The sequence below is a fragment of the Notamacropus eugenii genome, chromosome 4 (genome assembly GCF_028372415.1).
Source record: "Notamacropus eugenii isolate mMacEug1 chromosome 4, mMacEug1.pri_v2, whole genome shotgun sequence".
Lineage (NCBI taxonomy): Eukaryota > Metazoa > Chordata > Mammalia > Diprotodontia > Macropodidae > Notamacropus > Notamacropus eugenii.
Window position 1 is genome coordinate 67,832,662 of NC_092875.1, and position 72,089 is coordinate 67,904,750.

At 42.0% G+C, this 72,089-nt stretch overlaps 1 protein-coding gene across 1 annotated transcript; it reads left to right on the forward strand.

The window, feature by feature from the left end:
• The first annotated feature begins 17,328 nt into the window (after window positions 1-17,328).
• On the forward strand, window positions 17,329-46,420 carry IL12RB1 (interleukin 12 receptor subunit beta 1). The gene is made up of 16 exons (XM_072601677.1): window positions 17,329-17,611; window positions 25,796-25,858; window positions 27,089-27,203; window positions 29,783-29,952; window positions 30,842-30,981; window positions 32,124-32,157; window positions 33,291-33,410; window positions 33,674-33,756; window positions 34,230-34,452; window positions 35,793-35,972; window positions 38,550-38,690; window positions 39,918-40,061; window positions 40,850-40,984; window positions 42,149-42,248; window positions 42,334-42,415; window positions 43,991-46,420. The coding sequence occupies exons 1-16, from the start codon at window positions 17,566-17,568 to the stop codon at window positions 44,420-44,422; spliced, it is 2,208 nt and encodes a 735-aa protein (XP_072457778.1). The 5' UTR covers window positions 17,329-17,565; the 3' UTR covers window positions 44,423-46,420.
• Window positions 46,421-72,089: the final 25,669 nt, after the last annotated feature.

Genomic DNA, 72,089 nt, shown 5'->3' on the forward strand with positions numbered 1-72,089 from the left:
ACACTGTAAGCAGAGCCCACCTTAACAAACAGTTAAAAAGTCAAGTAATTGGTGGGGAAAATGACCAAACAGAAAAAAACAAACAAAACAAAACAAAAACCCTCAGACTATAGAATCTTACTTTGATGACAAGGAAGATGAAAACATACACTCAGAAGAAGACAACAAAGTCAAAGCACCTATATCTAAAGTCTCCAAGAAATATATGAATTGACCTCAGGCCATGGAAGAGCTCAAAAAGGATTTTGAAAATCAAGCAAGAGAAGTAGAGGAAAAATTGGTAAGAGAAATGAGAGTGATGCAAGAAAATCATGAAAAATAAGTCAATAGCTTGCTAAAGGAGATCCCCAAAAATAATGCCTTAAAGAATAGACTAAGCCAAATGGCAAAAGGGGTCTAAAAAGCCAGTGAGGAGAAGAATACCTTAAAAAGCAGAATCGGACAAATGGAAAAGGAGGTTCAAAAGCTCACTGAAGAAAATAATTGCTTAAAAATTAGAATGGAACAAATGCAAGCTAAAGACTCTACAAAAAATCAAGAAATCATAAAACAAAGCCAAAAGAATGAAAAAATAGAAGATCATGTGAACCATCTCATTATAAAAACAACCAACCCGGAAAACGGATCTTGGAGAGATAATTTTAAAATTATTGGACTACCTGAAAGCCATGATCAAAAAAAGAGTGTAGACATCATCTTTCAAGAAATTATCAAGGAAAACTGCCCTGATATTCTAGAACAAGAGGGTAAAATAGAAATTGAAAGAATTTGCTGATCACCTCCTAAAAGAGATTCCAAAAAGAAAACTCCCAGGAATAGTAGAGTCAAATTCCAGAGTTCCCAGATCAAGGAGAATATATTGCAAGCAGCCAGAAAGAAACAATTCAAGTATGGTGGAGTCACAGTCAGGATAACACAAGACTTAGCAGCTTCTACATTAAGGGATCAGAGGACTTGCAATATGATATTCTGGAGGTCAAAGGAGCTAGGATAAAAACCAAGAATCACTCACCCAACAAAGCTGAATGTAATCAATGAGGGGAAAAACTGACATTCAATAACATAGAGGAATTTAATGCATTCTTGAAAAGCCACAGTTAAATAGAAAAGTTGACTTTCAAATATAAGACTCAAGAGACGCATGAAAAGGTAAATGTTGAGGGCTAGGATGGAGTTGGGTAGCAAGTTCAGGCTAGAACTTCGGGAAAACCTTTCTCTGAGACTGTGCTCATTATCATCCAGAATTGCTCTCCAGGCCCCCCTGGATGTTGCTGTCTCAGTGAGATAAACAAGAGAACTACAGAATACAAGGGATATGTAAAATAGACAGATGCCTTCTAGGATAGCATTCTTTTAAGACAATAAGACTGGCCAAATTAATAGGATGAGAGATGAGTAAATTGTCATGTAGACTGGCAGATTCTGTCTTTAAAAACTCAGACCCTTGGATCAATAAACAGAGTTGTCCTATCTTCTTGCACCTGCCCGTGTCTTTCTTCTTCACCACTTCATCGAGCCACATGGGGATTCTGGTCATCCGCCACAGGTAAATAGGAAAGAGAAATCACAAGGGACTTACTAAAGTTGAGCTGTTTACATTCCTACATGGAAAGATGATATTTGTAACTCATGAGACCTTTCTCATTATTGAGGTAGTTGGAGGGAATATACACATAGAGGGCACAGGGTGAGTTGAATATGAAGGGATGGTATCTAAAAAATAAAATTAAGGGATGAAAGAGAAATGTACTGGGAGAAGGGGAAAGAGAGAGGTAGAATGGGATAAATTATCTTACATAAAAGAGGCAAGGAAAAGCTTTTACAGTGGACAAGAGGAGGGAGATGAGAGGGAATGAGTTAATCTTACTCTCATTGGATTTGGCTTGAGGAGGGAATAACTATTCACTTATTTTGGTATGGAAACCCTACCTTACCCTCCAGAAAAGTAGGGGGGAAGGAGATAAGAGGGGGGATAGAAGGGAGGGCAGATTGGGGGAGGGCGTAATCAGAAGTAAACACTTTTGAGGAGGGAAAGGGTCAAAGAAGAGAACAGATTAAACAGGGGCAGGCTAGGACAGAGAGAAATACAGTTAGTCTTTCATAACACGACTATTATGGAAGTGTTTTGCATGACAAGCTATATAGAATTGCTTGCCCTCTCAGTGAGGGTGAGTGGGGAGGGAGAAAGGGAGAGAATTTGGAACTCAATGTTTTAAAAAGAATGTTACGTACAATTTTTACATGCAACTGGGAAATAAGATACACAGGCAATGAGGTATAGAAGTCTATTTTAGCCTAAAGGAAAATAGAAGGGGACAGGGATAAGAGAAGGGGAGGTTGATAGGAGGGAGGGTGGATTGAGGGAAGGGGGAATCAGAATGCATGCCCTCATGGGGTAGGGATAGGGGAGAGATGGGGAGAAAAATTGTAACTCAAAATTTTTTTTTTAATTTTTTTATGTTTAACAATCACTGCCATACAATTGAGATTTTATCCCCCCCACACCTACCCCCCTCTACCCTCCTCCCTCCCCACGACCGCATACAGTTCTGTATAGGTTCTACATATACTTTCCTATTGAGTACATTTTCACTATAGTCATGCTATGTAGTCGGACTAAAATAAATGGAAGAAATCATATAACAAATCAAAATATGATACACAAAAACATACACATACACAAACATGATCTGCTACATTCTGCGAATGACTTCCATATTTCTTTCTCTGAGTGTGGAAGGCATTTTGCCTTAGAGAACCACCACTGGGATTTTTTTTTTTAAGAAGTTCTTGCATTATTACAAAATTCCAAGTCTACCAGAAAAAACTCTCGCACACTGTGGTCGTTGCTGTGCACAAAGTTCTCCTGGTTCTGCTCCTTTCACTCTACATTAGGTCATATAAGTCCTTCCAGGCCTCTCTGAAGTCTTCTTGTTCATCATTTCTTATGGCACAATAGTACTCCATTCCATTCATATACCATAATTTATTCAGCCATTCCCCAATTGGTGGGCATCCCCTTGATTTCCAGTTCTTGGCCACTACAAAGAGAGCTGCTATAAATGTTTTTGTACATGTGGGACCCTTTCCCATTTTTATGATCTCTTGGGGATACAGTCCTAGTAGCGATATTGCTGGGTCAAAGGGTATGCACATTTTTGTAGCCCTTTGGGCATAGTTCCAAATTGCTCTCCAGAATGGTTGGATGCGCTCGCAGCTCCACCAACAATGAATTAATGGAACTCAAAATCTTATGAAAGTGAATGCTGAAAACTAAGATGAATAAATAAATTAAAAAACAAAAACAAATGATTACCTCATTTGGTTCTCACAACACCCTGGGAGGTGGGTGCTATTATTATCATCACCATGTTACAACAAGGAGAGAGAAGTGAAGTGACTTGCCACAGAACTAGTCAGTATCTAAACTGGATTTGAATTCAGGTGTTCCTAACTTCGGATCCTGAACTCTCCCCTCTACACCAGCTAGCTGCTCCACAGTAAGTCCTTAATAGATGCTTGTTGATTGCTTGATCCTCATTCTTTACATGAGGCAGTTGAGGTTACATGACTTGCCTGAGGTCACATAGCTGGTAAACTTTAAGGTGGCATTTGAACTAAGGTCTCATTGAATAGAACTCTAGACTTTGAATCAGGAAGATCTGAGTTTGAATCCTGACTTAGTCACTAACTGTGTGACCCTTAAGTCATTTAACCTCTTCAGAGCTTTATCATTTATAAAATAGGGATAATAATAGCACTTCCCTCCCAGGGCTATTGTGAGGATCCAATGAGATAACATATACAAACCATTTTACAAACCTTAAAGTTTTATATAAATATTATTCTCTTCCTCCTCCTCCTTCTTATCATCATCACCATCACCACCATCATCATCACTGATATTTTTGGAACCCTTCCCTCACCTGAGACTAGACCCAATATCTGTTAATTGATAAAACATGTAGTCACAGACTGAACTGTCATGTGTTGAGTGGATTTGCATTCACATCAGCATCTTCCATCATTTGAAAATGAGCAATTCTGTTGTGTGCTTGAGACTGGGAATCAAGTGAATTAATGTAATCAAAAACACAGTATACATCTCCAAGTGCCATATAAGTGTCATATGTTATCATTTGGATCAGGTCTGGGTATTCAGAATGGAATGGAATGGAAAAGCATTCACTAAGCCTTTATTTTTAGTCAGCCAATAAACATTCATTAAGCACTACTATTTTCCTGTGCCCAGGAATACAGCCAGAAGTAATGCCCTCAAGGAGTTTATAATCTAATGGAAGAGAAAATGAGCAAACAAGTAAGTATGAACTAGCTCTATACAGAATAAACAGGAAGTAATTACCAAAAAGAAGGGACTGGGATTAAGAGGGGTTGGAGAAGGCTTCCTGTAGGAGGTGGCATTTTAGTTGGGACCCAAAGAAAGCTAAGTAGTTGAAATGGACAGAGTGTTCCAGGCATGGGGGACTGCCAGAAAAAATGTCCGGAGTCAAGAGATGGAGTGTCTTGTTCATGGAATAACCAGGAGGCTGGTGTCACTGGATCAAAGAGTACGTCTGGGAGTGATGTCATTTTGTTCTAAGCACCTGAAATATAAATAGGAAAAACAAGATAGTCCTGCCCTCCACAAGCTCATAGTGAAATTGGGATACACTGTAGGATTTAGCCAGGGCTTCAGAGCAGATGGAGAGGTCTGGAGGTCCCCAGTGTGCTGGAGTAGGGTATAAGGCAAAGTCTAGCAGGCCTTCAGATGCACCGTGGAGAAAGGGAGGTTCTAGTAGGGTCTGGATGGGCAAGGATCCTCATGGGGGATAAAGGATCTTGCTTTTACTTATGTCAGTTAGAGCTCAAATTCTTGAAGGTGGGGGCCCCTCTTATTCAGCTTAGCCTCTCTCTCAGGGCTCTGTACAAAGCAGGTACTTTAAAAATATTTGCTGAATTGGGAGGGTTCTTGGAGGGAGAAAAAATAGTTCTTGTACTAGAAAGAGATTGGGAACCCCTGGTTTACAGCAAACTACTGATGCTAAAGGATAAACATCAGCAAAGATGCAGCCTCAATCACTTTTGGACTCAGTGAGCTGAGTAGACAGCCCTCTTCTGGTGACCAGTGGTAGGACACAGAAAGATCAGAGCTGAGGGATTCCTTAAAACACAGAGACAGCTGGGAGGGAGGGCCGTTCGAATAGAGGATGACAGAGGTAGGAGGGGCCTTAGAAAATAAGATGAGAGTTGGAAGGGATTTGAAAATTAATTTTTTAAAAAATTCTCTCATTTTATTCATATACATATATGTGTGTGTGTGTGTGTGTGTGTGTGTGTGTATATTTTTTATCTATGTAACATAGTGGATAGAATACTGACCTGCAGTCGGGAAGCTCTGAGTTCAAATCTGGCCTCAGACACTTACCAGCTGTGTGACTCTGGGCAAGTCACTTAAACTGTTTGCCTCAGTTTCTTCAATTGTAAAATGGGGATCGAAATAACACCTGGTTCCCAGGGTCATTATGAGGACCAAAGGAGATAATTGTAAAGTGTTTAGTACAGTGCCTGGCACATAGTAAGAGTTATGTAAATATTATGTTAGCCATTATTATTACTAGCCGTATGGTCCTGGGCAAGGCACTTACCTTCTGCCTGTCAGTTTTTGTTTATTGGTTAAATAGGGATCATCATAGAACCTTCCACCCAGTATTATGAGGATCAGATGAGAAAACATTTAGGCATTTTGCAAACCCTAAAGCACTATACAAGTGTTAGATGGTTACTGCTGTAATTATTATTGCTCTGAACTTTAACACCAAAAACACTCCATATACAGAGCACAAATAGAAAATTGTAGATGAAATAATGAAGCTCTATTTCATACCATTTGTTTTTAAAGTGTTTTATAATATATTATTATAATATATAATTTAAAATATTTTTCTAATAAATTCTACACAATACTTTCATAACTGTCTTGCTTATCTGTGTTTCATTCTGGTCTCTTCTAGGCATTTAAAAAATATTTCAATGGTCTTTGTTTTTGGAGCTCATTATGACTCCCTCTCTCTTCTCTAACCCTTGTCCCTCTAATTTAAAAAATCAAGAGGAAGAAAAAAAACTTGCAATAGACATCGTAATCAAGCAAAACACATCCATCCCACGGCCACGTCCAAAAATGTGTCTCTGCATCTTGTGTTCATCGCCTCTCAGTGAGGAGGTGAGTAATATGCGTTGCATTGTCATAGAACTTCGGGTTGGTCATTCCATCCTACAGAGTTCGTAAGTCTTTCAAAGATGTATTTCTTTACAATGTTACTAACTTTCTTTGTATTGTTTTATATTATTATTATATTATAAATATTACAATATTATGTTATTATTTATCATTGGTTGTTGATTGTGTTAGTCCTTCATTTTTGATGATGACCAGGACATCAAAGAAATGATGACCTAACTTGCACTTGACTTTGTTGTGAGTAAGGGAGAGTGGTACAGGGTCTCCAGCCTCACTTTCCCCTGCTGAGCCATCTGGGTCCAGTGACCAGATATCCATCAGGATGACTGGAGACAGTCCAGGATGCAACTGGATTATTATTTATATTGTTCTCCTAAAGTTCCCTTTACTTTTTAAAGTTCATAGGATGTTCCTGTACTGTAGCCATGTCCTACTCTTCATGACCCCATTTGGAGTTTTCTTGGCAGAGATACTGGAATAGTTTGTCTGCCATTTCCTTCTTCAGCTCATTTTACAGAGGAGGAAACTGAGGCAAAGAAGGTGAAGTGACTTGCCCAGGATCACACAGTTAGTAAGTGGCTGAGGCCAGCTTTGAACTCAGGAAGATGAGTCTTCCAGACTCATCAGTCTCTCCTCTGTGCCACCTCGCTGCCCTAATAATTTGTTTAGCCATTCCCTAACTTATTAAGACCTCCTTGGAGTCTAGTTTAAGAGGGAGCTCTTCACCTTCCTCCCCAATCTCTAATTGTTTCTTTGTTGAATCTGATGCATTTCTATACCAAATTGCATGTGTATGTGTGTTTGTATATATGTATGTTCAATTCCCCTTTGTTTCAGATCAAGAATGTGTTTCATTGAATATCCTCTCTCTCCCTCATCTTTGGATCCTCTTCTTTACCCTCATCCCAATGATGAGAAATAGCCAAGTTCTACTCACTTCTTTTTCATTTCTACAGTAGTATATTCCTTTTACCCTCCCTTTGCTTTCTCTTCTTAAATGCCTCAGAACAAAACCAACCCATCCCCAGCCCCTCCCTTTTTATTTAACTCTCTCAATGCACTTTGAGGACATTTGTTTCTTTTCTCTCTATTAGAATGTTAGCATTAGAGCATCTTCTTACAACTCCTTCCAATTTACTCAAATCAATGTGCCTTTCTAGGCTTCTCGGGTCTCTTGTGCTTGTTTTCCGATTTTCTTACTTAACTCTGATCTTTTCATCAGAAATGCCTGAAAGTCCTCTGGTCTACCAAAGAGCCATTTCCTCAACTTCCCTTATATTCATCTTTGCAGGGTAAATTACCGTGGGGTATGAGCCTATATCCTTTAAGCCTTTTGGAATATTAGATTCCTAGACTTTCTCTTGTTTAGAGAAGAGGTCAACAAACTGCTGCCTAAAGGTCAAATTCAGCCTCACCTGTGTTTGTATGGTTTATGAGCTAAGAATGGCTTTGACATTTTGAAATGTGTTTAAATACCTATTTAAATAAGTATTTATGTAAAGGGTTTAAAAACTCATTTAAATCATATAAATTATTAATAACTATTCTATAAGTAGCTAAAGTCTTTAAATATTTTTAAATGACTCTTTAAATTCTTTTCAAAACACAATTGAAAATGCAAAAAACCATTCTTAGAACATACAAAATGGTTGACCATGGCCCTTGAGTGGTATGTAGTTTGCCAACTCTTGGTTTAGTCTACAAGCTTCTAGGTCTTGCGTGATCCTAGCTGTGGTTCTTTGGTACCAAAAATGCTTTTGTTGGATGTGGGAGCTCTAGATTTAGGTTATGACATTCTTGGCAGTTTTTCTTGTGGTTACTTTCAGAAGGTGATTGATGGATTCTTTCCATCTTCACTTCACTTTCTGGTTCTAAGAAATCTAGGTAGTTGGGATTTATGATTTTTTTGAAATATAGTTTTCAGGGTTTTCTTTTAAATTATGATTTCTAGGGATTCTCCTAATTCATAAATTATCTCTCCTTAACCTATTTTTCAGGGTGATTCTTTTTTATGCTAGGCATCTTCTATTTTTTGTTTCTTTTTTCTTTTTTCCAATTTTTCAGTTTTGTTCTAATGTTCCTTGCAGTATCATGGAGTTAGTGGTTTCTATTTGGTCTACTGTAGTTTTCAGGGAGTCCATTTCTTGGGTAAGGTTTACCACTTTCTATTATAAGACATTTATTCTCCTTCCAGTTTTTTCTTCCAGGAATTTTTTTCTTTCTTTTTAATTCTCTTGCTTCATTCATTCTTTTCTTTAAAATAAATTTTTATTGCTATCTTTTGTTGCTACATCTCCAAAATTTTCCCCAGTATCCCTCTTCTCCCCCTTCTCAGAGAACCAGCCATGTAACAGTTATTTAGTCAAGGAAAAAATAGAGGAATAAGTTTAAAAAAATCAGCAAAACTGATAAACTTATAGACAAAAATCTGGAACTACAGGCAATGTTCACCACTTGTCAACCTCACACAAGTAGGGTGGGGATGTCTTCTTATAACTCTTCTTTGAAGCCAGGCTTTTTCTTTGTAATGTATCACATTCACTTTTGATTATTTTGTGGCTGTTCTTTTCATTTTCATTATTGAGGTCATTATGCATAATTTTCTTGTCTCTGCTTATTTCATTCTGTATTAGTCATGTAATTTATTTCAGGTATTTATGTGGTCATTTTAGAAAATCCATTTTTTCCCCTGAGTCATTTCTTATGGTTGTTATGGAATCACTCTTTCTTTTGGGAGATCTCTTTGGGAAAAATATTTTCGTACTGTCAATGTTGTCTTGGTTTACCCATCTCTCCAGATTCAGTTCCTGCACTAGGGTTTCATTTATGGGTCAGACTCTGCTCCTGGCTGCATTTTTGGGTGAGGAGGCTTTACCTTGGTCTTACCCTGAGCTACCTGTGTTCCTGAGCAGATCTCCACTTGTGGGTGGGGACAAGGAGCGGGGCTGGAGTCTCTTAGACCTTTGAGATTCAGAATACCCTCTCTAGAACCCTTTGTGACATTTCAGAATTGGGTGCTAGTGACCTTGGAGCATCTGGGTGGCTGTGGTTTTCTATTCTGAGTACTTGTTGCTACGTACTGATGGCTGCTACTCCCTGGGGCTTCCAAGGTCTCCACCCTGGGACTTTCTGACCAACTTGGGGCTTTTTTTGGGGGGTGAGAAGTCTCTGCTCGTGTTGCCTCCACAATAGAGCCCTGAGGGCTCCTCCTGGCTTTGGTCTGCCTACTTGCTAGCCTCCACTGTTGTTAGCTTGGCTGGTACTTTCTCTATTGCTGGGATTCTGGGTGATTTTTGGTGCAGTCGTAGGAGGAAAGGAGGAAAGGAATCACTGTAGTTTCTCATTGGATTTTTTGATTATTACTATGTCAGATGCAATTTCAGGTTTTTGCTGCAGTAGGTATGTAGGAACTAGGAAGTTGGCCTCCATTCCAGCATCCATCTTGCCCTGAAGTACTTGGAGGGAGGGGTCTTAAAACCTAGAATGTCTGAACTTGCAAGGCTCTTAAGACAGAGACTTAAAAAATTGAGAAGGTCCTTGGGAGGGGGAAAGCTACAAACATTTATTAAGTGCCTACCTTGTGCTGTCACTGTGCTAAGTGCCACTAAACTGATTTTCCTAAATCACAGGTCTGATGATGTCACTTCCCTACTCAATAAGTTCCAGTGACTCTCTATTGCCTCCAAGACTATTTGTCATTCAAAGCCTTTCATAACCTAGCCCTCTTCTATCTTTGCAGTCTTCTTCTTTTTTTAAAAAAAGTTTCATTATTTTAGTTTTCAACATTCACTTCTGTAAGATTTTGAGTTCTAAATTTTCTCCTCCTCTCTCCTCAAGAAGGCCTGCAATCTGATATAGGCTCTATATATACATTCATATTAAACGTATTTTCATATTAGTCTATTAGTCATGTTGCAAAGAAGAATTAGAACCAATAGGAGAGACCACGAGAAAGAAGAAGTTGAGAGAGAGAAGAGAGAGAGAGAGAGAGAGAGAGAGAGAGAGAGAGAGAGAGAGAGAGAGAGAGAGAGAGAGTAGTATCCTTTGATCTGCATTCAGGCTCCATAGTTCTTTTTCTGGATGTGGATGGCATTTTCCATCACGAATCTTTTGGAATTGTCTTAGATTCTTGCATTGCAGAGAAGAACTATGTCTATCACCACACAGTGTTGTTACTGTGTAAAATGTTCTCCTGGTTCTGCTCACTTCACTTAGCATCAGTTCATATAAGTCTTTCCAGGTTTTTCTGAAGTCCACCTGTTCATCATTTCTTAGTATTCCATTACATTCATGTACCACAACTTGTTTAGCCATTCCCCAGTTGAAGGGTATCCCCTTCCCTTCCAATTCTTGGTCACCACAAAATGAGCAGCTTTCCTTTCCAGTCTTTTTACACCTTACTCCAAAGAGGATTCTTATATCCAGGGGCCTTGGTCTCCTGGCTGTCTTGTAAACAAGACTCTCCATCTCTTGGTTCGGGGCATCTTCTCTGACTGTCCCTCAGGCCTGGAACACTTTGTCTCTGACTTCCCTAACTTCCTTTAAGTTCAAACTTAAAGTCCCTCTTTTACAAGAAGTCTTTCCCAACTCTTCTTCATTTTAGCACCTTGTCTCTGTTGATTATTTCCAGTTTATCCTGTACATAGCTTGCTGTGTTTATATTTGTTTGCTTGTTGTCTCTTCCGTTAGATTATAAGCTTATTGAGGGCAGGGGCTGTCCTCTCTTTTATTTTGTATCCCCAGGGCTTAGCACAGTGCACATAGTAGGCTCTTAATGTTTATTGATCAATTGATTGATTTACAAATATTTGATCCTTACAACAACCCTGTAAGGTAGGTGCTATTATGATCCTCATTTCACAAAAATCTTAATTAATTTTTAATTTTTAATTTTCAACATTCATTTCCACAAGATTTTGAGTTCCAAATTTTCACTCCATCTCTCCCCTCCCCCACTCCAAAACACTGTGCATTCTGATTACCCCTTCCCCCAATCTGCCCTCTCTTCTATTACACCCCTCCTTTCCCTTTTCTCTATCTTCTCTCTTTTCTTGTAGGGCAAGATATTTTTCTATACCCCATTACCTGTATTTCTTATTTCCCAGTTGCAGGCAAAAACATTTCTCAACATTTGTTCCTAAAACTTTGAGTTCCAACTTCTCTCCCTTCCTCCCTCCCAATCCTTCACCACTGATAAGGCAAGCAATTCAATATAGGTTATATATGTGTAGCTTTGCTAAAGACTTCCATAATAGTCATGTTGTGAAAGACTAACTATATTTCCCTCCATTCAACCTGCCTCCATTTATTCTATTTTCTCTTTAGACCTTGTCCCTCCCCTAAAGTTCTACTTCTAATTACTCCCTCCTCCCATATGCCCTCCCTTCTATCATCCCCCCACCCTACTTCTCCCTTTCTCCCTTACTTTCCTGTATCAAACTGAGTGTGCATGTTATTCCCTCCTTAAGTCAAATGTGATGAGAGTAAGTGTCACTTTTTCCCTCTCACTTCACCCTTTTCCTCTCCATTGAAAAAATTTTTTCTTGGTTGTTTTATGAGAGATAATTTGCCCCATTCCATTTTCCCCTTCCTCCTCCCAATATATTCCTCTCTCGCCCCTTAATTTTATTTTTTTAGATATCACCCCTTCCTATTCAACTCCCCCTGTGCCCTCTGCGTGCGTGTATGTGTGTGTGTGTATAATCCCTCCAACTACCCAAATACTGAGAAAAGTTTCAAGAGTTACATATATTATCTTTCCATGTAGGAATGTAAACAGTTCAACTTTATTAAATCCCTTATGATTTCTGTTTCTTGTTTACCTTTTCATGTTTCTCTTGATTTTTATGTTTGAAAGTCAAATTTTCTATTTGGCTCTGGTCTTTTCAAGAATGCTTAAAAGTCCTCTATTTCATGGAATGACTATTTTCCCCCCTGAAGTATTATACTCAGTTTGGCTGGGTAGGTGATTCTTTATTTTAATCCTAGTTCATTTGACTTCTGGAATATCATATTCCACGCTCTTCAATCCCTTAATGTAGAAGATGCTAGATCTTGTGTTATCCTGATTATATTTCCACAATACTTGAATTGTTTCTTTCTGGCTGCTTGCAATATTTTCTCCTTGACCTGGGAGCTCTGGAATTTGGCCACAATATTCCTAGGAGTTTTTCTTTTTGAATCTCTTTCAGGAGGTGATCAGTGGATTCTTTCAATATTTATGTTACCATCTGGTTCTAGAATATCAGGACAGTTTTCCTTGATAATTTCATGAAAGATGATGTCTAGGCTCTTTTTTTGATCATGGCTTTAATGTAGTCCTATAATTTTTAAATTGTCTCTCCTGGATCTATTTTCCAGGTCAGTTGTTTTTCCAGTGAGATATTTCACATTATCTTCCATTTTTTCATTCTTTTGGTTTTGTTTTGTAATTTCTTGGTTTCTTATAAAGTCATTAGCTTCCATCTGCTCCAATCTAATTCTTAAAGAACTATTTTCTTCGGTGATCTTTTGAACCTCTTTTTCTATTTGGCTAATTCTGCTTTTTAAAGTATTGTTCTCCTCATTGTCTTTTTGGACCTCTTTTGCCATTTGAGTTAGTCTATTTTTAAAGGTGTTATTTTCTTCAGCATTTTTTTGGGTCTCCTTTAGCAAGCTGTTGAGTCACTTTTCATGATTTTCTTGCATTGCTCTCATTTCTCTTCCCAGTTTTTCTTCCATCTCTCTTACTTGATTTTCAAAACCTTTTTTGAGCTCTTCCATGGCCTTGATTTTTAGGTCTTCCTCTGATGGTAAGCATTGTTCTTCCTCATCTGAAAGGATGGAAGAAAATATTTGTTCACCAAGAAAGTAACCTTCTTATTTTTTTTTTATTTTTTTAAAGTCTTGTTTTTTTTCCCATTTTTGAGCATTTCCCCAGCCAGTTACTTAACTTTTGAGTCCTTTGTCAAGGGGAGGGTATGGAGGACCTGTAAGTTCTCAGTTCCTCCAAGGTAGCACAATCAAGGGAGAGAAGTTTACTCCTCTCCTGGCCTGCACTCTGATCTGGGAGCAACCACAAGCTTTTCTGCCCAGGATTTGTGAGTAGAATTCCCTGTCCAGAGCCTCCACCAACTCCACCAGCCAATGCTCCTCCTCATCCCAGGACCACCACTCAGGGCTGAGATCCAGATCAGCAGCTCAATTCACCCAGGCTCTTTTGGCCAATGGCTCCAAAAATGGATGCTGCTGCCATTTGGGGCCATGTGGGGCTGGAGCTAAGGGAGGACCTTGCTGCCCTCTGACCCAGGTGAAAGAGCTTTCTCACTGACCTTTGAAGCTGTCTTTGGCATTTGTGGGATGAGGAATCTGGGAACCATAGCTGCTGCCACTGGTGCCCTGAAGCTTGCTCTAGTCCTGTCCAAACCACGTGGCATGGCCAAGATTGGGCTGTGTTCCACACCAACCCTGGCGTGATAGACCTTTCCTGTCAGCCTTCCAGGCTGCCTTGGGTTAGAAATCTCTTTCACTCTGTCGTTTTGTGGCTTCTGCTGCTCTAGAATTTGTTTAGAGTCATTTTTTTACAGGTATTTTATGGCCTGTGGGGGGAGAGCTTTTACAGGTCTGTCCTTCTGCTCCTCTATCTTGGCTTTGCCCCCCACCCCGATTCCCATTTAACAGTTGAAAAAACTGGAGCAGATAGAAGTTCAGTGACTTGCCCAGGGTCACATAGGTTGTGAGTGACTGAGTCTGGATTTGAACTTGGGGCTTTCCTAACTCCAGGTCCAGTGCTCTATCTACTACACCACCCTAGAACACAGTATCAGAGCTGGGAGGGCCCTTAGAACACAGGATGTGAGAGCTGGGAGGGTCCTTAGAACAGAAAATGTCAGGGTTGGGAGAGCCCTTAGAACACAGGATGTCAGGGCTGGGAGTGTCTTAGAACACAGGATGTCAGGGCTGGGAGTGTCTTAGAACACAGGATGTCAGCACTGGGAGGGTCTGAGACCATAATATAAAGAGGTCTGATGATCAGAATTGGAACACTCTTTTTATTCTTAGGTTGATCATCTCTTTACAAAGGAGGTGAATGAATAAAATGACCCAGGACAAGTCCCTTCCAGTCTCTGATCCTTACTTTTCTTGTCTTTAGAGTGAAGCCTATGTTACAAGTTTTCTGGGAGGACAATATTTTGTAAGTCTCAAAGACACTATTGAAATATAAATTCTCATCATGTCACCCCAGTTTCAATCTTGAGTGAAGCTCTGTTTCCACCAGTGTGAGTAGACCTTCCAACAGTACAGGTAGCAATACTTCTCCATCTTTTCTACTTCTCAGATTCTCTCATGGACAATCTCCCTTGTGTGCTGTCAGTCATCCTTCCCTGGAGTTTCTTAACATGATGTTGGGCCCTGTACCAGCCATGCTCAGACCATCTGCTCCATCACTAGCCCATCTGTTTTCTGAGTGATATACTTCCTAGGCAATGTCTTTGATGTCATTCCTTACTCATGAGTCTTCATCAGCATCATGATGCCACCTCGTCGTGCCTTTTGGGTATCTCTTTATTCACTTGAGTTTAGATTTGAGATTCTGGGATTCTCATAAATATTTACTTGGCTAAGTGATCTTGGGCAAGGAAACCGAGCCTCACTTTTCTCTTCTTCTAAAATGGGGGGAGCCACAGCACCTACTTTCCAGGGTTTTTGTGGTGATTAACAAGTGAGATGCTATAGGCATCACATAAATTTTAGCTGTTATTATTATTTGTAGCTGTAATGGGATTAATTAGGGGACCCCTCATTTGTTAGACTAGGGTACCTCCTATGGAGCTGGGCATGCATTTTGTGCTCTTTCTCAGTACATCCATATAATTATGTCAACCAGGATTATTATGATTATTATTAATAATATTGACATCAAATGTCAGACTTGGAAGGAATCTGAGACCTTATTTTCTTTGTGTGTGTATATATATACGTATATATATACATATATCATATCATATATATATATGTATATATACACACTCTAACTCAACATCTGTATCTGACAATGTATATAGTATTCTATTCCCTGGTTCACCACCTCTTTGCCATGATGGGGAAGACATGTTTCATTAACTGTTTTCCTGGACCTTTACTGTCAGCTTTTTAATTTTCTTTCAACATATTTTATTGCTATATTTTGTTTTTACATCATCTATATTTCCCAGTCTATCTTCCCCTCCTCCCTCCTGCTCTCCCCAGCAATCCCTTAGCATGAAGAATAAAAAAAAAAAAAAAGGAAGGGGAGAAAAATTTATTTGGTACCTACTATGGGTCAGGCACTGTGCTAATTACCTAACAATTATTATCTTATTTGATCTTCACAACAACACTAAGGGGTAAGAGCTGTTATTATCTCCATTTTACAAATGAGGAAACTAAAGCAAATAGAGGTGAAGAGATTGTCCCAGGGTCACACAGCTAGGAAACATGTGGGGCAGAATTTGAACTCAGGTCTAGTCTGACTCCAGGCTCTGCGCTGTAACCTCAGAGCCATCTCATTGCATCTTGGCAAAAAGAAGAACAGTTTACAAAACTGACCGACTTACCAAAAAAATTTGACATTACATCCTGTGTTCCTCCTGTGAAGCAGCAGGAAGGGGTCTGGGAGGGACTTTCTCACATTTCTTCCCCAAGGCCATGCTTGGGCATTATATTTTCATAGCATTCACCTTCAAATGTTATTTTATGTCTGCATTTTACATTATTTTTTCAATTATCAAACAACTTTTTTTATCCCTCCTAGAGGGAAGAAGGAGGAGGAGGAGGAGGAGGAAGAAGAAAGAAGGAAGAAAGGAAGGAAGGAAGGAAAAAGGAAAGCAAGAAAGAAAGTAGCAGGTGAGTGGTCACTATGTTCCCACCAGCCATAAGCAAAGCCGCAGGGCTACCACGTGATATGTGATTTGGAGCACTGAGGACGAGGGCATTGACGGAAAGCTGATTAGCCACTGAGTCGCTAGGAAGGAAGGATGGAAGGAAGAAAGGAAGAAAAGAAAGAAAGAAAGAAAACCCTTGTGACAAATACGCATTGGCAAACAGAACAAATTCCTGCCTTGGCCGTGCCCCCAAGCCTGTCTTGTTTGGCGTCGTGGCTATCACTTCTCTGAAGGGAGTGTCCTTCCCCATGGGTTTTCCGGAGTCGTGGCTGGTCATTGCATGGATCCAAGTTCTCTTCATTCTCATGGATCCATCTTCTTGTTACACAAGCTGTTCTCCTCGTTCTACTCACTTCTCTCTACATCAATTCATATGAAACTCGTATGAACAGGTCTTACCAGCTTCCTTTGAAAGCATCACTTCCATCTCTCTTTCAGCCCAATAGTATTCCCTTGTCTTCATATAATGTGTTTAGCCATTCACCAATTAATGGGCCATCCCTTAGCTTCCGGCTCTTTTTCACTACAAAAATCAGATCCTATATTTTTCATCAGGGGAAACGGAGACCAAGAAAGGGTAGTAACTTGATCAAGTTCAGAAAGTTCCAGAACCAAGACTCAAATTCAAGGCTACAGGGTTCTTTTGCAAATGCCCTATAGCCATGATAGTTCCCTGGGATTATAGAACCTTCTTTTTAGGGCTTCCTTGACAGCTAGATGGAGCAATGGATACGGGGCTGGCTTTCAAGTCCAGAAAACTTGAGTTCAAATCCTACCTTAGACACTCATTAGTTGTACTACCCTGGACATGTCACTTCATTTATGTTTGCCTCAGTTTCCTCAACTGTAAAGTTGGGGATCATAATAGCACCTACCTCCCAGGGTTGTGATGAGGATCAAACGAGATACTATTTGTAAAGTGCCTTAGCACAATACATAGTTGATGTTTAACCAACTCTTGTTTCCTTGCTTGGAAAGCATTGCCCTCAGTGACTTCAGCAGGCTAGTGACTCAGTGGCCAATCAGTCAGCCTGCTGTCATTGCCCTGGCCCTCAGTGCTCTAAATCACTCACCATGTGTGGCGGCCTTGTGGCTTTACTCATGGCTGATGGGTAACGTGGGGCCCTCTCGCCTGCTGCCTTGACACGCTTTCTTTCAGTTTTACTTTGACTAAAAGAGGGAGGGATGTCTGATGTCTCCTCACTTGCTCTCTCTCATGCACAGTTGCAACATGCATTTGGGTTGGGCCCCACCAGTTCCCAGTTCTTCTCTACAGAAGTGCAACTGACCTTCAGGGCTGCTACTGATGAGCCTGTGAGCCCCTTCTGGACTGGCCTGAGCTAAGACCCTTCATCAAGCTGACCTCAGAGGCCCCACCTGCGCAGACAGACACCTGTCTCTGCTTTCAGACCTCCTGGGGATAGGATGGCTTGGTTACTTCTTCTCCTTCTTGCTGTCTTGGCTCAAAGGGGTGAGTTCAGTTGAGGGGAGAGTGTAGTGCTTATACCTGTACAATTTTTTCCTGCTTCCGAGAAGACAAAGGAGAGGGTGCTTCCTCTTCCAAAAGTTTGGAGGGCGGGGGAGATCTTAGATAACATCATGGAGGAGGTGGGCTTGGAAGAAAAGGGAGGGTGTCAACAGGCAAAGTTGAGAATGGGGAAAAGACTTTCTAGTCAGAGGAAACTACATGAGCAAAGGGCCAGTGAGGGGGAAATTGCCAACATGTTTGAGAGCAATGGTGAGTTGTTCAGTCTGGCTCAAGGATACAATAGGTTCATAGACTGATGTGGGAAGGACTTTGGAACATAGAACTTCGTCACATAGCTTGGTCACACAGCTAGTGTCAGAAGTGTAGGTATTTATTGTGCCTTCTTAACTCCTATTTGGATGTACCCTAGAATTTCTCTTGATCTAGAACAAGAAGACATACAGATGGAAAGATAATCTGGGGGCAGTCTATAAAGGACCTTGCATTCCTTCATTCTAGCTTGGGAAATAACTGCTCACTTAAATCTATATCTGAGAGGTATGTTGAGAGTGAGGAGGGACCTTTGAGAACACAGAGTCCAACTTTTTCATTTTACAAATGGGGAAACTGAGGTCCAGACAGGGGACTGTCTGTGGTTATGCAGTGAATCCATGGCAGAGCTCACATTTCTGGATGGACTCTTGCTGGGACTGGGATTTCTCAAGGATACAGCAAATATAAAGAAAGTGGCGATGTAGTCAATTATGGATCTAAGAGTACAGTTTCTGTGGAGTCTAGAAAAATGAGAGGGACAGGGGACTAAGGATTTTTCAGCCCTGCACTATCCAGAAAAGAAGGTTCTTCTGAAGGGCACATTTGAGGCTTTGGGGAAGGTGGATTCCAGAATAGAAGAGATGATCTCCAATGACCATAGCATTTGACTTGGAGTTAGAAGCCTTGGGTTCAAATCCAAACTCTTTCATTTACTAACTGTGAGACTTTGGGCAAGTCATTTCCCCTCCAGGCACCTCAGATTCCTCATCCAATTCCAAATAGATTTGCCTTTTGAGAAGCAGTGTACTATGGCATAGTAGATAGGGTACAGAAAGATTTGGAATCAAATCCTGTCTTAGACACCAGCTATGTGGCCCTGGATGAATCATTTAATCTCTCTGGGCCACAGTTTCCTCATCTGTAAAATGGGTGGGGGGAAGGTGTCATCTGAGTCTAGTACTCTACAACACTGCATGCTCCCCTCTACAAAGAAAAGAGGGAGGTAGGGCAGTTGTTTTCTGAAACATCCTTTGAGGTTGCTCTTCCAAGGGTGAGGTCTGCTTCAGGGACATCCAGGGCATAGACTGCTTCTTTGGTGACCAATGCTTCGTAGGAAAAAGGGAGGACAGACCAGGAAGAGGCTGACTCAGAAAGGAGATTTCAGGTCACACTTCAGTCAGCCTCCACCCATGTCTTAGGGCCCTAGTGCTATGTGGAGGCATTGGGGGAGGGGGCTCTCATAGGAGGTCAAGGAAAGTCAGTTGCAAACAGGAAACAAGATGTGAATGTGTGGGCTTTCAAAGTGTGCGGCAAGTGCCCAGAGAAACCTGGGGATTCAGGATGCTTGACCTTATGGACAAATGGTGGAACTGAGGAGACCCCTTGGGGGAAAGTCAGGGATCAGAGTTCAATTAGATACAGTAATGAGCTTGGGAACCAATCAGCCTGGTCTGGGGAAGGCACTTCCTATCACAGCCTGGCATTTTCAATCCTTTGTGATGTGGCTTCCACCTCCCTTCTCAGCTTTATTTTACCCTCTTGAGGTTCCAGTCTCAAACTGGTCTACATGCTGTTACCCATATACAAATTCTATTTCCCACCTCCACACCTTTGCACAGCTAGTCTCCCATTTCTGGAATGCAGTCCCTCTTCACCTCTGCCTTGCAGAACACTGTGCTTCCTTCAAAGTATGGATCAGGTGTTACTCCTTTCAGAATTCCATGTCTTGTGTAAGCTTGTCATCAGACTTAGCATCGTACTCTACACACAGAAGGTGCTTAATGCATATTCATTGGAGCTGAAGGTTTACAAAGCACTTTTCTCACAGCTGCCTTGTCAGGTCAGTGAGTCAGTTGGTCAGCAAACATTTATTAAGTGCCTACTATATATCAGTCATTGTGCTAAGCACTGGGATACAAGGAAAGGAAAAGGATGGCCCCTGTCTGAAAACAGCTGACATTCTCATGGAGGAGGCAGCATAAAAAATTATGTATGTACAAGATAAAAAAAAATGGTTCCAGGGCAGAGGGCAGTGTATAAACAGGAGGGTTATCTCAGAGAGAGGCCAGCTGGACAGTGCAGTACATAGAATACTGAGCCTGAAGTCAGGAAGACTCATTGCCCTGAGTTCAAATCTGGCCTCAGACACTTCCTTGCTGTGTGACCCTGGGCAAATCACTTTACCCTCTTTGCCTCAGTTTCCTCATCTGTAAAATGAACTACAGAAGGAAATGACAAACCACTCCAATATCTCTGCCAGAAGACCCCAAATTGGGTCCCAAAGATTTGGACACAAACTAAAACAACTGAACAGTAACAACAAATATCTCAGAGAAAAGGCACCGGCAATCACAGGGATCGGGAAAAGCTGTGTGCAGAATGTGCTGTTTAAGCTGTCTTGAAGGAAATGGAAGAAGGCAGGAGGCAGAGATGAGCATTCTAACTCCAAAGTCGGCTGGGGCCCATGGCTGGAGTCAAGAGCATCCTCTCCAAGAAGCACCAAGAATTTTAGAGTACTCAGAGTAGAGCAAAGATCAAGATAGAAAGCGCTTTAAAAACCAAGCCGAAGAGTCTCTCTTTGATCCTGGAGATGATAGGTAACCTCTGGAGCTTGATGAGGGTGGGGATGGCCAGTCTCCAGTCTCTACAGTCTACAGGTGGCAGCAACATGATCTCTGTGCTTTAGGAAGATGACATCAGCAGCTGCATGGAGGGGAGCCTTGGGGCAAGGAGACCAGTCAGCAAAGAAGTCGTCCAGACTTGGTAACTGATTTGCTGTGTTGGGTGAGACAGAGTGCCAAAGATGTTGAATAACAAGACTGAAAGTCTGGATGACTGGGAGAAAGGTGGTACCCTCAACACTCATTGAAGATAGGAAGGGATATTGAGTTTAGGTATGTCTAGGGGACATCTAGTTCCAAATGTCCAACAGGTAACTGGAGATGTGAGACTGGTGGTTGGGGCTGCATAAGTAGATCTGGGAATCATCAGTATGAAGATGCACATTGGTGCCTTGGAAGTTGGTGAGATCACCAATGGAGGAAGAAGAGAAGAGGAACCAGGATACAGCCTTGGAAGAAAATGGAGAGTGTCAATGGGCAAAAGTGCAAATGGGGAGAAGGCATTCCAGGCAGAGGGAACTGAGTGAGTAAAGGGCCAGAGAGTGGAAAATTTCCAGTATATTTGAGAGCAGTAGTGAGTTGTTCAGTTTGGATCGAGCATACAATAATAGGTTTGTAGCCTGAGATGGGAAGGACTTTGGGATGTAGAACTTAGTCCAACTCTCTCCTTTTATACTGAGCAAACTGATTACACAGCTAGTGAGTTTCAGAAACCTGGGTATTTATTGTATCCTCTCAACTCTTACTCTGATGTATCCTATGATGAATGCCTCTTTATAGGAGAACGAAGAAAATGTGGATAGAAAAATACTCTATCCATGGGTACACCCATGGTTAGCGGACATGACTTGGAAGAAGATCCAGCAAAGGAAACTTAGAAAGTGGGGTCAGACAACTTAGAGAGGCATGATTATCTAAGGACTGGCGGCAGAGAAGTCAAGAGAGATGAAGACTGAGAAAAGACCATTCGATTTGGCAATTAAGAGATCTTTGGTAACTTTGGAGAGTTTGAGCTGAATCAGGAGGTGGGATGTCAGGCTGCAGAGAGTTTAGAACAGAATGAGAGGAAGTGGATTGTGGCTGGTTTTCTCATTTCACCACAAAGGAGAGATGAGATATGGGACAAGAGTTAATGAGGATGGATGGATCAAATGAGGGTTTTTTTGAGCTCCGAGGAGATACGTAGGCAGTAGGGAAGGAGCCTGTGAATAAGGAAGAGTGAAGGGGGGGATGATAGAGGGAGTAGTCTGCTGGAGAAGATGGGATGGAAAGGGGTGTGGAGAGGGATTTTCATGTAGAAGGGGGTGAAGGAAGAGATAGTGGCCGAAAGCATTTGAGGGAGGTGAGGTGAGGAGGAGGATGACCTGATTTTTTTGTTAAAGTAGGAGATAAGTTCCTCAGATGGGAGGAAGGGCCCTGGTGGGGCTGGAGGAAGGTTGAAAGGGTTTGAAGCACTACAGAATTGAGTGGGGTAGTGGATCAGTTAGGGAGGTGTAAAAGGATTGCTTTGCTGCAGTGATGGCCCACTTGAGGTAGAGTGTCACATAAATTTGTAGTGCACCCAGTTGGCATGGTCTCATGATTCCCTCCAGCTCCATTCTGGCAGGTAGCTTAACCTTATTTTACAGCTGAGTAAACTAAAGATCAGAGAAGCTGTGCTTCTTTTCCCATGGTTACACAGCTAGCCATTCTGACCCCAGCATTTACAGGGAACCCCTAGCTTCCTCTGCCCCATGGGGGTCCATTGAGTATACTGGAATCTCAAAGTTGGAAAGGAACTGAACTTGGACAGCATCCAATCTAATTCCTAGAAGACCTAGGTGACATGATAGATAGAGTCCTGGTCTTAGGAGGACCTCAGTTCAAATCCAGCCTCAGACACTTACTAGCTGTGTGACCCTAGGCAAGTCACTTAACCCAGATTATCTCCCCCCAAAAAGAATCTCTTCAATAATGCTCCTCCAAATAAAATAAAATAAAAGTAATGTTCCCAACCTCTACTGGAAGACCTCACCATCCTTGGAGACATTGTATGCCATTTTGAGCAGCCCTAATTGCTTTTTTCCTTCCTATAATGAATGAAAATCTACCTTTTTGCAGTTTCTACCCACTGGGGCCAGCAGAACAAATCTCATCCTTCTTCCAGATGACAACCCTTAAAAACTTAAAAACAGTGGTCGGGCCACCCTCTCCCCTCTAAAGTCTGCTCTCATTCACAGTAAATAAGATCACAAGGTATTAACAATAATATTAACAATAGGAGTTATTATGTTTGTAGCATCTTAAGGTTTGCAAAGCATTTCCCATATGAACATCATCTTATTTAATACACCTTCATGACCTTGTGAGTTTGGTGCCATCACTCACATTTTACAGATTAGGAAAACTGAGGCTGAAGTCACAAAACTTACGTGTCAGAGATGGATGCAATCCCAAGTCATCCTGACCTCAAATTCAGAGTTTTGTTTTTTCCTTCTTCACTAAATCAGCTCATAAACCTGGCAAGCTAGAGTGCAGGTGTAATAGAGGAGAGCCTTGAATGCCACACCAAGGGTTTTGTCCCTTTCAGTAGCCATGTGGAGCCCCTGAAGGTCTATCACTGATTATTTTAAAATGATACTGTTTCCCTTGGAAATAAAGATCCTTGCTTGAACCCAGAATAGCTCAGCTATGGAGACAATAATAATTTGCCCTACCTTTATTAAGCACCTATCACGTGTGTGCCAGCCAGATATTGAGGTTGCAAAGACAAAAGGCAAATAAGTCTTTGTTTCAGCAGCTTGCATTCTACTTGGGGTGTGCGGTGAGGAAGAGGAGTAAGTGCATGATAGTTGGAGGAAGGAGAGACCACTGACAACTAAGGAGAACAGGAAAAGTTTCAGGCAGAAGATCCAACCTGAGCTGTGCCTCAAAGGAAGCTAAATATTCTCGGGGACAGAAATAAGGAGAAAGTATAATGGAGGCATTACAGACAGACAGCCTGTACAAAGGATCAAGGGGAGAAGTGGCCCAGCGAGCATTTGACTGGGACCTAGCGTACATGATAGGGAGGATTAGGAGAGAAGAGCGAAGGCTGGTGCCAGACTGTGGAGGGGTTTTAATGAGGCGTTTGTATTTGTCATAGAGGCAATAGGGAGCCACAAACAATTCTTGAGTAGCGCAGTGATTGTAAATCTGTAGCTGGAAGGGTCTTCAGATGCCACCTAATATGATGCTCTTGTTTCACAGATGAGGAAAATGAGACCCAGGGAGATTAAATGACAGCCAACATCACACAGGGAGTAAGTGTGGCTCTAGTCAGACCTGTGTTTTAGGAAGAGGATTTTGGCAGCACTGTGCGAGGAGGGGTGGGAAGAGGGAGAGGCGAGACAGTGGAAGGTGAATTAGGAAGCTATTAGGAATAATCCATGTGAGAGGTGACAGGGACCCCTAAACTGGAGGGTGGGGTGGGCAGTGGGCAGAGAGAAAAGTATGGATGAGAGGGATGTCGTAGTTGTGGAAACAGAGACTGGGCAGTTGGTTGGATAGGTGGGGTGAGGAAGATGATGATTTTGACCTTGGGTGTTGGGAAAGATGGTGGAGCCCTCAATAAAAATAGGGAAGTATAGAGAAGAGATGTGTCTCTCTGTCTGTCTCCCTCTCTCTGTGTGTCTCTGTCTCTCTGTCTGTCTGTCTTGGTGGAGATGGAAGAAGAGAGAAGGAGTCCTGCTTTTAAGATGGGTGACAGGCAGGCAGCTAGTGATGCTGGATTGAACAAAAAAGAAATAGGGACAGAAAGCAAAGAAACACAAAGCCTAGAAAAGGGACTTATGGAGTTTTCACAAAGAGCATCCCTTCCCCCAGTTTTGCTGTTTTGGGGGAAAAGAGTGTTTTTGGAAGGATTCAATGCCCAATCAGCTCTTAAGGGGTGTCCACAGGATTAATGATAATCATAGTTGGCATTTCTACTGCTCTCTCTCTGTGTATATATATACTCACATACATATAAATAGGAACATATATATATATAGGAATATAGTTCATATATATATATATATGAATCATATATATATATATATGAATCATATATATATATATATATATATATATATATATATATATGAACTTATGGGAGGTCACCGTGTTATGATCCTGTAAGGTGGGTAGTATGTGGGTTATCATATCCATTTTATAGATGAGAAAACCAAGGCCCAGAGAGGAGAACTGACCCAATCACATAGCTAATATGTGGTAGAGCCAGTGGCCCAAGGCTCTGTCCTAATTGGCTTTCCCTGTGTCTAGTCTCTCCCTTTTTCAATCTATCTTTCACGTCACTACCAAAATAATCTTTTCCAGTCTAGGTCTGACTGACAATGTCTGTGTGACCAGTTATTTAAGTTCCCTGGGTCTCAGTTTCCTTTTTGGCAAAATGAAGAGGTTCCCCAGCCCTGGACTAGATGTTCTCTGAGGTCCCTTCCAGCTCTGAACCAATGGTCCTGTGTAAATTTGCAGTTTAAGAATCTTCTCCCTATTGCCTCCCTCTCAGGTTGACTATCTCTAAAGGTGTTTCGAGAAATATTGAACATAGAGTCAAGAAGGATCAGGGTTTGAACCCCATCTCGGACATTTCTCACTGTAGGACCATTAGTAGGTCATAGACTCTTAGATTTCTAGTTGGAAGGGACCTCAGAAACCCGTTAGTCCAGTTCTCTCATTTTACAGATGAGGAAAATGAAGCACAGGGAGAGATTTGGTGACTTGTCCAAGGTCATGCAACTAGTAAATGTCTAAGGCAGAATTAGAATATCCTGCATTTGAATTTGAATCCCAAACTCAATGCCCTGTCCTCTTTGCTACTTTGTCCACTTCAACGCTTCTAACCTCAGTTTCTTCATCTGAAAAATGGGAAGAGTCATACATTATACCTCCCTCCTAGGATTGTGGTGATGGCTCAAATGAGGTAATGTATATAAAATGTGTTGGAAATTTGAAAGAGTCCATGTAAACATCAGCTATTAATTGAGGGAAAGGGGTCGGGTTCTGGGACCTCTAGTATCTGTGGTGGCAACGTGGGGATCCCAACCCTTAGAGAATGGGGGTTGGGTTATCAGTAACAAAGGATCACCTATGAGCCACCTGGAAGCTCAGTCGGGAATTCTTTTGTAGAGGTAGGGGGTGCAATGCTTCATAATGATTCAGATCTCTCTCCCCCTACCTTAGAGCCCCAAGCCTTCCATTTAGTGACCCTGGATGTCTGTCACATAGACTTGCCCTGTCATTAAATGACTCTTAATGCTTGTTTTTTTTAATATAGGTGGTGCATGCAAAAACGGGGAGTGCTGTTTCCAGGAGCTGCCCTTCTGGGAAAGAGACTCAGGTATGGGAGGGGATAGAACCGAGTTCACAATCTTATAAGAAAACCTTACATTTCTACTGTACCTTCATGGTTACAAAGCACTTCACATTTCCTACTCTTCTCATAATATCCCTGGGATAGATGTAGCTCAGGTTTTAGGGTGACACCTGGTTGTCTTGCATGTGTTGTTTGGGTAAGAGTGTGCTTGCTACCAAATCTTTAACAATCAGTTCTCTGGGGTGGAAGGTGGGGATGATCATATCAATATGCATAATTAATAATTTCTCTATTGTTTTCTTAAGTTTAGACAATCAATAAAACAATAAACTAGGCTCTGATTTGTAACATCTAATGATTCCAAGGGGTAGATGCTCAACCTGAAAATTTAGCAATCTACTCTTGAGAGCCAATTTGAGCTAGTTCCAGAACATCCCTGTGCTTGGGTCACTCTGTGTGGCAGCAGTCCAAATCAATTCATATTCCACCTTCCTTAAGTATACTAGATGACAGCTGGACACTGTATTAATTATCCATCCATGAAGTATAATACTGGAGTTGTTCACCAGGTGGCACACTCCTTGAACCACCCGCCAAGTCTTCTCAGTTCTCTGCAGTATCCTCTCCGGTCAGCAAAGGGTGTGCGCATTATGCAGATTCTTAGGCTATTCCCAACTTGTGTGTGTGGTATCAAGAAGCTCCCTCTCAGTAGTTTAAAAGCATGCTGTCTGAAAAAGAAGAAGCAACCAGGGGAATCAGGAAAAGCTTTGGAAAGGAGGCAGCAGTGAAACGAGCTTTGAAGGAAGGAATCCAAGGATTCCAAGGGGCAGTGAGGTGGTACAGTGGATAAAAGCACTGGGTTACAAGTGAGGAAGACCTGAGTTCAAATCCAGCTTCAGATACTTACTGACAGTGTAAACCCTGGGCAAATCATGTCATCTTAGTCTGCCTCAATTTCTTTAACTGAAAAATGGGAATAATAATGGTACTGCCTCCCCAACTATTATTAGTAAATTACCAAAAAAAATAATATTTACAAACTGCTTAGCAAATAGTTGACACTTCCTTAAATGTTTATTTCCTTCCTTCCAAAGTGAGGAGGAAGTGCATTCTAGGAAGGTTGGAAATGGCACACTTAGGTTGGGGAGTGGCAAACTGGCCAGTTGGTTGATCAGACTGATCTTCTATTTCTTTGCTTTTAGGTCTTACCTAGCCAATAGTTCATGGGCATAGATTTCTTATGGTCTTTTTCAGGCTCAATGGAAGGTCCAAGGGAACTACTTTGTTATAGGATCTTTCCAAAGGGTTTTGAGTGTTCTTGGAAATATGATGGAGACCCCACCCATGTCACCCACTTCCTTCGATGCTGGTAAGTAGAATGTTCAGGAGGTTCATCTCAATCTATACTTGCCAATGGCAAAGAGACCCAAATTAAAGACCCAAATCATAGTGATCCAGGGTCAACACTCACCTCCAAAAGCAGGGGTTCTGAAACTTTTCTTATGTCATGGACCCCTTTGGTCTATGGAGGACTCCTTAGAACATTGGTTTTTTACTTGTTTTTTAATACTGTGTTTCTCTGTTTCTTCCACTCTGGAAGTGCAGAGGTTACCTGGACTCCCCAGTACACAGGCACAATTTTTGGACTGCTTCATTTTTGATCTAGGTCTTTCCTCAGGTAGGCCACTATTCTCTTCCCACCCCTTCATTCCTTAGAGTTCACTATACTGATTCAGGACTCGGTATGAGCAGCCAATCAGCTTAGCCCTATTGAAGCTCAGAACTCCTAAGCTCAAATGATCCTTCACATTTGGCATTACAGGTATGCACCACCATGTCCACCTAGAATTACAAAGGAAAGCAATTTTATAGAAATACAGTTATCAAGATACTTATTTTTTATAAGTTTCTGGACCCCAGGTTAAGAACTCATAAAGGAAGCCATAAGAGATTGATTTTTAACTGTTCTAGTCCCGTTAGCCTCTTGGTCACAAAATCCATTGCAAAAAATATTAGAAAGGTCCCTGTGCTTGAGTCCTTTCCCCTCTCTAGGCCTCAGTTTCCCCATCACTAAATCCTCAGTTTGGATTAAACCAGAGTTCTTCACCTTTGTTGTGCATGGCAAAACCTACGGACCCCTTCTGGACTAATATTTGTTGCCTACGTTTAATTAAAGGATATGCTAAATTTTAGTAGAGGCTAGTGAAAATAAAGATGTGATTTTTTTTTCCTATACAAATTAGACCCCTGAAATCTCTCCACAGACCCTTTGTGAGTTCATAGTCTCCAGGCTGAGGACAACTAAGTTAAATGTTTACTAAGGGCTTTCCTGGCTCTGACATTCAGTGCTCTAAGGACCCTCTCAGTTCTGATCTTTTGTGTTCTAAGGGCCCTCCCACCTCTGATACCCTGTGTTCTAAAGGCCCTCCCAGTTCTGATATCCTGTGTTCTAAGGCCCTCCTAGCTCTGTCTTTTCTGTTCTATGGTTTTTCTGGGTTGCTGAAAACATACATTGACAAATACTGATTATTTTGTAGTCCAAGACACTTACTAACACTGGGCAAGGCAATTTATCCTCTTTTCTCTAGTTTCCTCATCTAAAATGGGCTGGAAAGGGAAATGGCATAAACCACTCTAGAATTTTTGCCAAGAAAACCCTCAATGGGATCACAAAGAGTCAGAGACAACTGAAAAGGACTGAACAAAAACAACAATTTCTACTGATAAAGACCTATCTTACAACATAGAACTGAGAGCTTGTGACAGAAGCTAGAATTTCAGAGTTAGAAGGGGCCAAAGAACATAGAACATAAAACATCAAAGGTGGAAAAGTCCTTAAGACACAGAACACAGAATATAGAGCTGGAAAGAACCTCAGAACCAAGAACATAGGACATCAGAGTCGAAAGGAAAAAGTATCAGATCAACCTTAGAATGTTGATCATAGTTCATAGTATCATAAATCTAGTTGGGGTTTTCCATCCTGGCACACACAAACCTCCTAGGTTTGTGAAAAGCTTTTCAAGAGGCTATAGGGACTATTTTAATTTGACTTTTTGGAATTAATATCCAATCAATGCAGTTGCAAAACTTTTCATTTGCTCTTGGAGACTTTTATCTCATTCTTACTTTTCTTTATGGAAAATTAATCTCCTTATTTTATTTTCATATGCCTCATCACAGTCATCTCTAGAATTTATTTCCTTTCATATTACATGAGGTATAAAGGAAGGATACTGATTCTTGAAAGTCAAAGGGTACTGAAAAAGGTTAAGAACCTGTGAACTACATCTTGAAGGGACCTCATCTGGCCTAACCCCTCTGTGAGGAAACTGACCTCCAGAAATGACTTACTCAAGGTCACATGGTTTCCAAGTGGCAGTTATGATTCAAACTCAGATTTTATAACTCCAAGTTTAGCACTCTCTACACTTTATTAAGCAGGTATATCCTGTCTCAGGAATATTGGTTGCCCTGGTATTTATTTAGAAGGAATTTGCAGGAGGAATGCTGCCATATTTAATGAATGTTTAACAACCTACCTCCAAGAAAAAAAACAACCAAACAGGACATACTTTTAAGTTTAATCCCCATTATTAACATTTTCTCCAACATTTTCTTACATCTAGACAATCCACAAAACAATGAATCAAGCCATGATTTGTAGTGTTTGCTCATTTCAGAGGTCTGAATGCTCATCCTGAAAATTTAACAATCACCTCTGGGAGCTCAGAGTTGTTAGTGGGTTGATTGTATCCATATGCTGACCCTTAGGTCAATTCCATCATATGGACTCTATACTCAGATGGTCTTAAATGGCCTTCTCAGACAGTCTCTTCCCTCTCCCTGGACCCGTTGAGCATGGGTGACCCTTTGGGAGTTCCAGAGCTCCTCAGGTCTCAAGGTGCCATACAGCTATGTGACCAAAACCTTCTCTCTCCTCTTGAGCCTTAGAAATGGGAATTGCTGCTATCTTGAAGCAGGAACTGCCAACCAAGTCTGGTTTACTGACCAAGCTAAGGTGCCCATCCTACAGAATGTCACATTTTGGGTGGAATCCCGAGTTGGAAACAGGACAGCAGTGTCTCCGAAAATCACCCTGGCACTCTACGGGGCCTGTAAGTATCTGTGGGCTTTTCATTTTCTTTGCAAGTTGTGATTTGTATCTGCCTTGATGGGCCCTAACCCTGGAGATTTTCAAGTGGAAACTGGATGGCCATTTTTTTCCTTGTTCTGGAGAGAGAATTCTTTCTTCAGACATTGGTTAAACAGGATGGCCTATGAGGTCCCTTTGAGTCTAAGAATTATAGGACTTTAAGTAGCGTTTAGAGGGGAAGGGAGCTCAGACCTATAAGACTAACCTTCTCTTCTTGCAGAAAAAGAAACCAGAAGCAAGGACTTACCCAAGGTCTTATGGGTAGGAAATAGTGGAGCTTGGCTTTGAACTGAGGTTTTCTAACTAAATCCAACCCCTTTCCTGCTATACTACATAGATTCTATAATTCTACAATTCCTTCATCCAGTCTCCCTTGTACAGCAGTTCCTCTTCCCCAAGGAAGAGGGTAAGGCTGAGGAACATTCCAGGACCTGAGATCAAGGCAGAGTTGTAGCTCAAGTCAAGGACACAGTTAGGAGGCAGAAAGCATGGAAATATGGAGGACTGACTCCAGAGACAAGGGGACCTTGAAGTGAGCTGATGGCTGACTCCAATAGAAAGCATCTCATGTGATGTCTCATAAAGCAGCAGCCAATTGTGTGGTTTCCAGAGTCTAGTCACCTAAGAGCTTGGGTTGTGGGGAGAGGGAGTGATAATGAGTGAACTAAGCTGGGTAGATGCAACATGTGAAATGTGGCTGGAATAGCAAATGAGAGGCAGAAGCAAGGGCAGATTGTGCCATTGGGTTTTGGAAAGTGTTCCGTCTCCCACTGTCTCTTTTCCTCATTCCCTTTGAGCACCATGTATTTAGGGCCATTAAGTCAGGCTACCTCATATGATTGTAATTTCAGTCAAGTTTGACCCTCCCAGTGAAGAAATGACTATCTCCAAGCTCTATGGCCAACTCTTGATAAAATGGAAGACCCCTGAAAAGCAAGAGGATGCCATAGCTGAATATCGTTACAGGACGTGGAATGGAACATGGGAACAGGTGAGTCAGGCCCACCTCAGGAGCAAGATCTTCAGTGGCAGTTACTAGGGAGAGACCTGTTAATCCCAAAGGGTGAGCAGGGCCCAGGGGAGCCATCTTGTACTCCCTGGTGGAGGGAAGAGGAAAGGGACCTGGCATAGGAGTCAGGAGACTATTCAGCCACAGCCCAAGGAGGGGATCTTGGGCAAAATACCTGCCCTGTTCTAGTCCTCAGTTTCCCTACTGGCAAAATGAAAGGGTTGTTCTAAGTAGCTTCTGAGGTCCCTCCCAGATCAGACATCCTGACTCTGACATTCTGTTTTCTAAGGACCCTCTAGTTCTTGTATTCTGTGTTCTAAGGGCCCTCCCAGATCTGATACACTATGTTCTAAAGACTTTCTCACCTTAATTTTATATAGGGAGAAACTGAGACCAAGAAAGGGGCAGCAAGTAACTTGCCCAAGGTCAACTTGGATTCTTTGACTCCAAATTCATAATGTCATTTCCTGTTGGTTAGAGTTACATAATCAGTACATTGTAATAAGTCAACATGGATAAAATATTGGGTTTTAGACCAGATGACCTAGGACAAAATTCAGTCTCTAACATTTGTTGGCTTTGTATGAATATGCTGTTAATGATCACTCATTTCAGTTATGTCTAACTCTTTGTGACCCATTGGGGGTTTTCTTGGTAGAGATACTGGAGTGGTTTCCCATTTCTTTCTCCAGCTCATTTTACAGATGAGGAAACTCAGGCAGACAGGGTTAAGTGACTTGCTCAGGGTCACACAGCTAGTAAATGTCTGAGGCCAGATTTGAACTCAGGGAGATAAGTGCTCCCAATTGCAGGCCTGGAGTTCTATCCACTGTGCCACCTAGTTGCCCTGAATATATTATTTAAACTTCATTTATCTCAGGTAACTCTAGGCATTCTTTTGTAAGCCACTGATGGATTATGATCTGTGTGAAGGGGACTTCCACACTGGGAGTTGCTCATGATGACAAAAATCATCTCTTGATAGGTGATTTTAAGGGAATGCCACCTTCCAGGTAAAAAACTGCTTCTACAGTCACTTTGAATACCTCTTTCCCTGCTGTCTTTGTGTCTTAAGTGACTTTTCTAGCATCAAAATGCCAATGATCAACATTATCTCATTCCAGGGAGATTGTGGAACCCAGATGAACTCTGATTTTGGTGAGAACATGGAGCTGCAGTTTCCACGGCCCTAGTGGGGAAATATAGCTCTCTTCCCTAGTAATTGTTCTATCAATGCACATTTGTCCAATAGGAGGCAATATAGATATTATTAATAATATATATTATTAGATAGTATATCATAGATTAGGTAAAAAGGTCATTCTCTGCCTCATTTCTTATTAAGCCTTAATCACTGAATGGGCGCTGCCTCCATCAAAGTGAGACCTATAAAAGACCTTAGCTTGAAAAGGTTAAGTTTTCCCACTCTATTCAAGGCCACCTCCAGTTGTCCTGATCTATATCTGGCCACTGGACCCAGATGGCTCTGGAGATGAAAGTGAGGCTGCTGACTTTGCATGGCTCTCCCTCACTTAAATCCAATTCACTTGCAAGTCATGACATCACCTCCCTGATGTCATGGTTCTCTTCAAGAATGAAAGACAAACAGAAGCAACATGTTGAAATTAGCTCTTTACCAGGAGATAAGAGTTCTGGGTTCTAGTTCTAATTCTCCCCCTAATTTACTGTGTGACTCAGGACAAGTCACTTAACCCTTCTGGGTTTCTATTTTATCATCTATAGAGAGGGGGAGGTTGGACTAGGTGTATGAAGTCCCTTCTATCTTCAATATTCTCTATTTTAAGGTCCTGTCAAGATCTATATTCTAAGGGCCTTCCTAACTCTGACACTCTGTGTTCTAGGATCCCTCCCAACTCTGACATCCTATGTTCTAAGGGTTCCCCCCACCCCAGTTCTGACATTCTATTCTGTAGGATCATAAATTTAGAACAGGAAGGGATCTTAGATGTCATCTATCCTGCTCACTGTACAGATGAGAATACTGAGGCCCAGAGAGATATAAAGTGACTTCCCAGGTCACACAGGGAGCTAGCAGCCAAGCCAGTGTTTGAGACTAAGTCTTCTGCCTCCAAACTCTATGTTCATTAGGCCAGTTAAACTTAGTAGGAGTGATTGGCCTGGGAGAAATGAAGAGGTGGGACACTGAGAAGATGGGCTTGGCTGGAGCAGGGCCAGCCTGGGGTGGTGGCTGGAGAGGGACTAGCTAGGTACCTTCAGAGCCTTCTCACCAGCCAGTCAGCTAACCCCTGGGGCACCTGGCCATTCTTTAGAAACCTGCAGTCTCCAGCTAGAAGCCCTTGCTGCCTATGAAATTCAGCTCCGCCGCCACAAAAGAGCCTCCCCAACTGGTCAGTGGAGTGACTGGAGCAAGTCCATGTGCATTCCTTCTGGTAAGACATTGACTCTGCTTCTTCTCATAGGTCCATCTTTGCTCCAACATTCATAGAGTCCTAGAGGTCCCCCCAGTTGGCACTCTATGCCCTAACTTCCATTCCCACATTCCATGTTCTAAGGGTCCTCCCGGGCTTTGATATTGTATGTTATAAGCTCCTTTCCAATGCTAACATTCTCCAAGGGATCTTCTATTGCTAACAGTCTATGACTAAACGCTGATAAATGATGTGATGTGCAAAATATATTCCTCTTTTTACAGAAATTCTCCAAATTCCAGAGGTGAATTACACAGTGGGAAAACTAGATAACAATGGAAAGAGGGACCTCATCTTGGACTGGGAGGTACTTTTGTGAACATTGGTGGAGGCCTCACTGATATTCAATGGGAAAAGCATTTGTTGTCTGGGAGTCAATGGCCTTGGGTTCTGGTCGTCTGAATTCACTGATTGCTTATAGGCTTGGACAAGTCCCTTCTCTTGGGATGCAGTTAAGTCACCAGTTAAAGGGAGATGATAGTCTCTGCTTGGTCCCCTTCCTAGGATGCTGTGAGAATGAGGAGAATATGGGGAGAAAAGCCCTTTGAGATCTTCCACTTGCCCTGTAAGAATGTGAGGGATCACATTGAATGTAACGGCAATATTCCAGACTGTGTTTGGATTTCCATCAAAGAAAGGGAGGGGATAAGTCTCTTCTGAGCTTCTTAAATATGCTTTGCCTTTTCTTATGGTTTGTATAAAGTATCTAAGTGAACTCGCCCTTGTGGGAGATGACTCACTGTCCTCATCTCTGAACTTGTCCCCTTCACTCCTGAGCAGCCCAGGCAAGGGAAGATGCCCCCCAACTGCACGGAAAAAGTGAATTTCAGACTTGTTCTTCGGGTTCTTTCTTGCTCTTGCAAACCAAAGTTTGAGAAGAAAATGAAACTGGAGAAAGTGATCCAAGTTTCTGGGGCAGAGCATGATGTCATCATCCAAACCCAGGGAACCATTGGGCCGCAGCTAACCAGAACATTCCATATCCCTGCAGATCTCAAATCAGGTATGTGGGGTAAGGGTGGGGGTGCCTGTAGGAGACTACAGTGGAGATAGAACATACAAGCAGAAAAACTGAAAACTGGTAAAAAAAAAAAAAAAAGAAAGTTAGAGCTGGGAGGATCTGCAGGACAGAGTTTCAAGGCAGAGAAATGACTTTGAAATTAGAGGGAAAGATGGGAAGGGGAAGGGAATAAGCATTTATTAAGCCTACTCTGAGACAGTCACTCTGCTAAATTTATAAATAGTATATCATTTGATTCTCACAACAACCTAGGAGGGAGGTACTAATACTATTCCCATTTTAGAGCTGAGGAAACTGAGGTGAGTTGAGAATAATTGACTTGTCCAGGGTCACATAGCTAGAAAGTATCTGAGGTTGGATTTGAACTCAGATCTTCCTGACTTCAGATCCAGTGCTTTTGTCCACCGTACCACCGAGATGAACATGATGTCTGAGCTGAGAAGAACCTTATAGAGCCTTAGAACATAGAATGTTAGGGTTAGAACACAGAAAGTCAGAGCTTGAAGGAATATTAGAAAGTGAAATGTCAGAAATGAACCTAGCACATAGACCACAGAATGTTAGAGCTGAAAGGACCATAGAATGTAGAACTTAGAATGCTGGAGCTGGAAAGAACTTTACAATATAGAATATAGAATGTCAATATTGGAAGTAATCTTTAAACATAAGGTGTCAGAGCTGAGAGGGCCCTTAGAACTCAGGAGGTCAGAGCTGGGAGGGCCCTTAGAACTCAAGGAAGGCCCTCTAGGCATGGGGCACAGCCAGTGCATAGACACAGAGGTGGGAGATGGGGCCATGTGTTCAGAATGCCTTAAAGGCCAGTCCATTCCTACAATCTTTATGGGATCTGAGGTCTGCATTTGGGCACTAGCCCTCTGACAAGGTCATTTGATTGAAGGTCTGTGCAGATAAACCATATGAGTCAATGTGAGAAAAGCCATCATTCCACTCCATCTTCTCTTCCAACTCTCTTGGTGATCAGCTGGCATCTGAGCTTCAATTGTGATTTAGTGGAAAGAGCCCTGGACGCAAATCCCAGTACTGCTGCTTCAGATCTATGTGACCTTAGTTAAATAACTTAATTTCTTTGAGACTCAGTTTTCCTACCTATCAAATGGGGATAATATCCAATAATCTCTGACTGCCCTAACTATTCCACACACCCTCCCTGCCCCTACCCCAAGACTACTATGAAGAAATGGATGGGGAAATAATGTAAGCTGTAAAGCACCCAGTAGACGTATATAAAACACCTTGTAAATGACAATGGGTGCTGTAATGGTTGAAGGAGTATGACTATTAATCTATTAATGTTTCTTTAGGTTTTATGCAGAATGCAGAGTTTCTGAACATCAGCTCCTCAGAAGACAACGTGACAATGCAATGGTTCTTAGAAAGAAAAGTCAAGAGTTACTGCATTGAATGGTACCCCCATCTTGCCAACTGGACAGATGCCATATGTTCTCTGAAGAGCATCAGGAAAGAAAAAAATAATAGAAAAGGTATAGTTGAGAGGATAGTGCTAACTGAGTCTTGTCTTTATAGATATTCAAGAATGTCAGAGCTGGGAGGACCCTTAGAACCGAGTGTCAGAGCTGGGATTCAGTCAATCAGTCAAGTAACATTTATTAATTTTCTCCTGTGTCAGGCACTGTGTTAAGTGCTGAGGATGCAAAAAAGGCAAAAGACAGTCCTTGATCTCAAGGAGCTCCCATTCTAACCGGAGACATAACATGAAAGCAACTATGAAAAAACAAGAGGCAGGGGAGTGGTCTCGAGGGAAAGCACTAACTAAGATTCAGGAGTACTAGGAAAGGCTTCTTACAGAAGGTGGATCTTTAGCTGAGAACTGAAGGAAGTCAGGGAAGCTAGGAGTGAGAGATGAGAGGGAGATTGTCCCAGGCATCGGGGACAGTCAGGAGATGGCAAACAGAACAGTGTTCAAGCAATAGCAAGGAAGATAGTGTCACTGGATTGCTGAGGAGTGGAGCAAGGTATAAGAAAACTGGAAAGGAAGAAACGGGTCAGACTGTGAAGATCTTTATTTATATTGGACCTGGGAGGTAAAAGCAAACCCTTAGGGTTTATTGAAGCTGCTAGGGGGTGCAATGTATAGAGCTTTGGACCCTGAATCAGGAAGACCCAAATTCAAACCTAGCCTAAAGCACTAACCAGCTCTGTGACCCTGGGCAGGTTATTTAACCTCTGTCTGCCTCAGTTTCCTTAACCTGTAAAATGGGATTATAATAGCACCCAGGGTGGTTGTGCTGATTAAATGAGATACTTTTTGTAAAAAGCACTTAGCACAGTCTCTGTCACATAATACTTATTCCCTTCCACTACTGAAAGGTGAGGTGTCATGGTCAGATCTACACTCTAGGAAGATTAATTTGATAGCTGAATGGAGGATGGATTGAAATGGGGAGAGCCTAAAGCAGAGAGACCAACCAACAGGCCATTGCAATGGTCGAGGTGCAAGGTGATGAGGGCCCAAACACTGTGTTAGGGTGATTGCAGAGTGGCAGAGGAGAAGGGGGACACAGAAGAGAGATATTGTGAAAGAAGACATTTTTAAAAAAAGAAAGAGGAAATGCCAGGACCCTTAGAACGCAGAATGTCAGGTCTAAAAGAGTTCAGTCTGACAATCAGATGAAGCAAGCTGGGAATGAAGGGCCTTAAATACATTTAAGTCCACCCCCACCCTTCCCTTTATAGAAGAGAACACAGAGGCCCAGAGGAAGCATTATTGAAAGAAATCTCATGCAAGATGCAAGCCTGTTCAATTTCTCTTCTCAAACAGTGATAAATGTAGCTCCTGGGGGTATTAAGGCCAATCACCTGTGATTACACCATTCATAACACCTAGGTAATCACTCTGCACCTAGTTTCCTCTGGCTCTCCAAAGTGTTCTGTAAACAATGATTCTCACCCTAGGGAGAGGCCCATCTTACACCTGGTAGGACGCTACTTGAGACCTTAAAGAGTGGGTGTGAGACTTTAATTGTCACTGGGAATAATAATCCTCTCTCCTGTGTAAATAGCCCCAGGCAATTTTATCAAGCATTTTCCCCATCTTTTAGCTCACCAGAGCCCAAGGGGGAAAAGACAGGGGAGGAGTTGGTCTCGTTTTACAGCTAGGATTACTGAGGTCTCACAGAAAATCTGTGACACAGTTAGGATCTCTCCCCACTGGGAACAAGTTGCCTCTCTTAAAATGAAGGATGCGTCAGATTTCCGGGCCAATGATAATGCCCTGTGCTGGATCAGAGTCAGATTAATGACAGGTTTATTTCTTTTTCTGGCAGAAATTTGCCAAATACAAAATTAAGTATTGGAGTCTTATATGACTTTCTAGTAACTCTAAAGACAGTGTAATCCTATTGTCATCAGAAGGAGGTTGGTCTGCAAAAGTTTTAGCTTGTGGATTGCCCACTATTCGAAATCCTTCAGCACCTAGGACAGCGCCTGGTGCCTTGAAGGTGCTCAATAAATGCTGGTTTATTGAATCCTATCTGCCTTTCAGTTTCCTTCCTATTCAAGCCCAATCTCTTCTTGTAAGCCTTTCCCAATCACACTAATTAATCAATTAAATAATATTAATTAAGTACTGTGGGTTAGATTCTTCGCTAGGCATGAGGGACTTAGGGAGAAAAACCCCAAAACAGTCTTTTCCCTTATGGAGCTTAAATTCTGTTGGAGGAAGCAGCATTCACACAAATACACAACATATACAAAGTACATGCAAAGCAATTTTAGTGTAAGAGAGGCATGACTAACAACCGAGAAGATACAAAAAGGATTCATATGGGAGGTAGCAGCTGAGTTAAGCAGATGGCTCTCTTCTCTGAATCTCCTTAATACTCAAGCCTTAGTCTACAATCCATATTTTATCTTACCCCATATTTAAGCTATCTATGTCCATGTCTTGTTTCCCCTGAGAGACTTCTTGAGGGCAGGGACCCTACCTTATCTTTCTTTGTCAGCCCAATGCTCAGGTGAACTCAGGTGTCTGACCATAGTTGGTGGTTTCTGAATGACTGACAAATCTCTCCTGACTCTGGTCCTGTTCTTTTCCCCAGTAGTGACATATAGCTGGAATAAAGATTTTGGAATCCTGGACCCTGGAAAGTGTTACCGGATCAATATTTATGCTTCAGACAAACCCCAAAATGCTCATTCCTGGGTCACTGTCTTTTCTGTGCACCACTTCATTGGGGATGGTAAGTCTATACCTATCTTTCAAAGGAGAAATGGGATCCTTGGGATCCAGGTGACATAGTAGATTTGGGGATATCTCGTACTGGGTACGAAGACAGTACAACTTCAGCTCAAAGAGTCAAACCCAGGAGGGTCCTTTGAGACCCACTAGCCAAGGTACACTTAACTTTGTACTATTAGTCCTTCTGGAAGTCCTGAGAAGGCTGTGGACCCCTTCTCATAATCATTTTTTTAAAAATAGTTGAAGGAAATGCTAACTTTTAGTTAGCAGTTGGTGAAAGTAATGTTGTAATTTTTCCCCATCCAATTTCATGGACCCCCTAGAATCTATCCATGGATCCTTTGGGCATCTGTGGACTCAGAAAGAAATAATTCAAATATCGAGGAGTCATAGTCAGAATTACACAAGATTTAGCAACTTCTACATTACAGGACCAGAAGGCTTGGAATGTGATATCCCAGAACACAAAGGAGCTTGGATTATAAGCAAAAAGCAACTACCCAGCAAGACTGAACATAATCTTTTAGGGGAGTCTGTAGGCTCTAGATCAAGAAGCCCTTATCTAGTCCCATCTCCTAATTTTAGAGGAAGCCAAGGTTAAGAAAGGGGAAGGGACTTGCCTATGTATCCATGGATTTGCCAATCAAGTCTGTGCCCTCCCCTGCCTCCCCAGCTCAAAGACAACATCCCCCAGAAAGTCTTTCCTATTGCTCCCTTCTAGAAAGGCTTTTTTCCCTATTCAACACCCCCCAATCCTACATCTGTCCCTCTTCTGTGTCCTTCATCTCATCCTACGCCATGACCCTATAAGACTTATACTATCAGATTGTAAGTTTGCTGAGGACTACGTCAGACCCTTATCCATCCCTGTCACCCTTGGAGCAGCCTGTACTCAGTAGCTACTTCTTGAATGTGTGCTGAGTGAGTGAGTGAATGAATGAAATACAAACCTGCGCTCTCTTAGACTTTCTTTCTGGATGACCCAAGTCTTATTTTCTCATCTGTAAAATGGAGAGGATTGGATTAGATGGTCTCTAAAGCCCTTCCCAGCTCCTACTCTATGATCTTTCTATTTAGTTGGCCCTCCTGTGGTCATTCCCATTCTCCCATCCCAGGACCTCCCATGAGGTCTTTTCCTATTTCATTAATAAGAGGGATAGTTTTCTCCTCCAGAAGACTGAGTTTCAGAGGCTGCCCTCTTACTGCTGCTAATATTCTGTTTTGAAAGCTGGGCCCAGGCACTTTGGAGTGAAAAGAGCAGTAGGCCATGAAGTAACCCTGGGATGGAATCCTTCCCCACTCAGCAAGTGCCCAGGAGTATTGAAGAAATATGTCATCTATTGCTGGAATGAAACAAACAACAAAACCATTTGTAGGTTGGAAATTATGTTTAACACCTGTCTGTCAGTATATTGTATGGTCTGTACCTCAAGGCCCTGTCCTGTCAAGTCCTTTCTATCTCCTACATCCTCTGTTCTGAGAACTCTTCCAGATCTCATATTTTCTATGGTCTTGTCCCTCTAAACTCTGACAATCCATGTTCTAAGGGCCCTCCCAGCTCTGACATTTCTTTTTCTAAGCTCTTTCCCATCCCTGACATCTTGTGTTCTAAGGACTCTCCCAGCCCTGACATCCTGTGTTCTAAGGACTCTCCCAGCCCTGACATCCTGTGTTCTAAAGAACCTCCCAGCCCTGACATCCTGTGTTCTAAGGGCCCTCCCAGCTCTAACATTGTTTGATTCTATAGATAACACCTTACACACATGTGATACTTTGTAGTTTACAAAACGCCTTCCCTTTCGTTGTTACAATCGTCCTCACGCCTGGTCTCTTACCTGCTGTTTTACCTTAACTTTGGCTGCTTCCGTACTCTTTAACTCCTGAATACGCCCCCCTCTCCTGACTCTCAGCTCTGCTTGGTTTGCTGTGCCATTGAGGGTGACCTAACTGTGTCTGGTTCCTGCCTTTCTATCCTGAACCTTGCTTGGCTCTAGTTCTGGTCTTGATTTCTGGCCAGGTCTCTGAGATTTCTCCAGTCCCTCTGATGGGTCTTTGGGCAGAAGACTATCCCATGTGACATATTGCTGAAAGACTGGGGTGGGAGCAGGAGAAGGAACTTGAAATCATTTCCAAGGAACTTATTTTTGTGTCTTTGAACAGTTCACGTTGTGAATGCTTCTGCCTTGGAGTACACAATAGGGAACCTGAGCAAGGACACTTTCTACACCTTTCAGATCCGAGGAGACACAGCAACAACTTCTGGGGCATGGAGCAAGCCTCTGAGGCTTAAACTAGGTTAGCCTCTTCTTTCCATAATTCTACAGTATAGGCATCCCTCTGTTAGGAAATAGAAAGACCCTAGGAAGTCTTCTAAGTATCTTTACAACTGCATTTGGGCTTGTACTCTCTAGATCATACACACACACAAATATGTGCTCACATACTCTTGCACTCCCTACTCTGAATGACTCACTTACCATTTCCCTAGACAACCAGCTCCTGTTTACAGAGTGTTTTAAGGTGAATAAATCACTTCCCTCTCAGTGGCCTTTTGAGGTTGGGGAGGGGGTGTCTTTATTTTGTAGCAGGGGAAACTGAGGCTTAAGGAAGGAGTCTGTCCCAAGCTCACATAGCTCCAAAGTGACAGAGCTGGGACCAGAACCCAGGACATAGGCCTTCAGGTGTTGTGAGCTTTCCAAAATGGCAGTCTACCATTTTTTCACCTACTCCCAAAGCAGAGTCTTAGAGACAAAGAATTGAATTGAATTGGAGGATCCCTCTGGAGGGTCTTAAAAGGAGAAAAGAATTTTCAACAAGCTGGGGACTCAGAATGATAGAGAATTCATTCCAAATATGGAGGATGGTCTATTCAATCAATATAGAACATCAGAGATAAGCAGAACCTTAGAAAATAATAATGCCAGTACTTTAAGATTTGGAAAACACTTTACAATGTTATTTCATTCAATCCTTACAACAACTTTATGAGATAGATCAATTTTTACAGAGAAGGAAATGGAGGCTGAGAGGCTGTAAGTGAATTGCTAAGGTCATAATTAGAAAATGCCTCAGGCAGAATCTGAACTCTGATCTTCCTTATTCTAAGTCCAGAGCTTTGTTGGTACATAGGACGACAGAGTTGGGAGGAACCTTAGAACACAGAATGTTAGAGATGTTAAAATGTAGAATATCAGATCTGGGAGAGACTTTCAAACATGGAATGTTGACAGGGGGAAAGGACCTTAGAGTTTAGTAATCCAAATGCTTCAATTTAGAGATGAAGAAATGCCATAAGCCAAAGCCATACCCTGAGATAGTGTCAAAACCAGGAATAGAATTCCAATCTCTAGAGCACCTCGGTCTAGGGTTCAAGTCAGGTGGGTCTCCTTTATCAACTTCTCATTCAGTTGAGATTCCCTTGAGATCATTTTTCCAAACCAGAAATCTGTTTCTCCCTAGCTGATAACGCAGCTCACCCATTTCCCTTCCTCCTGCTGTGTGTGATGGTGTTTGCAACCATAGTTCTCATGGCCGTCACTGGATATTTTGTCCTGAGGAGGTAATTCAAGGTTCCCTTTGGGCCATTGTTTATTGTATTTTCTTGAGAATGTGAGTATTAATGAAATCCTGTCATGCTCCCACAGGGTCAAAAGCTTCCTGTGTCCACCTCTACCCAATCCCTCTACTAGCAGTGCAACTAAGTTCCTTGCGGAGGATATGAAGTTGGTAAGTTCCTCTTACAGTTGTTTTTCAGTCATGTCTGACTTTCCATGGCCCTATTTGAGGTTTTCTTGGCAGGGATACTAGAATGGTTTGCCGTTTCCTTCCCCAGCTCATTTTATAGATGAGGAAACTGAGGGAAAGAGGGTGAAGTGACTTGCCCAGGGTTATACAGCTAGTAAGTGTCTGAGACTGGATTTGAACTCAGGATGATGAGTCTTCCTGACTCCAGGTCTTGAACTCTATCCACTGTGCCATTTAGCTGCCAAAAAAAAAAACCCTAAAAAAATACCATCTAGCTCCCCCAAATCTCTGTCACCTTGTTTCTCATCATCCTCCTTGCCTGAGAAACATCCTTTAAACCCAGAAGACTAAGGGAACTTCAAGTCCTATCTCAGCCACATACTGGCTATGTAACAATTAAGCAGTCTCTCAACATTCTAGGTCATCTAAGACCACGAGGTGAAGAGAAAGGGTCAACTTGCATTAGGAAAGGGAGTTTCCCATGCCAATAAAATCACAAGTCCCGATTCTGTCCTTATACCTGCGTCCAGGCACACACATACTGAGAAAGAGAGGGTTTTAGTTTGAAGCTATTTAAAACTTTAAAATGCACCAAGAATTTTGGGACAGCCTGTAACTCCAAGTGCAGAGACATGTGCACATACAGGTGACATTAGGATCTGAAGGACTTGAAAAGCCAAACAAAGGACATTGTATTATATAAAAGTATATATATATATAATCTATATCATATAGCTATGTCACCCTGGGCAATATAGATTACATACACACACACACATATACATACATATATACATTTATATATACATACATAGATATGCATAGATATATAGATATATACATAGATATATGAGTTGGTGGTAACATGGTCACATATATACATGATTAAACTCCAATAGCAGCCCTGAGACACAGAGTGTAAGATTATTATCTCCATTTTGCAAACGGGGGAGATGAGACCAAGAGAGATAGAAAGTTTCTTGTCTAAGACCAGACAATGACTAGTTCTAGCCTTCTCTATGACAATTCTCTGATTTCCTTTGCTCTGTTGATTCTGGAGAACCGCAATCAATAAGGTTCCCAGGTTATCTGGAGAACTCTAGAATAGTGCTTCTTAAACTGTGAGTTGCAACCTTCTGACTGCACAATGACCTACAATTAATTCAAACTCAAATATGTAATGAATCAAAGGTGTCTCTGGCAGTGCTTGCCTGTGTTGTATCCACAACTTCACTACAGCCTTAATTCTGAACACAAAGCATGTGCACTTTGCACTGTGCATGCCCTCAGGCCATGCAATGACAACTAAGGCTGCCAAAATTCAGAAGGGGGTAGTGGAGTGGAGAAAGTTTAAGAAGCCCTGCTCTATAGCTAGCCAAGCCCAACACCAACTCCCACCCCATCCAAGGAAGTTTTCTGAAAGAGGATGTCTCTGGAGACAGATGGAGAAAAGAGGAAAAATTGGAGCTGGCCTTTTATGACTGGCTCTCTGCCTACTTGCCTTTTGGGTGAGGAGACCCAGGTTTGGGTTTATAACTTTCCCTGTTCTTTCCATAGGTAAGGCCATGGATAGGATCCTCAGACACAGTGAAAGATGTTGGTCCAAGGGACTTACTGATTGTTGAGGTCAATTCCTCCAAAGTGGAGCCTGAAGTGGGCTCTGAGGTCAGACTACTGCATCTTGAGGAGCCCAAGGGGATTCCAGACATCAAAGAGAGACAAACAGGTGAAGAAAATGACCCACCCTTGGACTTGGAGCTTCCTTCTGGCTACAATAGGCAGAACCACGTGGAAGTAGTTGGGGAGGATGGCCCACAAGATACCAGGCACCTGTGTGGTCAAAATGGTTGTGACAGAGAGAAAATGGAGCCACTTTTCATCTCTCCAGAGGCGGAAGTCCCTGTAAGGATGTTAACACTTTCTCTACTTTCAGTTCTAAGAACATCTGAGTCTTCAGGAAACTTGAATCTTAAGCTACATGAAGAATAACCTTGCATAGGTTGAGTGAGAGATGATGAACCTGAGAAAATGTCAATATCTTCTTAGGATATCAGTCCTAGAAAGGACCTTAGAACACAGAGTGTCAAGACTGGGAAGGAGCCTAGAACAGAGAATATCAGAACTGGAGGGACCTTAGATGTTAGTGTCAGAGCTGGGAGGTTCTTTAGAACCCAGAATGTCAAGGCTAAGAGAGCCCTTAGGACGTGGAATATTTGAGCTAGAAGGATCCTTAGAAGAGAAAATGGGATCTTTGTGGAGTCAGTCTATGTCTCTGAAATTCCATGATTTTCTATAATAGCTATGTTCCATTATATATAACTCTATAATAGTTCTGAAATTCCATGATTGTTCAGATTATTCTTCCTTGGGGTAAAATGTAGAAATAAATGATGATAACATAAACCAAAATAAAAGATGAGAGAGGGTCTAACAATAAACTTCCATCTAATTTATTTTGCCAATAAGAACAAGGCTATTATTGTTTAGTCATGCCTGTGTCCAACTCTTCTTGATCCCATTTGAGGTTTTCTTGGCAAAGATACTAGAGTGGTTTGCTGTTTCTTTCTCCAGCTCATTTTATATTTGAAGAAACTGAGACAAACAGGGTGAAGTGACTTTCCCAGGGTCACACAGCTAGTAAGTGTCTGAAGCTGGATTTGAACTCAGATCTTTTTGACTCAGGCTAGGTGCTCTATCCACTGTGTCATTAACTCCTCTGAAAGGGGTTGACAGTGTCCCTTTTGTATTTCAACTTGGATCTGACTCAGTACCTCTTGAGTCATCACTCTTGCCAGGGGAACAAATGCTCTCAGTGGTCCTTGGCAGAGGAGGACTACTGAGGTCTCCTCCTCTTCCACTTCCTTCCCTACAGTGCTAGACCTGGAGTCAGGAAGACCTGAGTACAAATCTAACCTCAGACACTTACTAGCTATGGGCAAGTCACTTAACCTCTGTTTGCCTCAGTTTCCTCATTTGTAAAGTGGAGGCAATAATAGTAGTATCTATTTCCCAGTGTAGTTGGGAGAATCAAAGGAGATAAAAATTATAAAGTGCTTATCGCAGTGCCTGGTACATAGTAAGCACTATATAAATGTTAGTTTTTTATTTCATCTTTTCCTCAATTACATATAAAAACAATTTTTGACATTCATTTTTAAAAATTTTGAGTTCCAGATTCTCTCCCTCTCTTTTTTCTCTTCCCCTTCCTTGAGAAGGCAAGCAATTTGCTATAGATTATACATATGGAGTTGTGCAAAACACATTTCCATATTAGCCATGCTGCAAAAGAAAAAACAAACAAAAAAGGAAAATAAAGTAAAAAAAATATATGCACTGATCTGCATTCAGACTCCATCCGTTCTTTCTCTGGAGGTGGATAGCATTTTTCATAAGTCCTACAGTATTTTCTTGGATCATTGTATCATTAAGAATAGTCAAGTCATTCACAGTTGATCATTGTACAATCCTGCTGTTACTGTGTACAATGTTCTTCTGGTTCTGCTCACTTCACTTCGCATCAGTTCATGTAAGGTTTTTCTGGAAGCAATATGCTAGAGCACAGTAGTATTCCATTACAATCATATGCCACAACTTGTTCAGTCAATCCCCAATGAATGGGCATCCCCTCAATTTCTAATTCTTTGCTATCACAAAGAGTTGCTATAAATATTTTTGTACATATATGTCCTTTTCCACTTTTTTTTGAGTAGTGGCATTGTTGGATCAAAGGGTATGCACAGGGTTGTTATTTTTTAGCCCTTTGGGCGTAGTTTCAAATTATTCTCCAGAATGGTTGGATCGGTTCTCAACTCTACCAACAATGCTGTAGTGCCCCAATTTTTCCACATCCTCTCCAATATTTGTCATTTTTCTTTCCTGTCATATGGTAATCTGATAGGTGTGAGGCGATACCTCAGAGTTGTTTTAATTTACATTTCTCTAATCAATAGAGATTTTTGAAGGTTATTAAATGTTTGTTATTGTTCAGTTGTTCAGTCATGTCCAACTCTTTGTGACCTCATTGACCATAGCATGCCAGGTCTTCCTATCCTTTGCTATCTCCTCAAATCTATCCAAGCTCATTTTTGTTGCTTCCATGACACTATCTATCCATCTCATCCTCTGCAATCCTTTTCTCCTTTTATCCTCAATTTTTCCCTACATCAAGGTCTTTTCCAATAAGTCTTGTCTCAGAGGCACAGGGTGAGCTGAATATGAAGGGAGACTATCTAAAAAAAAATAAAATTTACCGTTGAATGGAATGTACTAGTAGTAAGAGAAAGGGAGAGGTAGAATGTAGCAAACCATCTCACATACAAGAGGGAAGAAAGAGCTTCTACAATGGAGGGGAGGAGGGGGGAGATGAAAGGAAATTGAGCCTTACTCTCATGAGATTTGACTTAAGGAGGGAATAACACATACTCAATTGGATATGGAAATCTATTTTATCCTGCAGGAAAGCAAGGGGGATAGGAAAGGGAAGACAATAGAAGGGACAACAAATAGGGGAAAGGGATAATTAGAAGTAAACACTATTGTGAGAGGACAGGTAAAGGGAGAGAATGGAATAAATGAAGGGCAGGATAGGACAGAGGGAAATGTGGTTAGTCTTTTACAACATAACTATTATGAAAGTACTTTGCATTGTTACACATGTATGACCTATATTTAATAGCTTGTTCTCGCAATGAGGATGGGTGGGGAGGGAGGGAGAGAATATGGAACTCAAAGCTTTAAGAATGGATGTTAAAAATTGTTTTAGCATGCAACTGGAAATTAAGCTATACAGGCATTGGAGTATAGAAATCTATTTTGCCCTACAGGAAAATAGAGGGGAAGGGGGATGGAAGAAGGGTGGGTAATAGAAGGGAGGACAGACTGGAAGAAGGGGTGGATGGGATGCATGCTGTCCTGGGATGGGGGTGGGGAGAGATGGGGAGAAAATTTTGAATTCAAATTCTGTGGAAGTGAATGTTAAGAACTTAAAAATAAATAAATTATATATTAAAAAAAAATCTTTGTCTGGAAGGGAGATGATAATCCTGTTATCCTATACCCTAAGCAGACCTTGTCTAGTCATTGGGAATTATGAGGACTTATTCCATTGACAAATTAAAACAAATCTAGAGAAGGATACACAGGATGGAGAAAGTTCTGGGAACTGAGTCAAAGATCAATGGAAGGAACTGGGGATGTGAAGGCCTAACAGGTGAGACAGTCTTTGTCTATGAGTACTTGAAGGGTTGAAATGTAGAATAGGGAAATCAATGTTTGATTCTATAGGGCTGTTGCTGCCGTTTATTCTTTGTTTTCAAAGAGGACCAGTGGCATCCTAGGTGATGATGACTTGAGCATGAACTGGATTGAAGTGAAACATAGTTGCACGAAGTTGTCAACCTCATTCTCTCTTCCAGAATCATCAAAGTTCAGTGGCAGGACAAAAGTCAAGATGACTGGCCATGGCCTGGGACACAGTGTATGGATGACCTTGGTGTCTTCAATGTCTAACCAAGCTCTAAGGCTCCACAGTGCTTGCTTCAGCTGCCTTCATGGCCATTGGAACAAATTGTTCTCATCTACCCATTCTGTCCCTCATATGCTTGGTGTAGACATCCCCCATCTCACCAGTGCATGAAACCCCTTGTTGGCCTCAATCTTGCTCAGCCATCTGCTGAGACAATTTTACTAGGGTGTGGCCACTGCACAGTGCTACAAGTTTCTTGGAGCCACAGGTGTGAGTTGGTGGCAGGTGAACACCAAAGGTGGATAAGTAGCCTGAAAAGGACTCAGCAAGTCCTCATACTAGACATTCTAGAAGACAGAATAAAAATAAATTGATGGAAGTTTCAGAGAGGCAGATTTCTACTTTGTAAAGGTGGAAATTGATTGATTGAATCAACTGATCAATCACCCTACCCATTTAGCCCTGATACTTTTGTTGGATAAGAACACATCTCATTGAATTCATAGAAGTATGAGCAAGGCTTGGAAACTTCTAGTAAATCAATCGAAGTCTTTAGATGAAGATAAGAAGTCTTTGATAAACCTATTTGTTTGTTCATTTGTGTCTGACTCCTTGTGACCCCGTTTGGGGTTTTCTTGGCAAAGATACTGCAGTGGTTTGCCATTTCCTTCTCCAGGTCATCGTACAGAAGAGGAAACTGAAGCAAAAAGGGTTAAATGACTTTCCCAGAGTCACACAGCTAGTAAATGTCTGAGGACAGATTTGGATTCAGGAAGATGAGCCTTCCTGACTCCAGGCTAGGCACTGTGTACACTGCACCACCTAGGTGCTCCAGATCCTGGGTATGCCTATAATTTTGAAGTGTAATCCACAAGAGATGCTTTTTCTTAGAAGAACTTGTGCTTTGTGGGGAGTGGGATAGGGGCAAATCACAAGAGAGAAAGGAGGATGTCCCAGTTCCTCCTGTCTTCTGGTCCTCCTAGGTCTCCTTTTGCTCTACTGGCCCCTGAACTGTGGGGTGATTCACATTTGACCTATTGCCTGGTGCTGATTTTGCAAACCAGGTGTGCACGCGGGAGGACAGCCATGAGGCAGTTATGCCAAAAAGCAAAAAGCATCCCCTCTAACGAGCATTTATAAACATAGGAGAACTGAAAGTAGACCACAAGGACATTCTTGGCTCCGGTTCTACCTTCCTTAGGTTCCTTTATGCTCTCCCAGGACTGACTCACACTTGGAAAGAGACTTGAATTACTGCTTTTACATCTCTCCGAAGGATCCCTCTTGGGAGCCAAGGGCAGAGAGTGCAGTTTGACTAATTAAACAGGAAATGTTTCCTTCATATGGTTTGGAAGTAAGCTCAGGGCAAAAGCATCTGGAAAGGGCCCTGGCCTGGGATTGTTTAAACATTTTCAACTCCTTTTTCCAGGACCTTTTCTAGCTCTAAAATTCCATTTTCTTTGTTCTAAGGACTCTTCTGGGCCCACTGAGAGTTAATTAGTTAGTTAGTTAGTGGGCTAGACCTGGAGTCAGGAAGACCTGAGTTCAAATCTAGCCTCAGACACTTGCCAGTTGTGTGACAACTAGTCACTTACCCATTTACCTCAGTTTTCTTTTCTATAAAATGAGCTGGGGAAGGAAATGGCAAATCACTGCCCCCAAAATGGGGGCCACAGAGAGTCAGACGAGACTGAAACAACTGAATAATAACAAAGGCCCCTTCTAGGTGCAGCATTCTATGCTTTGGGACCCTCCATTGTCTCACCATTGTCTGTTTTGTGGTCCCATTTTCCTCTGACATTCTCTCCTAAAGACCTCCATGGTTCTAATATCCTTTATTTTATGGGTCTTCTCAGTTCCAACGTTCTCACTCTAGTGGCAGCAGCCAGCTCCCAACCCACTGCCCCATCCCACTTCTAGAGGGATAGAGAAAGCATTTTAAATATATGCTAGTCTGAAATCATTGGACTAATCTGAATGAGTAGCCCTTAGAAAAAAGAGTTTTTTCCTTCAGTTCTGAAACAGTATCCAGTCACCCTCTCCCTGATCAGCACAGGAAGGATTCCTGAGGGGAGTGATGAGAGCTGTGAGTAGACAAGGCAAATAGAAAAGTAGCCTTTTCTCCCACCCACTCCTAAGTGTCTGAAATGGTTAGCGAGAAGAGGTCCCTGTCACCTTGGAGGTGTGATGCATGAAGCATCGGGGGGAAGGGAGGAATGAAGCATCCTGGGGGAGGGAGGGGAGAGGGAAAAGTGTCATTCAGGAGAAAGGTCATAAAGGGACTGAAGAGTTTTAGGAAAATGAATCTCTGAGATTAAGTGGACTTTTGTTTGGACTGATGAGCAAAATGCTAACTTTTACCTTACACTGATTTGTGATGCTACAAATGGTCTTGTGTTCTTAACCTGAGGAGTTCTTAACCTGGGACCCATGAATTCAGAACTCTTAACATTTTGATAACTGTATTTCATTATATTTGGTTTCCATTGTAATTTGATATTTTTTTATGCACTTAAAAACATTATCCTGAGAAGGGGTCCTGTAGACTTCATCAGATTGACTGACAAGATGGGTTCAGGACACAAAAAACTTTAAAACCCCCTGTGTTTGAGAGATGCTCAAGGGCAGAAGATGGACACTTCAAAGTGGCCAATTTCTAGAAAAATGTTTGGATTAGCATAAAAATAAATTAATCAAAATTGTTTTTGATAGAGCTTTGCCTATACTTCAGAGTACAGTATTAATATTTTTTCTTCAATACCATAGACACATAAGATCATAGAATCATAGTTCTAGAGCTGGAAGGTTCTTCAGATGCCATGTAGTATGACCCCTTAAGGAAACTGAGGGCTGAGATTAGATGACATGTCCAAAGTAACACAAGTGGTAATTATCAGAGGTAGGATTTGAACACAGGTATGTATTTTAAAAAATCTTTCATTCCTAATATTTTGTATTCTAAAGGCTCTCCCAGTTCTGACATCCTGTGTTGTAAGGGCCCTCCTAGCTTTAACATTCAATATTTTAAGCTCCTTTCCAGCCCTAATGATCTATGTTGTATGGTCCCAACCAATTCTGTTATTCTAAAGCTGGTTGTGTAACCATGGTCATTGGAACTCTCCAGGACTCAGTTTCTTCATCTATAAAATGAAGATAATGGTGCCTGTCATGGTGACTTACCATAGCTGTTATAGGGCTCAGGAACATAAATAATCCCTTCATCAAATTTGCAGATGAGACAAAACTGGCACCAATAAGGAACATATTGGATGCCAGTCAGGATCCAAAGGAATCTTGACAGGCTAGAACATGGGGATGACTCTAGTAAGATAAAACTAAGAGGAATCAATGTAAAGTTTTATAATTGGGTTCAAAAAATCAACTTCAAAAGTAAAAATAGTGGAGGTGTGATTAGATGACAGTTTTTCCAAAAAAAATCTGGGAGTTTTCAGGGACAGCAAGTTTAATTGGGTTGTGTAGGATAGAAAAGGTAACATAATCTTGGGCTGATTTGAGATATTTTGCTTCTAGAAATAAGGTGCTTGTCCTAAGGGAAGCTAGTTGGTGCAATGGATAGAGTTCTAGACCTGGAGTCAGCAACGCTCAGCTTCCTGAATTCAAAATCTAAACTTAAATACTCCCTAGTTGTGTGACCCCAGCCAAGTTACTTAACCCTGAATTTCCACATCTACAAAATGAGCTGGAGAAGGAAATGGCAAACCGCTCCAGTATCTTTATGAAGATATTCCCAAAAGGAGTTGGATGTGACAGAAAAATGACTTAATAGCAACAGCCTGTCATACACTTTACTGGTCAGCCCACATCTAGAACACTGTGTTCAGTTCTAGGACCATCTTTTAGACAAGGCACTAATAAGTTGGAGAGAGACCAGAGGAAGGCAATCAGGGTGAGGAATGGCCTTGAGTTTGTACCTAGAGAAGATTAGACAACAGCTGTCTTGGAAATGGAAGAGGAATTAAAGATTTGCTTGACTTCTGCCCTGGGGCAGAATGAGGAGCTAGGAGGCTAGGAGTAGGGAGCTGCAAGAAGGTAGATTATGTCTTGCATTAAAATCCTTCCTAGGGGCAGCTAGGTGGTGCAGTGGATGGAGCACCAGGAGTGCAGGAGTCAGGAGGACCTGAGTTCAAATCTCACCTCAGACACTTGACACTCACTAGGTGTGTGACCTTGGGCAAGTCACTTATCCCCCATTGCCTCATCTTGGGTCAGCTCCAGTCATCCTGATGAATATCTGGTCACTGGATTCAGTGAGGCTGGTGACCTGCATAACCCTCCCTCACTCAAAACAAAGTCAAGTGCAAGTCATGTCACCATTTCTCTGATGGCATGGTCTTCTTTGGCAACAAAGGACGAACACACACAGAAATTCCTTCCTAAGGCTAAGAGCTATGGCAAAGTGGGATGGGCCGTCATGGTCTAGTGGCTTCCCACTCACCAGAGCTCTTCCAACAAAGGTCAGATGACCATTTGTTCAGTATATTTTAGAGGGAACTCCTGTCCAGGTACGAGCTGAACTAGATGGCTTTGGAGGTACCTTCCAACTCTGAGATTCTGGATCTGATCCCTTCTAAGATCTACATTATTAGAGCAATAGCTAGGATTTCTTTCACACAGGTAAAAAAATAGTGAAGGATGAGGAAGGGAGAGGTGGTTGGTGGCTAGCAATGATGAACAGGATGGTCCAACCATGAATGTAGTTATACCAGAAAAAAGGGAGGAAGGAAGCAAACGTTTATATAGTACGTACTGTATGCTAGGCATGGTGTTAAGTGCTTTACAAATAATTATCTCATTTGATTTGCAAAAAACCCTGGGAGGTAGATGCTATCATTATCACCATGTTATAGATGAGGTGAAGTGACTTGCTCAGGGTCACAAAGTAAGTGTCCAAGGTTGCATTTGAACTCAGGTCTTCCTGACTCAAGACCCAATGTTGTATCTATTGCATCACCTAGCTACCTAGGGATATCTTCCACAGAATCCCTATGGGAGAGGTGGGGAAGATGGATACCAAGCAGATAGGACCTAAAGGTCAGGGATGGTGGTTACACCCAGTACAAGAGGTAATGGATAGTAGACCTGGCAATGTCAATCTCCACATTCTTAAGGGGAAGAAACAGTCCATCAAATGTCCAGCACCCTGGGAATCTTATTTTTCCTACTCTAGTTACAACCCTGGTTCCAAGACCCCTTCCAGATGCTTTAAGACAGAAACCATGTTCACCAGGGTTCCTGGAGTAAAACTTTATGATATCAAATCGTAACATCAGCTTCCTTTCAAAAAGGATGACATTCTAAGCACGAGCTATACCAAACCAATGCAGATTTTCCACAAGTTCAGCAAAAAATTCTTCAGAATGACCCTGTGGGGCCCAGCTGATAACTTTGGTGAAAAGACCCCATTTCAGAGAAATGACTGGGGAATCCCCCTCAGTACAACCTTTCCTGCGGAGCCAGGAAGGTGAGAGTGACTCATCAGTCGGCCTGAAACTCTGTGGTTCTTCTATTATGAAACAGGTCAGGAGGAAACCGGTCTGCCTTCCTACCACCAAGTTGGGGTGGGGGAGGATAGGGAGAAAAGAAGGCAGATTTTGTACTGCCCCCTCTCCTGGGTTTAGGGCTCTCACATTTGAAAGAAAGAGAGGTCCTGGGGACAGAGGTCAGGTTGTCAGAGATGGGAGGGCCCTGGAACAGAGTGTTGGGGCTGGGAGGTATCTACTTCAGATTATAATAGAGTATCCTTTTGGTTATGGGTTGGATTTAAAGCCTTCCTGCCCCCAAGTCTCTTCCAATACTAAATTCTATGATTCTATTACCCATGTCACCCCAAGCTCATCTCACTCTCCAGACTCCTCCACCTCCCTACCAAACTACTTTGACTCATAGGTGACTGCACTGAGGTCTGTTCTCTGGGTTGGTGAGTCCTTAGGTTGGATCAATATTTCCTGAGGAGCCCTAGTCATGTAGGTCACCCTCTAGACTTTGACACCTCCCCACCAGCAGCCTTCCCTTCCCTCATCCTTTTCAGTTTCTCTTTAAATTTTATCTTCTATTAGAATGCAAACTTCTTGAGGGTAGGACTATTTTGGGGTTTTTTGTATTTGTATCCCTTGCACTTAGCACAGTGCCTGGCACACAGTAAGTTCTTAATAAATGCTTCCTTCTTCCTCCTTTCTTCCCCATTCTTCCTTCCTTCTTTTCTTCCTTCTTTCTTTTAAAACTGGCCCTTCTAGGTCTAAGGTCTCCTCAGCTCTGACATTCTGCATTCTAAGGACCATTCCAGCCATGATATTTGATGTTCTAAGGGCCCTTCCAATCATGACATTTGATGTTCTAAGGGCCCTTCCAGCCATGACATTAGATGTTCTAAGGGCCATTCCAGCTGTGACATTTGATGTTCTAAGGGCCATTCCAGCTGTGACATTCCATCTTCTAAAGAAGAAAAGTGGAAGGAATAGAAAAACTCAAGCAGGAAAACCTGGAGGAGAGGAGGAGAAGGTAGACCCAAGAAAGAGAAGCTGAGCATTTTAAGTAAAATAAGTTGGTGAAACAAGATTAGTAAGGAAAGGGATACTACTACTAGGTCTATTTCCAAAGAGTGAGAGAAAAAGGAAAAGAACCTGTACATTCTAAAATATTTTTAGCTGCTCTCTTTGTAGTGGTAAAGAGCTAGAAATTGCAGGGATGCCCATTGTTAATCTGAAAGTTTGATTAAAGGAGGCAAACAGAGTAAGTGATATATAAATCCATATTATTTATTCCCTTAAAGCTAGCTGAAGCAAGTGAACATGTATGTGCAAGGAACCAAAACATCAGTTCTGACTGTCTAATACAAGAATGACCAGGCTTAAGTATGTTTTAGAACAAATCCCAATTCAGCAAGTCTGTGTCACTCAAATTTATGATCTCCATATACGTTTAACCATATTATGAGAAAGGAATTTTCTTAAATGAATAGGTGGTAAATAAAATAAGAGAGTGACAAGGTGTCCATTGAAATTATGACCCAGGATATCTGTGTTTTCTTTACCATTAACATGTCATAACATAGTATATGTCCATAAAATATTAAGATAAGGAAAATATCCCATTATTCAAGATAGTGTCTTGCGTTAAAGGTCTCATCTTTAATGGCCATGAACAAAAGAAAATGCTCTTAAGTCAGTCCCATCTGACCTTGTTGACATAGGAAGAAGTATTCTCTGAGTTTACTCAGAGAACAAAGAAGCTGTTAGGTTCACAGTCTTCTGGTTGATTAGTTCAGACTCTGGCTCTTATTGAGATTATTAAATGAAATCAAATGATTATCACCATCAAGTGGGGAATGACTGGATAAGTTGGGGTGTATGATTGTGTTAGAATATTACTGTGCTATAAGGAGTGATGAGCTTAATGATCTTAGAAAAGCATTCATAGACTTGTGTGAAATAATGATGAGCCAAGTGGACAGAACCAAGAAAACACTGTATACAGTAATAGCAACATTGTTTTAAGAGCAACTAAGTAATTTTGACTATTATAAATACCCAAATTAACTACAAAAGACCTATGAAGGAAGATGCTATCTGCATCCAGAGAAAGAACTGATAAATGGAAATATGTATAGAATTATTTTATACACATACACCCATTTGTGTCTACTGGTAGCCATCTCTGGGGTGGGGGAGGAAGGAAGAAAAAAAGGGGAAAAAGTTACTTTACTATATATTTAAAAAGAATGGCAAGTTGTACATAATTTGCAGATTCGTATACAATCTTCTTTTTTTTATTCCACTATATTATGGAAATGTTTGTGTTATTTCAGAAATTAAATTTTTTTTAAAGAATGGGAAAGAAAGTTGAGTGGGATTGCCTAGGTGCTGAGGGGTAAAAAAATATTACCTAGATGAGTAGCTAAATCAGAATTAATCACTTAAGCAGTCTATAAACATTTATTAAGTGCTTACTATGTGCCAGGCACTATATTAAACCTAAGCATTCAAAAAGAGGCAAAAGATAGACCTTGGTCTCAAGGAGCTTATAATCTAATCGGGGAGACAACATGCAACCATATCTACATGTACATATATACACATATGTATGTGTGTATTTTATATATACATACACACATATGTGTTCATTACATATATACTGGATAATATTTATACATATATTATATATATATATACATATATATATACTGGATAAATAGAAAATAATTAACAGAAGGAAGGTATTGGAATGAAGAAGAGTTGGGGAAGACTTTCTGTAAGAGGTAGGATGTTAATTGGGACTTCAAAGGAAGCCAGGGAAACCAGGCAAACATTGCTGGATGAAACGTTTGGGCTCACCACAGCAATAAATGAAGGCTCTCATGATTGACTTTGAGGATTCTTAAAATGAGGAGACATAATCAATTTCTCCTACTCATTTCTTTTTTTTTTAATTTTTAAATATTTTTACTTAAATTTTTGAGTTCCAAATTTTATTCCTCTCTCCCTCCCTTCCTCTCTTTGAGATAAGCAATCAGATATAGATTATATATGTTGAATTACGTAAAAATTTCTTAAAGAAAGTGAAAAATAGCATTCTTCGGACTGTATTCAATCAATATCAGTTCTTACTCTGGAGGTGGATAGTATGCTTCATTATTAGTCTTTTGGGATTGTCTTGGACCTTTGTATTTTTCCTACCCATTTCAATGGCTACATCTGGCTGAGTGGTAAGCTAGCATCCATATAAAAGAAAGGGAAAGAAGGAGGCAGGGGCATGAGATTTGATTTCCAAAAGGGATTTATTAAAAATGTTCTGCATAGCCAAGCAAGGTCTTAGGAAGGCTGGTGATGGGAGTGAGACATTGCTTCTTTGTTCCAAAACCAGATTGAGAAAATGTTAATGTCACAGCTACCTCAAAGATAACTTCCTAGAGCTTTCTCTTTGGCATTAAAAACCCCCAATCTCTGTCATTTGTTAAGAGATGCTTCTTTCTTTTCAGGGATTCCAGAATGATAATTGGTGGGTAGCAAAATAGTAACTATTGCCTCCACTTCCAAATATATACTTTGGGATCTTTGAGTATAATAATTGGTTGAGAGGAATGAGAGTATGGAATTGGAATGTTTCCTAATTCATTCAAAGTTGACAAACAAGGGTGATGCGGAGGGTCTTTCCTATGCCCCCAAGTACTCTGGGCTCTTTAGATTCAGATGGACTCTTTTTTTTTGAAGTTATAATTGGGAAGACTTTTTAGCCAATTTCATGAGTAAAAACAAAAGAAAGCAATAAATAATTTTTTAATTTAAATTTCTCATTTTCAGTTCCAAATTCTCTCCTTTCCATTGAGAAGGCAAGAAATATGATGTTATAAATAAAGCTGTACAAAATACGCCACACTAGTCACATTGGGCAGGGGCGAGGGGAGCAAGAAAAAAAAAGAAGAAGAAAAGTATGTTTCAATTTGCATGCAGAATCCATCAGTTCTCTGTCTAGAGGTGAATGGCATTTTGCAACATGAGTCCTTTCAAATTGTCCTGGGACATTGTACTGATCAGAGAAGCTAAGTCTTTCACAGTTAACTGTTGTTACAATGTTGCTGTTATTGTATACAATGTTCTGGTTCTGCTCATTTCACTTTGCATCAGTTCATCTGAGTCTTCTCAGGTTTGTTTGGTTTTTTATCCCTGTCATCATTTCTTACAGCACAATAGTATTTTGTCACAATCATTTACCGCAACTTGCTTAGCTATTCCCCAATTTCCAATTCTTTGCCACTACAAATAGAACTGCTATAAGTATTTTTATCCATATGGACCCTTTTCCTTTTTCTTTGATATCTTTGGGGGTACAGACCTAGTAGTAACATTGTTATTGCTGTCTGTCTTTCATTCTTGAAGAGGACCATGACATCAAGGAGGTGATGCCATAATACGCACGTGAATTATTAAGTGAGGGAGGGCTGTGCAAAGTCACCAGCCTCACTCTCCCCTCCGGAGCCATGTGGGTCCAGTGGCAAGATATAGATCAGAATGACTGTTAATGGCCCAGGGTGCCACTGTGGGAAACCTTGGCCTTTTTAAGCTAAGGTCTTTAACAGGTCTCAGTTTGACTGAGACAATGCCTATTCAGTGATTAAGTGGTATTGTAGGGTCAAAGGGTATACACAATGCCCTTTGAGCATTGCTCCAAATGAAAGTAACGAACCACGAAAGCTACATGGGTATACAGGACAGTAGCCAACTGTAAATTGCCAAGAGGAGAATCTTCCATTAATCTCTTGAGTGAGCCTCAAAACTTTATGGATGTTTATGGCTCATTGCTATAGGCTTTCACATCAGAATGCTAATTCAGATTCTACAGAGGAGAGGGAATAAATTTCCAATACGTACAGATCCTCAAAGGGGAAACAAGCCTTAACTATTAATATAACCATGTTTATACTTTCTAACCAGTAATATCAATTCATTTACATTCCCCAGAGTGAGGAAGTATATAGCATTTGCAGCTACAAATTCTGTCAAGCAAACATATTCTTACACCCATAATAAAAAGGGTGACAGAAATTGTAAACCAAATGCCATGAAATGATTCAAAGCAGTCATAGTTCAAGCCTCCAATGGCATCATATCAACACGAGGCTTGAAGAACTCCAGAAGCAATTTGCTACAGCAATTCTCTAAGGGATCTAGTTACTACCAAGAGGTACAAAGAGGTGAAAATCTCACATCTAACGAGTATGTGAAATAAATAGGCTATGCAATGTTTGCATTTCTTCAAAGGCCAAGCAACTATTAACTATGTCTATGACTCAGGGCTCCCTCACATGCAAACCCCCAGAAAACTAGCCCGCCTTTGAGGTGCTTGGTTGGTCAATATCCATTCAAAATCAGAGTTTAAGAACCCTTAACTGATGTGTTTCTTTTACTTGAACCAACTAGAGGACCCACTGATTTAAAACAAAAGACAATCAAGCGATTTAGGAAAACAAATGACAAGGAAGATGCTTCCCATACCACAGAGACACACTCTTGCCATTATTTTCCGTAACAAGAATGGGGGAAGGATCATATATTCATGATCAGCAAGCACACGTGGAAGAGTACGCACATGGGGGACACACATGTGGACTGGGAATAAATGTAGTGGGGACAACTCAGTTTGTTGCACATAAGTTCTGGTAATCCCACCAGGTTTCTCTCTGCCGAGAATTTCTGCAGAAATGTTCTCTGCTGGAAGACTGGTAAATTGCTGTTCCCAGTAGCAGCTCTGCTACCATCTGCTGGTCTTCAGCTGTGATGAATGAATGAATGAATAAAACATTTATCAAGCACTTAATATTTATCAGGCACTATGGCAAACACTGGGGGATACAAATACGAGATATTCTCTTCTTCTAAGGAACTGTCATATTCTAATACAGGAAGCCAAAGGGTTCCAGGGGAGGGATAGCCAGGGAGGAGTCCCAGGGAGTGATGTCTGGAGTCAGTAATGGAAGTGGCCCAATAGACCTGGGTTCACAAGAGATAAATGAATATTCATTGATCTGAATTCCCCAGGGTGGAAGCCTGATGTTCAAGCAGAAGAGGATGTTGGAGTATGATTGGCATGGTATAGAGATGACTGGGAAGTGAAGCTCCTTTCCTGAGCTGCTTTGTAATTTGCTAGAAAATGAACCCTCAAAAAATATTTTAGCTATTTAGCTTTTGAATTGCTAACTCCAATCATCTAGTTTAGGTATTTCAATCTGGATTTTTTTTAAAAACAGATTCCTCTCCTAAGTGGATGGGACAGGTTTGGAGGTCCCAAATGGTAGCACACCCACATTACCCCATGACCATGGCCCCATGACTAGTTGACCACTAGCCAGTGCCACTGCACCCAAACAAATCCTCTCAGTCTGACTTAAAGCTGGAGTGTTGGGGGGCTTGGGGGTGGGGAGCCAGCTCGATATTGGCTCTTTTTCAGTGTGGGCAGTCACACCTTGTAAATTAGCAAAAGGTACAAATTCAGAACTTGATCTGTTGTTTTGCTGATTGTCTAGACTTAAGAAAGTAATGGAAAGAATATTAGTGGTGCAGATCAAACTTAAGTGTGCTGTGTACACATCTCCCCTCCTCTCCCTAAGCTGGTTGTTAAACCTTTAACTAGCATACCCCTAAGTAAGGTCAAAACATTTATTTTATTTCTTATTTAAGAAGAGGAGTTATAATTCTTCCTATAATCTATTCCCTCCCCTCTCAATAACAATAAATAACACAAGGTGAGGTGTCAAGTGGAAATAAGTCTTTCGTAGATTTCTTTACGATGTGGGAGCTTCAACTAGCTAAGCCTTTGAGGAGCTCAAGGCAACTGAAGCTTCATGCATGGTAGAGTGAGACCCCTTCAGAGGGAACAGAGGACACTACATCTAAAGGAAAACAGAGATATCCTCTAGGCAGATATAGAAATAGAGACAAAATCACTCAAGGAAGGAAGCACAGTCAAGTAGCATGATCCTTGAAAAGCTGTGGAAAGAAGCAGATCCTGGGAACTCCGTAATAAGACTCTACCAGGAAAGAGAAATTCCAGGCTCCTCAGTACCAGGGACTGTGTGCTGACTTTGCCGCATATATCCCATACATATGCTTCACTACTCTTGCATTTTAAGTTTGAGAACATTTTTTCTTTAAGTACCATGTATATTTTTGTGAGAGTATGCTCCTTTCTATAGGGGGGAATGTTTTACAACTACTGTTCTTCCTATACCGTTTGGGTAAATGCCTCTGACAGCAGCTAATTGTGCCTTCTAGCTGATGGTTTATGAGAAGCCCACTGGTAGGGGCTCGAGAACTATAACTTCAGAAGTACAGCTCCACAGTCTGAACCCTAGAACTGAAGTAGCAGTTGCCCTCTGGGGATCCAACTTAAAGTGCTAGCTGGGGGAGTAACCCAGAATAGGCATTATGGTATCACACTCCTAATTCCAGAAAATTATTTCCCGGGGTTTTACTTAGCAGAGTATTTGAAAAGTGTTTACCTGGAAGAAGGAATAACTTGTTGCGCTTGACCTCAGAATGCAAAATGAGGAGGAGAAGTTACAAAGAGACAAAGTTCCTAAGACCTATCCCAAAGTAGAATGATTGCTTTGGGAGAAGTGGTGGATGGTACCTCATTGAATGAGGATGATGATGATGAATCAATAAGACACATCTTAATGAGTTCAAATTTAGCCTCAGACACTTACTAATTGTGTGGCTGGGCAAGTCATTTTAACCATGTTTGCCTCAGTTTCCTCATCTGTAATATTAGAAGGAAATGGTAAACCACTCCAGTATCTTTGTCAAGAAAACCCCAAATGAGGTCACAAAGAGTCAGACACTCCTGAAAAACAACTGGACAACAACTCATCTCCTCTCTTTGAAGAGCCAGAGCTCTGAGCTCCCAGACCTCCAGGTTTATTTACTGACATGTCACATGATATGCTGTATGGGACATTACAAAAGAAATACCAAGTAATTTGGGGGAGGAGGCTTCCAAGTGGATCGAGAAAAGCTTCATAAATAAACTGTTTTGGAGTCAACCAAGGGTTTCAGAAGGCAGCAGAAAGGAGCGAAAGCATTGTAGGCATGGAGATGAGAGAGGGAGTATTAGTTATGAAATAATAAAAAGGCCATTTTGGCTGAACCATCAGGCACACAAAGGGCATAATGTAGAAATCCTTTCCCCACTGTGAGTCTTAGCTTCCTCGTGTATAAAATGCAGGCCCTTTAAGGCTCCCTTAAGGCATGGAATTGCCAGAAATCATCCACCCATCCTGTTTCCAACAGAACACATCTAGATTGTGGGAAGACTCTGGACCTGGCCAGCCTTTCCTCACCCGTTCATCTTTCCAGTTCTTCCACAGTTCTACCAGCAGAGGGCACTCCAACATAGAACAGGTGGGGACCCAGAACCTGTCCTCTTCCTGGACAGAGTCTCTGGAAATTGTAAAGTGATCTCAACAAATCCTGGCTTGAAGTACCTGAACTGAGCCAGTGCTCAGGCCCTGGGTGAAATGCTGCAAACTCTTTTCCCCCCCACTGACAGAGCTGTGTTGGCTTCACATCACAGATGCCAGCTTCCTTGAATCCTTGGTCTGGGGAAATAGAATGCAGTTAAATCTGAAAAATAACTTGGAAAAGCCAGAGTGGCCCAGGCTGGCTGGTGCGCAGGGACCCTCTGGGCTCAAGGTGTGGCTTTACAAAGCTGTTTAACCCTCTCTTCCGCTGTGATGTCTTGTTGTACTTCTGTGTGATATGGAAAGCTTGGTAGAGCTGGATCCTTGGGCTCCCCAAATCTAAGGTCCCCAAGGCATGCCAGGAAACAGGCTCCTCTTCTTCCCCATAGCCCTTGTACTACCCTGAGCAAGGCCTTTCGTCTCTAGGTCTCAGTTTCCCCAACTAGAAAATAAAAAGGTTGGTCTTAGTGATTTCAAGGGTCTCTTTGAGCTCTGATATTCGAGAGACTTGGGGAAACCTTTTAATAGAGTATGTTAGAATGCCAGAACCAGAAAGAATTTTTCCAGCATAGAATGTAAGAGTTGAATGTAAGAGTCTCTGTCTTAGGACAGAGACAATCAAGCCTTGAAACTAGATCACCAAATGGCAGAGCTAGAGAGGTGGGGCATTACATTTAGAAGGTAGGACATCAGAGTTGGGAGGGCCTCGGAGCGGGGGTTCTAGGCCTTCTCTGTGCCCTGGACCTCTTTGGCAGTGACTCTGGTGAAGCCTATGGAGCTCTTCTCAGAGGAATGTTTTTAAACACATAAAGTAAAATAATAGGGTTATAAAGGAAACTAATTACCACATAGTGAAATAAAGATATAATTGTTTTTCCCTTCCAAATTCACAAACCCCCTGAAATCTATACACAGACCCCTTGGGGGCTGTATGGATCCCAGTTTAAGAACCTCTGTCTTAGGACACGGAAGAAGAGGATCCTTAGAAAGAATGTCAGAGCTGGGAGGGCCCTTAGAACCCAGGAGGTCAGAGCTGGGAGCGCCTTTAGAAACCAGGATGCCAGGGCTAGGAAGGACCTTAGAACACAGAATGTCAGGATTAGGAGGGCCTTTAGAACTTGGAATGTCAGGGCTGGGAGACCTTTAGAACAGAGAATGCCTCCTTACAATAATTGACATCACTCCTGGGAGAAACTTAGAACACATATCATCAGAACTTGCAGGACATTTAGAACATAGCATTTTAGAGACTGGAGGGCTTTCATTTTTTCCCAATTTTTCTTCTACCTCTTTTACATGATTTTTGAGCTCCTTTTTGAGCTCTTCTAGGAGTTCTTTTGGGACTTGAGTCCACTTCCCATTTTTCTTTGGGGTTTTGCCCACAGGTTGACATTGTTGTCCTCTTCTGAGTTTGTATCTTGATTTTCCCTAACCTTAGGGATTCCCCTTGTTCTAACCCTAACCTTAAATAACTTTCTATGGTCAGATTTGTTGTTGTTGTTTTTTGCTTTCTTTTCCTTTTCTTTTAAATTTGGATTCTGCTTCTGCGGTGGAAGGGTACTATCTCAGGTTTCTCTGTGCACCTCTTGCTGCACTGATGTTGCCTTGAGGCCTAAGGCAGGGACCCTTGTGTCTGGTGCTGCACTGAGGAGGGGCAGTGGGAGGTGGTTGGCACAGTAGGGCAGAGGCCATAGGGGTCTGGTAGTTTAGGGGGTGCTGAGCCAGGGTCCTAGTGCTGGTGTCTGGCATGTGCTTGAGGCTGGTGGGGTATTTCTGTGTTTCTCCTAGGGTTTTCCTGAAGCATGCAGTAGTCTGGCCTCTGGAGGTACCCTGTGCATCTGGGGCTATGTTAAGGCTTGTGTGTTTGCGGGGGTGGGGGTGATGGGGTGGTCCTGGTGTTGGCTCTTGCTCCGGCAGGGGTGCTCAGGATCTCCTGCTAGTTTGCTTGGGGGAGGGGGAGGTCAGGGTTTGCTGTTGGCTTGCTGGGATGCTTCCTGTCCTGGATTGGGTTCCCCTTTTCCCTAAGTGAGATGGGCCATTCTTGTTGATTCTCCAAGTTTCTTAGACTAAAAGATTGTTTCATCCCAATTCTGCTGTTCCATGATTTGTTCTGGAATGTTCTTTTATGGTTGTTTGGAGGTGAATATGAGAGAGTGACAGTGATTTGCTGCTTTTTCTGCCATCTTGGTTTCCAGAATTGAAGGGATTGTGGAGGATCGCCCATTAGAAGTGGAAAGGACCTTAGAGATTATCCGGTCCAACACCCTCATTTTACAAAGCAGTAAACTTCCTAGTGGGGAGGAGGAGACTTACCCAAGGTCGCATGGGCTTCAAAGAACTGCTCAGTTAGGCTAATCGTCAGCTATAGCCAGTGACTTGTCTGGGTCATGGCACGAGTGAGCCAGAGCCGCAGCCAGAAGGAGGCATCCGCGGCTTTGGTTGGGATCTAAGGGAGAGAGATCCATTTTTAAATTGCAGAGAGGGTTGCTGCCAGGAAGGAAGGAATAATTTATTCATTTGCTTGTTTACCATGTTATGTACACGTACATGTACGTGTACGTGTATTTGTTATGTACATGCAAAGCACTGGAGAGAAAAACCAGAAAGTCAGTCAGTCCTTTCTCTCAAGGACCTCACATTCTAAATGGGGAGATGACACATGTGGAAAGTTTCAGTGGCAGATATGAGGGAAAGGTCCCTTGGTCCTTAGGGTGCAGCAGCGAAGCAAATGGTCATGCTTCTTCTGTAACGTCATTTCCTTTGATAAAATGACTTGTTTCTTATGTTGAATCATCTGAGAATGCTGATGACTTTGGTGGCAAGAACTCTCTTTTCTGGGTCTTCAGGAGCTATGTGCAGGAGCAGAGCCAGGTGGCATCTCCATGGGGGCTGCTTCCAGGAGGATGGCGGAGGGTGCTGGGCTGGAAACCTTGCTTTTCCCAAGGCTCTTGTCCTGGGCTGCCTCCATCAGGGTCTCAGGGGAGATGGTGGCCGAGGGGGTGGGGGTTTGACTTGTCTGGTGCAGGCTGCCTCCTGCCTCTCCCTCAGGGAGCTTTACTGCCTCAACCATGTTGACTTTTCTGCCCAGTGAGTGGCAATTGGCTGGTATTTTGTGGGCCTGGCTGATCCCTTCTCCATAGGAACTGCCTCTCCAGGTGAGGACTGGGCTGGAGGCAGGACCAGTGAGGGGACAGTATGCTGCCACTCCTCCTAGATCTCCTGTACTTGTGTGCCTGTGGGTAGCAGTTGGTGAGTAGTGGTAGCTGGTGATGCTGAGGAAGGTGAATCTCTTCATCACAATGATTCACCCCTCAGGGATGACTACAGGAGCGGGGTTGGAAGCAGTTCTGGTGACATGGGAGACATTGCTTTTCCTAAGGCTCCTGGGCTCAGGGTCCTGGATTGTCATCATTTGGATCTGAGGGGAGTTGGTGGTGGAGGTGATAGTGGTGGCCCGATTTGCCTAGCACATACCACCTTTAGGAGAGCCCTCACTGCTTCATTATTTGACAAAATTTATTGTTAACTCTGTGACCCCATTTGGGATTTTCTTGGCAAAGACACTTGGGTAGTTTGCCATTTCCCTCTCTAGCTCATTTTACAGGTGAGAAAACTGAGGCAAACAAGGTGAAGTGACTTGCTCAGGGTCACACAGCTAGTAAATGTCTGAGGTTGAATTTGAACTTGGGTCTTCCTGACTACCAAACCCAGCTCTTTATCTTCTGTACCACCTAGCTGCCCAATTTACAAAATGCTTTTTTAAAAAAGATTATTCACAAAGCACTGTTCTTTCCATTATTCCATATGATGCTCACAAAAGTCCTGTGAAGCAGGCAGCTAAGGTTGCTTTCCCCACTTTACAGAGGAGGTGACAGGTCCCAAGGTCACATAGCTCATAGGTGGCACCATATCCTCTCCCAGATCGTTTGATCTCCCAACCCCCAGCCCAGTGGTAGGTGATGAATACCTAGCGTCTGCATCCAACCAACCAGTATTTTGAGTGGTTGGACTCAGGCCTGGGAAACGTGCCTTTCGGATCTGTACAGTACATTACCCTGGGTGAGGTAAATGAGCGGCAGACATCTAGTGCTCTTGCCAAGCCATTGCTGAAGGGATGTGATTTCTCAGGCCCAGAGGACAAAGCCAGGCCCTGCTAATCCCTCTAGTTGGTACAGGGTGAGGATGAGGACAGAGAAGGTGAAGCTGGGTCATTGGCTAGAGAAGAAGGATGGAACAAGGAACTTATCGTTCTGCCTCCTCCAGGTTGAGTCTTTATTAGGTTTTTTGGCTTGAAAGCAGACCCTTGTCTCTTTCCAGACTCCCCCTCCTTTGTCCCAGCCTTCAGTATCCCATGTCTTAGGAACACATAGACCACTAGGCCAAGGGGAACTTGGTTGAAATGGGGTGGAACAGGGACTGTCAGAGGGCTGGAAAAATGAAGGATTGACCTGTGCCCTTACTTTAATTGGGTGTTCTAGGGCTGGGTGAACAGAAGGAGAGGCCTCAGGAAGACAGTCCTTCTTAGGTTTCAAACCAAACCAGAAAGAGGAGCCCAAGAGGGGAAATATGGACTGGGCAGATGGACCACTGTTGTGATGATGCAAGGGCCTTTGAGCTTTCAAATTCCAGGTTTTAAAATGGTTCCCAGTTCTGATATTCTCTATCCTAAGGGCCTTTCCATGTCTTGCATTCTGTGTTCTGAAACTGTAGGATTCTAAGAGACCTTAGTACCAAATCCAGAGCCCTCATTTTACAGGAGAAAAAACTGAGGCTGAGAAAGGTTAAGTGTCTTGTCCAGCATCACAGAACTAGTTAAGTGCCTTCTAGGGTCCTTCCCAGCTCTGATGTTTTCTATTTTAGGGACCTTCCCTACTCCAACACTGTCTGTTCTCAGGGCCCCTCCAGCTCTGACATCCCATGTTCTCAGAGCCCTTCCAGGGCTCACCTCTCCTTGAAATTCCTAACTTTCTCCATGTAAACGCCATTTCCTATTTGAAGTTTTTCCTCCAGATGCTATTATCTCACTTACCACTGAAATTACCTTATATGTACCTGGCATATATTTCATATTATATTTTGTTTGGTTATTCTTCAATTATGTTTGACTTTTCATGACTCCATTTAGGGTTTTCTTGGCAAAGATACTGACATGGTTTGCCATTTCCTTCTCCAGCTCACTTTACAGATGAGGAAACTGAGGCTGAAATGACTTGCCCAGGATAAAATATGACACAGTTAATAAGTATCTGAGGCTCGATTTGAATTCAGATCTACCAGATTCCAGGTCCAGTGCTCTATGCATTATGGCACCACCCAGCTGCCCTATAACATGTCTTTCCTGATAAAATGTAAGGTTCTTGACAGCTTTCATTTGTTTTATCTTAAAATGCTCAGCGCAGTGCTGGTGTATAGTAGATTTTTAAAATAAACATTTATCAAGGTGATTCATTATGTTCTGAGGTCCTGGCTCTGAGGCCCCTTCATTCTCTGATTGTCAGCCACCACTCCTCTATTACAACTGAGCATGAACCCCATTTTATGTATATGGAACTGCAGGAGGCAGAACAGGGAGATGGGAGAATCAGGAGTTTTTCTTCACCTTGCAACCTCTGAATGTGGTACAAGACTCAGCTTGGGGACTCACTGAAATCAGACTAACCTCCCTGTGAAGTTTCAGGTGTTCGCAGACCCTGGATTGTCATTGTCACTCATAGGAACAGGTGAGTCTGGAGTAGAATAAGGACAAAATCTCTAGGTGAACTCTGACCTTGGGCAATTGCAGCTCTCTTCCTCACCATATGCATTTTTGGACATGGTACATCTAGTTTTCTAGTCTCAGGCTTTCTGTGAATGTGCCATCAGGGCCTGTCTTCCCTCTGGGTGATCCAGCCTGAGTCTATCTCTTGATTATCTCCAGTTTATCCTGTCTGTATCTTGTTCCTACATAGTTGTTTGCAGGTTCTCTCCTCCATTAGCTTAGAGGTTTGTTGAAAGATGGAAGGGGGAGGTGAGGGAAGGAAAGAGAAAATTTGCAGCTCAAATTTTTTAAAAAGAATGTTAAAATTCCCTTTATATGAAGGTGTGGGTGAAATAAAATATTATTTAAATAACTTAAAATTTAAAAAAGATGTCATAAAAAACAATGATTTTTTTTGTAATTAAAAATGGACTGGTTTTTTTTTTTTTGCCTTTCTTTGTATCCCCAGCATTTCGCACAGTACCTTGCACACAGTAGGTGCTTAATAAAAGTTAGTTGACTTGTTCTAAATCTTAAAATCTAGAGGAATGAATATGGTCCCAATAATATTTCATAGCTTATTTGTTCTGTGTTTGCCTCTTTCCACTGAAATTTTGGCCAATCTCTTTTCCCAATTTACCATGACCTGAAAGGATTGCTTATTCTCATGTGGATTAAAAGTACTCTTTATTACAGGGAAAATTAGCATTTGCTTTGAAATTCTTAGGTAGTCAGCAGCCCCGCCCCATCCCCCTCCTAGTGAGGTATAGAATCTCTACTCTCTCTCTTCCTCCCCTCCTAGGGAGCGATTTCCAAACACCATATAAACTTTTCAAACTCAAAAAAGTCATTGAGTCCAACCACCTCTGTTTATGGATGAGGAAAGTGAGGCAAAGAGAAGTCATGCGACTTGCTCAGGGTCACACAACTGGTAAAGAATAGTCTCCTCGGCTCTCTATATCCTGCTCCCACTCTCTAAAAAAATCTGTAGCAGCCCCCCAGTCTACTCCTTCACGTCTTCAGCATCTTTCTAGTTGCCCTCTAGGCAAAGCCCTTTCTGGATCCTTCACACGTGGGGTCCTGGAAGGATCTGTGGTCAGAAGTTATCTTGGTATCTATGGCCTCCAGACTATTTCTCATGCATCCGCCTCTCTCATCTTCAGGAGTCTGACAGCCCAGTCACTGTCCCCTGATGTCCTCTTCCTCCTCCTACACCATTAGAGTGACCCTAGGCAACTCTCTTTACCTTAACTGCCATTTCCCCACCCCCAGGCATGTCAAGTCGACACTTCCTGCTTTTCTCTGGCTCCTAGAGATGGCAGGAAAATGCCCAGCAAAAAAAAAATAGTACAGCTGAGCAGAGGTTATACCATAATGCCCCTTCGTATTTGTTTAGCCGGTGCTGAAAATTTACAAAGTGCTTTCATATCCCTTATCTCACTGGATCCTCACGGCAGACCTATGAGAGAGGAAAGGCAGGGACTATTATCCCCATCTTACAGTAGAGGAAATTGAGACCCATATGGGGGAAGGGACTGGGCTGAGGTCAAATGGAAAATCAGTGGCCAAGCCAGGACTAATAATAGCTACCATTTAGTTTTTTATATGTTATCTTATTTGACCCTCACCTCACCTTGGGAGGGAGATGTTATTATCTCCCTCCCTTTTACAGAAGGGGAAACTGAGGCTGAACATCATTAAGTGATTTTCCAAGTCTAGTGATCTCTGTGCTGTGCTACCCTAGAGATCTCCCACTGAAAATTTCCCCAACATGTTTCCCCAGGTGGATACTCAGCTAACACCTTAGCTGGAAACCTACTCTTCATTTTATCTTTTTTATATCAGGATAGAGAGGTAATATACCAATACAGTACCTACTAGGTTCCAGGCACTGAGCAACTGCTTTATCTCGTTTGATCCTTACAACTCTGGAAAATTAGGTGCTAGAGTAAGCTAGGTGATGCAGTGGTTAGAACCTGGAGTCAGAAAGATCTGAGTTCAAATTTGGCCTCAGACACTTGCTAGCTGTGGGATCCTGAGCAAGTCACTCAAATTGCTATTTGCCTCAGTTTCCTCAATTATAAAATGGGGATAAGGGTTGCTTGTTGTAAGGACCAAATGAGATAAAATTTATAAAAGCACATTGCATAGACCCTGGCACATAGTAGGTCCTATATAGAACCTTATTTGCTCCCTCTCCACCCCTGTTTTTATCTTCATTTTATGCTTGAGAAAACTGAGACCGGCAGTATAATATAGCTAACTTATACATGTTACCCAGCTTGCTCCTCCTAGCAACCCTTCGAGCTTGGAGAAAACCAAGGCCAGTAGAGGTTAAGTGACAACCACAGTCACATGAGGAAGTATCTGAAGGGCAGGTTTAGAGTTATCCTCTAGCCATTATGCTTAAGACAGAGATAGAGAGGTAACTGAAACTGGCTGTACAAATCATCTAACCTCCCAATGCTGCCTGGCAACTCCAAGTCATAGGATTCTTAGCCTTCTTTCAGTCTAACACCTCTTGAAAGACTATAGACCCCTTTACAAAATCATGATTTTAAATGCATAAAATAAAATTTTAAAATACCTGGCACTACGAAGGAGGTTAGGGGCAATTAGATAACATGGTGGATAGAGCTCCAGGTCTGGAGTCAGGAAGACCTGAGGTCAAATCCAACCTCAGACATTTACTAGCTGCAAGTCACTTCACCCTGCTTGCCTCAGTTTCCTCATCTGTAAAAATAAGCTGGAGAAGGAAATGGCAAATCACTTCAGGATCTTTGCCAAGAAAATCCCAAATGGGGTCACGGAGAGTCAGACATGACTGAAATGACTGAATGACAAAGGAAGCTAATTATATTGAAATACAGTTGTCAAAATAGTTTTTAAAAACAGTTCACAGACTCCAGGATATGAATCCTTGCTGATGACTACAATTTATGGAGTTTGCTGATCTGCATTTACAGAGGGACTTTCTACAACAAGAGTTCCCCGAAATGATGACTTCAGAGGTCTGGACTAGATAGATAGATGAACAGATGGATAGATGGATAGATGGATGGATGGATGAATGGATAGATAGATAGATGATAGATTCTATGTTTTCCTGCTGCCTTGTTCAAGCTGTTTCTCATGCCTAGAATATTCTCTCTCCCCCCTATTCACCCAATGAATTCCCACCCATTTGTTAAATGCCACCTCCTTCAGGAAATCTTCCCTAATCAACATGACCATCTCCCTCCAACTTCACATAGACAATGCTCTGCACTGAGGTAAGTAGATGGCTCAGTGGATAGAGCATGGGGTCAGGAGTCAGGAAGACCTAAGTTCAGATCTGACCTTCAACTTACTAGCTGTGTATTCTTGGGTAAGTCACTTAACCTCTGTCTGCCTCAGTTTCACCAGTTGTAAAATGGAGATCCTAACACCCCCTATCTCTCAAATGTTGTCAGGATCAAATGAGATAATATTCCTAAACTCTCTTAGCTCAGTGAAATGTTGTTAAGTTGTGTCTGACTCTTTATGACCCTGTGGACCATACTGTTCATGGGGTTTTCTTGGCAAAGGTACTGTCATTTCCTTGTCCAGTCGTTTAAAGAAAACAGGTTAAGTGACTTGCCCAGGGTCACACAACCAAATCTGAACTCAGGTTCTAGCCACTATCAACTCTATCCACTGAGCCACCCAGCTGTCCCCACAGTGCTTAGGCTCTAAATAAATGTTTATTCTCTCCCTCCATCCCTACATAAAGGAAGCACTTAATAAATGCTTTTTTATTCATTAATCTCATTATTATAGTTGGGCAGGCATTCAACCTCACCCAAAATGTGCATTTCCACCAGCCCTTAGCATAGTATTCTGAACAGAGCAGGCCTTTAAAAAATGTTTTTGAATGAAATAATATGGAAAGGGAAGGAGTGGGCCCAAACCCCTTCCTTTTTCTCCCTTTCTTCTTTACTTCCCCCCACCCCTCAATTCTGTATATATCCCAAACAGACCAGCAAGGCTTTGTGGAGTCAGGACAGGAGCTCTGAGGTCCCAGCCATCAATGGCTTGTCAGCTGTTTACAGGCTAAATGAGAAGCTGATAGGACATGGGTCCCTTCACTGGCCTGATGGGAAGCTGTGGGTGCAGAATGCAGCTGGGAGCTCAGCCAGTCTCAGCTGTACAGTATGAGGGCCTGGCCCAGGAATCAGGTGATGAAATGAAAACCAGTTCGTCCTGGCGGGGACAGGCCGGGAGATTCCAGATCTACACAGCAGCAATCTGTGAACCACAAGAGAGCCATGGAAAGCCAGTAAACAAACAACTATCAGCTGGCCAGCTGCTCCCTTGGGGGCTTCCTCACCCCCTTAGCTCTCCGTGGTGGTATCTGGCCAGAGAGTGGAATGTTGTCCAAGCCTGTTTTGGCCACTGGCTTCCCGGGAGAACTGGCAAGAGCTCCTCTCCCCCAGTCTGAACCTCAGTTTCCTTAACTGTAAAA

Coding starts and splice junctions, on each gene's coding strand:
- IL12RB1 (XM_072601677.1), top strand. CDS start 17,566: ATGGCTTGGTTACTTCTTCTCCTTCTTGCTGTCTTGGCTCAAAGGG. Junction 25,859..27,088: donor CTTCTGGGAAAGAGACTCAG/GTATGGGAGGGG, acceptor GGTCTTTTTCAG/GCTCAATGGAAGGTCCAAGG. Junction 27,204..29,782: donor ACCCACTTCCTTCGATGCTG/GTAAGTAGAATG, acceptor TCTCCTCTTGAG/CCTTAGAAATGGGAATTGCT.